The sequence below is a fragment of the Cynocephalus volans genome, chromosome 9 (assembly GCF_027409185.1).
Source record: "Cynocephalus volans isolate mCynVol1 chromosome 9, mCynVol1.pri, whole genome shotgun sequence".
NCBI lineage: Eukaryota > Metazoa > Chordata > Mammalia > Dermoptera > Cynocephalidae > Cynocephalus > Cynocephalus volans.
This window is the reverse complement of record NC_084468.1, coordinates 11719353-11791441: the sequence shown is the minus strand read 5'-3', so window position 1 is coordinate 11791441 and position 72089 is coordinate 11719353.

Below are 72089 nucleotides of genomic sequence, written 5' to 3'. Positions count from 1 at the left end.
ACTTCTTTGATTTAAAACTGAGTTCTTACCAACCTTGGTGCAACTATTAGTATTCTGCATGTACTGCTTCATTTAGTTTTCAGTTTTACACGAATGATTCTAACACACTCTTAAAATTGTAGTTATGTAGATACATTTCCAATTATTTGGAAGCAACTGCATTTTCCCTAAGTAAATTATTGTGTAGGTTTAAGATAACCCCATTCAACTCCATCCATTCTTGAGTGCACCAGAGTGGGTGATGAGTGTAAGTACCTAAACAGTGTGCACCAACTTAAACCAGAACTGGGTTGTGTGGACAGGGACCAGTGTGCTTTTAGCGAGCATGCCAGATACAAACCCATTTTTATTTTTCCTCCTTGGAGGTTTTATTGCTTGAAATGGAATAGATGAACATGTAGGCTTTTTAAACTTTCATTCAAAGTCACTTTATACCTGGGAAAGACCAGAAGGAAATACATTGAAGTGATAATTGATGGTTCATTGGATTATGAACATTTTTTTCCGTCTCTCTGATTTTGTTTTTTAAATGTGTAATAAACATGTTACTCATGTAATAAAAATTTAAATAAGAATATTTTATTAAGTTAAATAGAATTCTTATCACTCAAAAAAAAAAATGAAAAAGAAAAGTCCCACATTCTTCTTGCTTCTGGGTATATGGATGTTATGAAACCTCAACCTCATTAACTGGCTCCTGTGATAAGCTCTTCCTTATCTTTGACTTTATTTTCTGTGCCTGGGTCCCTGGATACCCCTTGCAGAATACCTTTCTTTGCTCTTATATCTCCTCCTCAAGGCTGCAGTCCTGCATTAGCATCCTGAGAGATAAAGCTGACAGTCTCAAATACCTACTCCCACGAATCACCAACAGTGACCTCCTCTGTGTTTGTATTCCTGCCAAGCCGTTCACAAATTTCTCCTATACCCTAGTACTGCAGATCTGTTTAGAATGATGCAGACATCCATGCAGTTCAATGCAATGTATAACAACACTCGAAATATAAAAGAAGAACTTGAAAGTTGTTTTTCTTTTTATATATCTCTCTAGGTAAAACCTCTGAGGTTCTTTTTACTCTCCATTCTCCTTCATATTCATATCGCATTTTCTATGTAATTTAGCAGATATATCTGCAGTCCCGGATCCAGTAAGTTTCCTCATATTCCTTTTCATGTCCTACCAATTCATTTTTTTAACCTCATATTACGTGAGGTTGAGTCTGCCACACTCCTCGGTTTATCACTGATCCCTGAAAAGTGACTCTCTGGCTGTATTTATTTATTTAATTTTATCCTTATTCCCCATCCTGATTGCCCTCCTTTTCCAAAAAAATAAAATTAAATAAATAAATAAATAAATAAATAAATAAAACATCCTAGTGTTTTTTACTTCTGTCCTTTTACTTGTATGTGTTCTTATAGAATGTCAATTTTTCTATTGCGTATATTTAACTTACATTACATTATATCATGCTATGGACTTTATTTTGCTTCTTTTTTTTTTTTTTCCACTCAGCAAAATTTTGAAGGAATAGTCACATTGCTGTGGACATATCTGGCATGCAGCTTCTAACTACTACACAGAATTCCATGGTGCAAAGAACTCCACTGTGAGCCCTAAAACCCCTTCAATGCCCAAATACATACCTTGAGGCCAGAGGACATTAGCTGTAGAATGGTTGAGACCATTAATCAAAATGTAAGCTGTTGACTTTCTCAGCTCTCTGCCTTCTGTCAGCTTTCCCATTGCTGGAAGCAAATAACTGACTCAAAAGAAATTGTCATCTCCAAGTTTCAAAGAAAAGAAGTGTCTCAGGAGTTATGCACATTCTGAAATTAAAATAATAATAATATTGATAAAAGGAACAACAGCAAAATAAAACAGCTGAAACTTATCAGAACTACTCTACAAAACAGCACAGAATCAGACACCAAAATCATCTGAAACACAGTTTCTCTGAGAAAAAGAAAACCTCAAAGAATAAATCTTAGAGATCAAAGGAGAAAGAAACTGACAGTGTAATAAAAGGAGGTTAAAATGTGAGTGAGAATAGATCAGAAAAAGAAAAATAATGGACGAGGAAAATAAAACCACTGCAGAGATGACTGCCACACTTAAAACAACAACAGCGACACTAAAAAAAAAAAAAAAAAAAATTAAATAACATGACTAAAAACATGGCCAGGGACAGGAAGGTAAGCCTGAAGAAATTACACACAGAATATAGAAAAAACAATGTAAAGCAATTTGCTAATAAATAACAATAGAATATAAAATAAATTTAGGAGCATGTTTCACATTGACAATTTCTTTTAATTAAAGATCAATTCAGAGTGATGTACTAAGTTTTGCTATGCTGGCACTGTTGGGGCCAAAGAACAGGGCCCATGAGGAATGAATGGGTTTTTCCTAAAGGAAGTAGATACTCATCCTCTCCATCCTCCTGGGATGTTGTATATCCTGAATCAAAAAATCAGAACGAAAGACGACCTTAGAATAGGATGAGAAAGTCTTGCTTCCTTTCTTCTCTGCGACTTCATGGACTGATGCTAGAATGAACCTAATCGAGATGAAACGTGAGATGACAGTGGGTGTCAAGTATACTAAAAGTTAGACTTGAAGGATCTTCTCGAGGTGGCCTGGGAATGCTGAGCCCAGTCTCATGGAGCAGTAGTTTTAAGTCATTTTCTATATTCCCTTTCTTTATCTCTCTCTTATTTTTAATCTCAATTATCTCTGAAGTTTTATTGTAAAGGTATCTTTAGAGTTTCACAGTAGGAAGTTCAGGGCAAAGTCATGTATCATAACTGTTATGGACTTAGTTGTGTACCCCCAAAATTCATATGTTGAAACCCTAACTTAACTTTCAGTACTTCAGAATGTGACTGTATTTGGAGAAGGGTCTTTAAGGAAGTAATTACATTAAAATGAGGTCATCGGGGTAGGACCCAATCCAGTATGACTGGTGTCCTTGTAAGGAGAGAAAATTAGGACACAGACACAGTGAAGACCCTGTGAAGACACAGGGAGGAGGTGGCCGTACACAAGCAGAGAAGCCTGAGAAGAAACCAACGCTGACAACTTCTTGATCTGGGACTGCCCAGCCTCCAGAACTGTGAGACAATATGAGGAGTACTTCAAAAAGTTCATGGAAAGATTTGTATTACCTTTTAATTCTATTTTTCTATGAACTTTCTGAAGTACCCTCATAGATGTCTGTTGTCTAAACCACCCAGTCTGCGGTGCTTTGTTATGTCAGCTCCAGCAAGCTAATACAATAACCAAAATGGTTGTGTAGTGGCCATAGCAGCAGTCCTAGCAGAAACATTTACAGAGTATTTACTACATTCTGCACGTGTCCTAAGCACTTACATGTATTGATTCACTTAATCTTTACCACAACTCTAAGAGAAAGATTAAATGAGTTAAGACTTGCAAAATGCTTGGAAAGTTGCCTGCTCAGAATAAGTGTCTGGCAAATGTTACATATTGGTATTTTCTATATTTTAGGGTGAAGGAGGCAAAGGCCCAGGACGGTTAAGTTACATCCGTACATTTTCACAAGTGGACGTGTTAGAATTCTCACCCACTCCCCAAGGGCCAGATAGGAATACAGCAGTGACCATAGATAGAAGAGCTGCACTCAGCAGGACAGAGGTCCCATGATGTATGCCTCAGGGTGGTAACATAATGCTTGGCCCAGTACAGAGCACTGTGAGGGGTCATTCCTAGATGCATGTTAGGGATTGACTGGGGAAGGCATTGAAGGTACGCACATTAAACCATCCACACATATACATCATTTCTCAGTTGAGCCCAAAGTTTGAGTCTCTCACTTATCATTACTTCTTTCCATAGTTAACTCTGCAGCAGAATTATCGCAGCATCCATGGCCTGCTAATGCTCTTTAGAGGTTATCCCTCACACTTTACGATGCTGGCCTTCCAGAGACAGGAGGAGAGAAGGATTATGACATTTTTAAAAGATATCAATCAAAAGCATAGCCACCTGCTAAAGTTCAGGGTGTCCCAGGCTTGCCTGCAGTACGTGGAAGGAACTGCTACTTGGTATTCTGGATAGTAGGTTCCCAGCCTATTAGATTAGGAACTATCATATCATTGGATATTTCATTTACTATCTCAGAAATAAGTGTTGCACAGACTCATCTCTCATACTGGGATATTGATAATACAGGAAAATATAGGGACAGAGAAAAACTGAATTAATAGAGGACATGCGTGACTAGCATGTTAAGGCCAACACTGCATGAAGCCCATTCCTTTTTGGATTATGTGCAACATTTTAATCTCACACTCTGAAGAGAAGACAGGAAATACAATTGTGTTTCAGGGGCAGGGAGTTACCTAATTTCACGAGCATCTTCATGACCACTGTGAGCCACCACCTGTTCCTAGCAGATGCTGCCTTCACTAATCCATCAACACTTGCCAATTTATTCTCTGTACCCTCAGCACTTCTAGCAGGAAACAATATGGTTTCCCCTGTGACTACTTTCTCGCATCTGATGCAACCGCTGTTTTGAATTTTTCCTCTAACCACTGTCTTGTCTTCCTGCCCTCACTGCCGGGACAGTGACTTATCTATACCTCAGCAGCAGGGCAAGCCTCCTGAACAGGGGAGCACTGTGGGGTGGGACAGGGTGGACATTAGTGCAAGGGTCTAAACTGCTCCTTCAGGCCATGGGTTATCTATTTTATGTTCAGGAATAAGTGTGTGTGTGTGTGCGTGTGTGTGTGTGTGTGTGCGTGTGCGTGTGCGTGTGTCTGTGTGTGTGTGTGTGTGTGTGTGAAGGAAAAATAGCCTGTAGAAAGACACAGAAACAGTGTCTGTTCTCTCATAAATAAAAGGCATGCAGAAAGAATCTGAAGGGACTATTTAGACTTCATGAAGCTCAGAGACAAGCTGTGTCACCCCAGAGCCCAGCTAACAAAGGGTGATACAAAACATCAAGGAAGGGCCTTCTTTACATCACAGAGGTCACCAGGGAATGCAATGCTATTTGGTTCCTCAATATCTTTGAAACTTTGTAGCCAAGTATCTTAGAAAGTCACCAGTTTCAAAGGATACAAAAAAGAGTGACCAGGAAAGAAGCTGGCACGGAAGATGGAGAGGAGGAATGTGGGCATTTTTGCTCTGGAGAACTCATGAATTACCCTGGGCTACCCAGGAATTACCAGGTTGAGTTTGTGGTGCAGAGGGCTGTGCTAGGGAGAAAGGCCAACTTCCTGCAGTCAGCCTGTAATGTCCAGGCATTAGTGGTGACGCAGTCTCGCTGATACCCCACAGACTGTGAGGCCCTGAAAATTCAGGCTGAAATATGATGATTCGTGCTGTCTTTTTTTGGTTGATGGTGGGTTTTTGTTTGTATATGTATTTTATTTGGGGCATGTATAAGTGTGTATGTGTGTGCACAGGATATAGCCATTATGTTTGCGTGTTCAGCCTTAAACCTCATGGTACTTTACGTGTCTAATCCACCACAACTTCCTCAGAAGACTGAGTCGAACTATTTCATAGGTTTCTATTGTATGTTTTGAAAGTATCTGTTGAGCACATAACACAAGTACCGTTGGATTAGAAGCGTTTCCGAAAGAATAGTTCCTGTATTTATTTGTCTCCTAGTTAGAGGAAGGAGGAGTGGGATTTTTTTTTTTTTTAACAGTGAGCGTTTTGAAATGTTTATAGGTGCCTGACACTTAAAAAAATACTTAACAGGTAGCGACTCATTTGAAACTCACCATGACCCTGTGAGAAGAGGGCTGGTATTGTAATTCCCATTTTTCACATGAGGAAACTGGAGGATGGAGAATCTCTATAGCTAGTGGAGCTCAAATCTGAACCACGACTGTCCTGCTCTGAGTCTGTGCTCTCAATAACTAAGTTAGTGCTTCCCTTCCTTTTTCTTGTCATGCACATAAAACATGATGGACATTTGTAAGGCAAACCGGGGAAATGGAGGAGTTTGCTCATAGTTGGAGGTAATTATCCTGGGACTTCAGTTGCCCCAGACTCTGTCTAGTGGCCTTGGTGGTTGGTGGGTTCAATGTCACAGGTTACCTCTAATCCATTTGTGGTACATCAACAGGAAAACTGCACAAACCTTACTGCTTCTGGAAAAAGAAAAGCACATACTACTTTCCCTGAGTCCATATCTAGCTCCATGGTCATCCATTCACTGTCCTTTCTGGTACTCTTGCATGCAAAGATTCTTAGCAGCGTGCTGTGACAAGAGTTTAAATAACCAAGCACAGCATCTCAAACACGTTTATCTGCAGACTATGAACATGATGACTGCAAAGCCCACGGATACCACGGTGGACCACACAAGAGTCATTCCTCTCTCCCCACTGTGTAGCCACAATATACAGTTTTGAGAAATGACTCTAGACCTGGAGGAGGAGGAGTGATTCTAATTATCCCAGGTCTTCTCTGTTAATCACATCATTCTTGTTGATGAACAGGCATGTGACCAGATTCTGGCTTATAACTCTCTGGGAGAAGTTGCTGAAGGCTTTAACATTTTCTGTCACTTTGAAGGGAGAGCAGCAGAAAAGGGGCTTCTCTGTCTCATACTACAGGTAAACAAAGACAAAGCAAGTAGCCCAGTTGCTCCTACAGCCACATCATGGCCATGAAGGAACCATCCTGTCACCAAGATGACACTGTGGATGGCAGAGTGGAGTGGCTGGTAGAAGTTGGGTCACTCTGGTCATTGGTGTTTTACTGAACTAACCTGCCCTGAAGCCAGCCTTACCTCTGGATTTGAGGTTATTTGAGACACTATTTAGGAAACTCTTGTTGCCAAATTAGTTAGAGTCTGGATTTCGGTTTCTTACAGCTGATTCAGCAGCTGAATTCTTTCACCTGTGCCCACAGCATAAAGGAAGACATTGGCTGGCACATCTGTACTACACTTGTTTGCATTTGCTGTTGTATGAGCTGCAGTGTTGCTGCTTTTAATCAGGCATTTGTTATCCAGTAAACCCAGGTCCAAAGCACCCAGGGCAGCATTTGCAGAGGTTGGCAGTGTGGGAAGGGAAGTCTGGCAATGTCCTGATATATGGGACCTACCTATAATGATTTCCACTCTCACCTTTCTCCCACCACTGCTAGCCCTGGGAGGGGTGCAGGAACTGAAGCCTGCCTTAGTGAAACCAGAAAGGTTAAAATCTGTGTTTCAGCAATGGGCTTTGTGCAAAGTGGCTGCTAGTCTGCAGATTATGTTGTTCCCTGACCTTTCTAGGATGGAGTATTCTTCACAGCTGTCATTACGTCAGTGCATGAGCCCAGAAATATCATTAGTGGAGATTCTTGGCTGGAGTCCCTGCCAAGCATGGGGGAGGAGGACTGTGCTGAGGAAACATGACTAGCAATTCAATAAGTGGAGCTGCAGCCAAACATGGATGCTGCTGCAGAGACCGAGGGGTGAGGCCAGGGTGCAAGGGCGTTTACCTCCCCATGGCCCTCACTGTATTGCATTGTAAACACCTGTTTCCTTGTCCATCTCCCTCACTGGACTGCAAAGGCCTCAAGGTCAGGAGTCTGTTTTATTCCACTAGTCTCCACTGCTGTCCCTGGCACATGGTAGACAGTCTCTAAACTTTTGCTGAAGTGAAAGGAATCAAAGATGATCAGATGGAACTGGCTTAAAAATCAATTCATATGTCTTTGTTAATGGCTTGGTTTAAGGGATAGTAGAGGCAAAGGAGTCTGAGATCTGCAGCCAGAAAGATAGAGACTCAGGAGAGCAGAACTGGAACCCAAGTCTCAGTCCAAGTCTCAAGGCCTGAGAACCAGGAGAGCTAAAAGTGAAGTTTTAGTATGAATTAGAATCCGAAGGCAGGAGAAACCAGATGTTCCAGCTCAAGGACAGTCAGGCAGAGAGATAGAGTTCTTCCTTCCTCAGCCTTGTATTATATTTAGGCCTTCAGCAGACTGGATGGACCTCCCCCAGATGGGGAAGGCCATCTGCTTTACTCAATCCTCCAACACAAATGTTAATCTCACCCAGAAACAGCCTCACAGACACAACCAGAAATAATGTTTTACCAAATATCTGGAAACCCCATGGCCCAGTCAAGTTGACACATAAAATTAATCTCCACAGGAGGGGACCCCATGAAGCACAGGCAGGGAGAGAAAAAGTGAGATAGTAGAGAAAGAGCACTCAGTAAAGGCTGGGTGTTGAGCTGGACACTGGGGTGGGTGCTGAGGCCAACCCCACACTAACCCTCTGAGGAATCTTGTAGAATGTGCCTCACAACTGTCCCTCTAGGGCATTTATTCTTCTACTTCTGTCTATTATAGGAGGGGGCAATGACCACCCCCTGCACCTGCTCCTGGGCAGACTTTAGAGGGTTCCCTGTGGCAAAGAAAAACAAAAAAGCAGAGGCTGGTGCAGCAGGCACACTTAAGGTGCTCACTAGAGCTTTACTGAAATCACATGGGCCAAGAGAATGGGTTGGGGCATAGAATGTGTCCACTGCACCTCCCATCTCATTTTCACAGTGTCCTGAACTTGCAGAACATTACAGTCCAACAGTGCTTCTCAGCTGGCCAAGCACTTCCTCAATCATTACTTCGGTTGATCGCTCTGACAAGTAAGGATGGTGTCTCTTTGCACCTCCTACAGAGGATATGAACTGCAGGGAGCTGAGCGCCTGCACAGGGTTGCTCAGGTGGCTGAAGAGCTGCAGCCGGAACGCCGATCTCTGGGCTCTCCACCCCATTCTCCTGCTTCACCAGCATTGGGGTCTTTCTGTTTCCTCTCCTCAGCCCTAAGATTTTTAAAGTGATAAAAATAAACAACTTAAGGAAACATAGTATTAGAGTATTTTCATGTTAGACTTGTGGGAAATCAGCTAAGATTATATATATGTATATTATATATATATATATATATATATATATATATATATATATATCAGAAAAGAATCAGACAAAGAAGAGCTCAGCAAGACAGCTGGATTTTAATTTTAGCTCTATCACCAAACAGTCATGAAAACTTTTTCACCTTTCTCTGTCAAATGAGAAAGTCTCACTAGATACACAGCATCTTTTTATTTTTGTTTACGAAAGTTGTGTGCATGCGTGTGCTTGTGCGTATGTGTGCTTGTGATGGCATCAGCTGGACAGCAAACCCAACCATCAACTTTGACAGCAGCCCTCATCTGTCAAAATAATGCTGCCTTTAGAGTCAGAGAGACCTGGTGCCATCTTGGTTTTTCTAGTGTGAATTGGGAAGTGACCTGGCCTCTCTGAGATTTGATTTACTTACATCTTAAGTAAGTTTGATATTTATCTTGTAGCATGAGTGAAAGATTAGCAATAAAATATGTACAGTTAACTATGTCATTGCCTTACATATAGAAAACACAAATAGATTGCTGTTATTATGGTTGCTGTTGTTATTATTATTAGTAGTAGTATGTCCAATAAGCTACTTGTCTTACTTTACCTAACTCTTGACAAGTTTGCTCTCTCACCAATTAACCCACTTGACATCTCTTTATACTGTTGGGTAGAGTTTATTACTGTGTCACCTGTGTTATAAGCATTGAGAAGGTATAATATTCCTTTTCTTGTCTGCAGAGATATAAATCTGTCTATAGTTGGCATTCTATTCTATTTGGTTATTGATGGAGTTTGGATGTGTTGTCCCCTCCAAAACTCATGTGGAAATTTGATCTCCAATGTGGCAGTGTTGGAAACTGATTGAGTCCTGGGGGCAGATCCCTCATGAATGGATTAATGCTCTCTCTGGGGAAGGAGGGGTAGTGAGTGAGTTCTCACTCCATTAGTTCCCACCAGAGCTTGAGTTGTTTAAAAGACCCTGGCACCTCCCCTCTTCTCTCTCTCTTGCTTCTTCTTGCCATGTGATCTGCTTGTACCCACTGGCTGCCTGCCACTTTTCCGTCATGAATAGAAGCAGCCTGAGGCCCATGCCAGATGCAGCTGTCCCAGAATCATAAGCCAAATAAACCTCTCTTCTTTATAAATTACCCAGTTTCAGGTATTCTGTTACAGCAACACAAACAGACTAAAACAGTTATGAATACCAAAACCCTCCCTTTTGCACACACTAAAATAAAGAGAAAATATTAGACTAGATTATTGATAATAACCTTTTCATTCTGTTTTATTTAGTGTTAACATTCCTTCTAAATACATGGATATAAAAACATAACGAATAAGTCTTAGAATAGTCTTAATTATTTTAAAATATACTACCACCTTAAAATACCCAATAAAAGAAGCATGCCATTTTGACTTGAGGGCACTTAGGAATCACATCAAGCTCATAAGGTTACAGGAATGGTTGTTATCACCTGAAGCTCCATCTAACAATGAAAGAATTAGTGGTTGAGAACCAGAGCCATAAGTTAGAGGATGAAAGAATGCAGAATTAGAGAGTATGAGATATAATGTCCTTTTAGCTTATGATTTAGGATCATAATTCATCCTGCTATAAAATGGAGATAAATTCAAGTGGGGAAGGAACATGGCAAATTGTGCAAACGTGCTCTGAGTCCTTCAAAAGATCCTACCCTTTCCAAAAGATCATCGGGACACTTACAGAATTATCATCTCATTTTGGGTTCTTGTGCCAAGTAGATTCTTGTTTAGGCCTGTATCCTCTAGGAAACATCAGCAATTCCATTTTCCACCTTAGTTTATTTGGTTGGATGATTAAATTAATATATTTTCCATTCATTTTCAATTTATCTCCATAGAGGATGTTCTGGTGCTCAAATATAATAATGGGAATAATTTTCAAAGGCTTTGAGATCCTTCAATGTCCTGAAAACCTCGTGACCCATATCAACAAGAGTAGAGATTGCTGCAGAGAGCAAAGAGCCAGGAAGTGAGCAAATGGGAAAGAACAGAAAGGAGACTGCCTGTAATGCTAGCAAGACCCTGAGCTGCAGACCTCGCCAAGCTGCAGACCTCGCCTTATGTGTCTTTGTATTGTGGGACTGGCCCTGGGGGTTTTAAGAACTGGGAAGGCTCTGAAACACTTGAACTTTTCCATCTACAAATGAACAAAGTAGAAACAATACTGGCTTTTTGAGTGAACTTGAACATCACTTCTACCACAGACTAGTTGAACGATCTTGAGCCGGTCTAGTCAGCTCTCTAGGTCTCTGTTTCTTCCCCTGTGAACGGTGACTTATCAGAGGGAAAGAGAAGATCTACCCTGAATAGAATGTTACCGGCTGCTCAGTCATTGTTGGAGGAACTAGGGCATGTCCTCAAAGAGTCTCTTTAATTCCTTCCTCAGTCTGTGCTCTTTCTGGTCATTTTTTCTTCCTTGTTCTTCTTATGTCCCCGTGTTTTGTGATTCACAGCCTAAGAACAGATGTCAGTCATGTGCCAATTGCTAAGTAAAGGCCCTAGAGTCTAGAAGAACTGGTTGGCATCCAGTTGCATGTGAAACTAATCACATATATTTGAGTAGGTGCTGCAACCTCTCTAAGCCTCAGCCTGATCCCCCATAAAAAGGGCATAATGTGGATTAAATGAGAAACTGCATCTGAAGCACATAGAATAAGACCTTGTACATAGTAAGCACTCTATACATGTTGCATAATATTAACATGCATAATTTTAGGCTGGGTCAACTAAAAACTCTAGGAAAACACACATCTATGTTTATGCAAAAGAATAAATAGGTATAAAAATGAAATATCAATGATTTCAGTTAACCGATCAAATATACTTGATGAATGAAAATAGTGCTTAGCAAAACAAAAACCAATAAGCAACACAATTAAAAATTGTCATCTATCAGTTGTAGAACCTAAGTGAAGTTTGGTGGTGAGAGAAGGTAGATGAAGGCTGTGGTCACTATGGCTGCTGTTTGATGGTAGAGGAAGGAGGAGGAGCCAGCAAAAAGAATGACTAAAAAAGTAAATGTCTCAGGATTGCCAAATTTGAGGACGTGGGGGTCCTTCCTTCTTGGAGTTTGTAATTCAGGAAGTAGATGCCTGCAAATCAATATCTAAAGTCACACATCAAGCAATACAGACAATAAGGAAAACTACACATAAGCTTCTATTTTTGTGCCTTTTGTTTACAATTAATCAGCTAATGATAACACCATGATTGCATTTCTTAACAAGGTGCCTCTGTCTATAGTCATGATCTATAATTTCTTTTAAAGCACTGGCATTGTGTATTTTGCAGTGTTTTTTTCCTCTTCCAGCTTCTTCGAAGATATTTTCACTTAATAATATTAGGAAGACAGTAGCAATAACTTTACAGTATGTTTTAGAAACATGCACACTAAATGAGCTCCTTTAGAAAGATGCTAGTGCAGCACGATCGGCATTCTGTTGCCAGGATTTGCGTATAACCTGAATGTTTTCACTGGCACACACATACAGGTTTTACTTGTTCCATGTTCACGAAATTCACATAAAAATTCTGCAAACCTTTGGGTAATGACATTATGCAAATTTAGTTAGGGATAGCTCTATTTGTTTAATTGTTCAGTCTATTGGGTCCTAAGATGTTCTCCATGAAGTCAAAGACTTCATTTCTATTGTGGTGCCATTGTGATGTCATATTTTCTGCTAATAACTTAGGACCATTTGTGACCCTCTTTCTACACTCTCTCTTGCACTATCTTGTCTGGAAGACTGGAAATTACACATTCCAGGCTTTCTTGCCAGTGTGGTTCTGGTTTTTGGTACTGCTAATGAGAAGGCAAGGATGTGCTATTAGAAGGAAAGAGAGAGGCACAAGTTGTTCTCTTTGGGGAAGAGTAGCAGCGGTAGACTAGTGCAGTAGCGTACATGCAGGTCTCCGCAGCAACCATAGCAGAGCTGTGGCAGAAGCATCTGCAGCAGTGAAGCAGCTATGTGAGTTCTTGTAACAGTAGTACAAATTAGAGTCAGTAACCCATGGCAGAGGCTTCCCACATTTCTCGAGTTCTGGGTAACAATAAACTTTTCTTTCTTCCTTCCTTCCTTTCTTCCTTCCTTTCTTCCTTTCTTTCTTTCTTTCTTTCTTTCTTTCTTTCTTTCTTTCTTTCTTTCTTTCTTTCTTTCTTTCTTTCTTTCTTTCTTTCTTTCTTTCTTTCTTTCTTTCTTTCTTTCTCTCTCTCTCTCTCTCTCTCTCTCTCTCTTCTTTCTTTCTTTCTTTCTTATTTCATCTATCTATCTATCTATCTATCTATCTTCTGGTTCTTCCAACAAGTTTGTTGTCTAACTCTCTGTGTTAGATTTATCTTACATAAACTGTGTATTGTCATTTCCATTTTCCTGGCCAAACGACTCATACTGTCTCATTCAACACTGGGTCCCTGGGTTCATAGATATAGAATAGTGCTCAATATGTACCTTAAAAAAAAAAGACATATAGTAGTGGAAGATACATTCCAAGAACCCCAGTGGGCACCCGAAACCAAAATAGTACTGAACCCTATCAGAACATGTTTCTTTCCATTTCTGCCACCCCCAAATTTAATGCCTTTTCCATCTTAACTAAGCACTTATCATGCATTGTGATCATAACTTTTGTAGTTTGAGGATCAATAGCAAAATTACTATGAATTCCTTTTTCTTCACAATTTTGTGGCTAGACGATTCAATTTTACTTCAGCATACGATTTTTTTCTTTTCAGTCAAGAACTTTCAACTTTTCACATAAAAATATACTTTACAGCTTCTCTTTGGCATATCTGAATTGCTAGCATCACTACTTTTGTGTTTGGGGGCTGTTAAAATAAGGGTCACTTAAACACAAAATAAAATAAGAGTTACTTAAACACAAGCACTGTGATGCTGCAATGTTTGGTCTGATCACCAAGAATGCTACTAAGTGAGTAATGGGCAGGGAGAGACCACAGTGTGGCTTTGCTGGAAAAGGGATGCTTCATGTCCTGTGTGGGACGGAGAGACATAGTACAAGATTTCATCACAGTACTCAGAATAGTGTGCAATTTAAAACTTATGAATTGATTCCTGGAATTTTCTATTTAACATTTTTGGTCCATGGTTGACTTCAGGTAACTGAAAACTTAGAAAGCAAAATTGCAGATCCCGGTGGGGGGTGGGGGGACTACCGCATAGGGAAGAAATGTTCCACATCTAGTGAGTGTTCTAGCTAAGACTTGAACAAGGTCTTATAAAAATCCCATGCTCTTTCACATGTCCCACACCAATTTTCAAGTAAGATGCATCAATGAGACTTCCTGGCCTAATGATGAATCTATTTTGGGCATGAAAATGAATGAAAGAGTTTGGAGGAACCCTACAAAGGAAATGACAGCCTCAGAAATGGGGTTGACTATGCCAAGATTTGCATTTATGTATTGAGTTGAATTGCAGTCTTATCCATGAAAATATTGATCTATTTTATTGAAGTCATATATTTTCTTTAATTCTTCTAACCACCCAAATGTGGAAAATGGAGATATATAATATAAACATGTTTCACAGACCTCAAAAATAGTAATCCTCTTTTGGGTTGAGAAATAGATTTGGGGTGGTCAGCAATATAATTTTACCCCAAACAAGACAGGAAGTAAAAAGTAGAGTATAGGGATGAAATCTTGAAAAAGAAATGTATTTTTTTTTTTTAAAGAAAATGTAATTTTATTAATACTATTTTTTACATTCTAGGAAGTTGTTGCAGAGCAGTTGGGGGGGAGGGGGAGAGGAGAAAGGGAAAGGAAAGGGGATGGAAAATGGAAGAAGGAAGAAGGAGGAGGGGTGTGATTGAGGCCTGTGGAACCCTCTCATTCCTGTAGGAGAGACCAGGGGCTTCCAGCACTGGCTTGGTCATTGCCAGGCTGGGTGCAGATGTCAGGGTGGTGTGACTGAAGCCTTCAACCCCACCATCCCAGCTCGGGAACCCGAGGCCCTTCTTGCTGCAACTTAATGGTCATCACTGGACTGGTTGCACATGTCGGGGGGAGTGTGGCAGAGGCCTGAGGCCCCCCACCACCTCATCTCAAGAGAGCCCAGGGTGCTTCCTATGACAACTTGGTGGTTGCTGCTGGGCTGGCTGCAGGTGTTGGGGAGCCATAGCCATGGCCCTTGTCCTCCACTCTTGGGATTGGTTGTTGGTGTCAGGGGCATTGCTGAGGCCCCCAGCCCTTTCCCCTTTCTGGCTTGGTAGCCCAGGGGATTTCTAGTCCTTCTAAGTGTTACAGGTGTTCTTTGGTGAAATGAGACCTTTACTAGTTAATATCAAACTTTGTCTCTGTTTGCAGGTACTTTGTTTTTTCTTTCAGTTATGTGTTGGATTATTTGCTGTTCCCACCACTTAAACTCTGTGCTGGGAATAATTTGTTGTCCTTTGCTTACTTCTAAAATGGGGGAACTTCCTGTGGGGACCAGTGCTTGAGCTCTGTGGTTGAGCTAAATTGCTGCTTTGCTGCTGATTCCCTAGGGAAGGCTTTTTGTGCAGATCAAGTCTTAATGGTTGGCTTTCTAGGTACTTCTGGCTCTTGAGAGATCTGGTGCACCTGGATTGTATAGAAACTCTGGTCTGGGCCTGAGTCTTTTCATCAAACTGCACCCCATGCAATTCCATATTCCTGACCAGTCTCCTCTCAATAGTCCTACACTGGCGGTGCCCCAGTGTTCTCCTGGTGGGCTCATCTCCCCCATGCCTGTGCTGCAAACACTTCCCATGGGACAGAGGCCATGTGCTGGATCCTTGTGATGACTCACTGACCTCTGAGTAGCTCCATTTTTTCAGTTGTGGGTGGCCTCTCACTCCTATTGGGTCCACGGGAACCCTATTAGTGGTCTTGCTGGCCTGGGGGTCACCAAAGCCCCCTTCTCCCCTGCAGCCTCCAAGCAACTTCATCTGAAGGGCACAGCTGAGGCTTTTGCCAGCTCCTGCTCTGTGCACTCAGCAGCTCCAGGCTGGATGCAGCCAGGGCTCAAAATGGTCACAGTGTTTTTCTTTCTTTCTCTCATCGTGGCTTCTCCCACCTTCATGAGTTCCGTAAGTCTCTCCTCCTCTTCCACTGAGCCCTAGCAGCCCCAGCTTGGCTGTCATTGCTTTTTCATAGTTGTTAATTGGTGGATTTGTGGGAGAGAGTGACGCTGGTGACCTTCTATTCTGCCATCTTGACCAGAAGCCCCAAAAGATATTTAATTTAACTAATCCAAATCATTGTGTTATAAAGATGGGATATAAATACATGCATACATACATACATAAAAATTAAATATATTAAATTCTGTTTCATTTTATGCCTTTGAATTCAATACACATTTATTAGAAAATCTATATTGATGTTAATATACTGGGAATTGGCTGGTAGGAAGAATCCTGCCTATGCTTAGAAAATGATATTTTCAAATAGAAAGAGAGAGAGAGACAGACGGACAGGAGCAGTGGTGGTATAAAAGCACTGATAGTCATTTTAAGGAAATAGGAAGAGCCCTGTTAAGCTGGCATATCAGGTTTAAAAATAATTGTAGGGTTTCTGCCCTAAAAGTGCACCTTTAATTCAATTAAACCCAACCAATGCACATGCCATGAGCCCAGCGACTGACACAGGCAAGACCTGGATACCTCAGACATTCGAGGTAATCACAACAACTCACTGTTGACTGACTCGTCAGTCGTACTTAAATTCAAGTCATCCCAAGATTCTGTCTCTTGATTCTTTCTTACTTATATATTCTTCTTTTTAAGACTTTGGTCTTGGAATCTGCTTCTGGTCTCTTTAGCTACTTACTTTCAGCCCTCTCAGATTGGATTTGGTTTAAGCATCATTCTAGCTCCCACTGCCTTTCTTAATGGTGGCCCATTTCCATCTGGCTTGCCTCATTTCTAAATATTGAAGGAGGGGTGGAAGAGGGTTTTTAGACAGGTGGTGGGAAAGATAGGGTAAAAGTTATCAAAATTATGTAGAATCTTAGGAATAATAAAAGAACAGAATAGTACAAAATTTACAAAACTGTTTATTCTTTGGCTTTAACTCTAAATACTTACAAAAGACTTCATCAAGATTATGGGACTGCTACATCCTTTGTAGGGAAGTAACAATGGAGTCCTGCCTTCTACTTGCTGAACACCCTTCACCACCCTCCACCAACCCAACACTGAACTCTGGCTCTCATGGAAGATTAATAATGCCCCTCCTTGAGATTGAAGACTTCCAGCATGCACAATTATCCTCAATGGAAAGAAAAGGTCTGAAGGCTTGTGTCGAAAGGCTTAAATTCTTAGCTCTCCCATTTAAGTGGCCACTATTCTACTTTCCAGTTCTTTTGAGCAGAGATAATGTGAGAGACTACTCCACAAAATATTTCAAAGTTTAATTACTTTGACAAAAAGAACATTTCTCTTTTCAGTTCAGCTGCAGAATAATTTCAAAAATGCTAAGTCTTACTAAATCACCTCTTAAATCATAGCTAGCAATGCAGGCTCTTAACCCAAATTCAATAAAAATTGGTGCCTGAGGGAAAGGGATGGGGTTATATGAAAATTAGAGGAAAAGCCAGTGAGTGAAATAAAAATGTGTATATGCTCTTTATGTACCACAAACATTTATTAATGGGTAGGCCCATGCATGAGATAAGTGGTTTGCTCCAGACTAACTAGGAGAATAAAACCTGTTAGAGGGGATATGCATCTACGTAATCAATCAACAAACATGTATAACTTGCTTAATGCACAGCAGGGACTGTTAGTGATAGACTGTTACCCATACAGTACCAAAAGTGATCTTTTACAAAATATGTAAATAAGATCATGCTACCTCCTTCCCATGGACTTCAGTTGGAATAAAGTCTAGACCCTTTCCCTGGCCTTCAAAACCCTGTAGAATCCAACCTATCCATCCTTTCTTCTCCATCTCTTGCCTGCCCTCAATTGCTGTGCTCCTGCTAGGCTGGCTTTCTCTCTTGGTTCCCGTTCCTTAGAAAACAGAGTCAAAGGCAAAATCATATGTGTGAATGCTTTATTCAAGTGTGCCATTCCAAGGAAGCAAGAGTGAGAAAAACAGAGGACAGGAAGTGGGGAAGGAGGGAGAGCAATTTGTAATCAAGCTGGCCACAGCGCTACAACAAATGCCCCTTCCTGCTCAGGCTCCTGGACACCTCCTGTGGAAACCAAGGTCTGTCTCAGAGTTTGTCAGGGAAGGAAGGTGAACAAATTTATCTGCTGGCTCCCTCTTGTCCTCTGTCCCTAAAAGGTCAGAGTTGTCTCTGCTGGGTGTTCACTCCTGTTCCCTTGTGGACTAGGTCACCCAGACCCCTCGAACAGCCAGTGGAGAAACCCAAGCCTCTGCAGGCCTGACTGGTTTGGGTGCTATGGCTGCTACAGCTCTGCCTAGGAGACTGGAAGGAGATCTCCACCTGAGAGGCCCAACACCTGGTGCTGCTGTCACAGGTACACAACCACAGGGCTGAGGACCACAGAGCCATTGCAGAGGCTGGGATGCCAGGCAGATGGCTGAGGCCTGGGGACAAATGGGCTGAAGAGATCTGGCTAACATACAACCTGGGATCAGTACACCTTCTTTCTGTCCTTGGTACAGGACTAGCTTAAGACCTCCACACTGTGACCTACACTTGGGATACTGGTTGTGTCCTCTCTTGGAACACTTTTCCCCAGATCTTCTAAACTTGTGTCCGACCCTCTCTGACCACCCTGTCTACAGTAGGTCCCTCTCCCTGACCCCTTCCTATCTCTTTCCTCTGTTTTGGTTTTATTTTGTCTTTTCATAAAATTTATCAATACTTAAAATCATTTTATATTTTTTAAATGTTTTACATGATTAGTGTGTGCCTCCCTCCTCCAGGAATTAGAAGCTCCATGGGGCAGGGAATTTATCTGTCTAGTTCACTGTTATATTCTCAGCCTCTAAGATAAAATTGGGACCAAGTATGTGCTCAATATTTATTTACTCTATAGAGGATGAATAAAGGAAAAAGAGAATACAAGAGGCAGTCTCCACCAAGAAGGAATTCTAGATATAGTGGGGAAGACATATCAATATTCAATATCAGAATATTGTGACAAATGCCCTCTTTGAAATCAAGTCAGGATGACAATGATCACAGCAGAGGCACCATTTGAAACTGAGTGGTGGGGTCTCAGTCCCCACCACTGATGCTTGGCTGATGTTTGAACAAAGTCTCAGAGATACAGCAGAAATCAGCCCATCAGATATGGCTAAGAACACTGCATTCATTCATGCAATCACAAGGTAAAGATTAAGAACCTAAACTCTGCTTGAGTTCGAATCCTGCTCTACGATCATCATTTGTGTGACCTCAAATTAAACATACAAACGCTCTTTGCTTCAGTCTCTCCATCTATAAATAGACATAGTACTAGCAGCCTTCAAAGGCTTGGAATTAGGAATAAATGAGAAAATCCACTTACAGTGATCAGCTCAGGACATGGCTCGTTACAAGTGCTCAATACATATTCACCATATTATTAGAGTAATGGTTATTAATTTGTGATTTACCTAATAAGTGCCAGGCACTGAAACACCTTAGGCATATAGTTGTAAGCAAAACAGACCAAATCCCTTCCTCAGAGAGCTCTCATAAGCAGGTAATAAACAGGTAAACAGATTATCTGAACATCTTTTTAAAATGTGAGCTGCTATGAAAGTGAAGTGAAGAGTATACAGGGAAACAGTCAACTAAGACTCACCGAGGGGATGACATTTACACTGAGATCTGAAGAATGAGCAGGGGCCAGCCACACAAAGAGCCAGAGCAAAGCAACCCAGGAGCACAGAGCACTGAGCACAAAGGCTCTGAGTTTCCCAGGTAGAGAGCAAGAGTTGCTTCTGAGGCTCTGAAAGTATGGTCGATGTGTGGAGGGCAGAGATAAGGGTAGGGAGGTCTAAGATGAGTCTGGAGAGGTGAGCAGGGACAGATCATGCTGGGCCTTGAAGGCCAATATAAAGGACTTGGATTTACTTCAAAGCACAATGGAAGTTCACTGGATGGCTTTAAGCAAGTGAATAAGTTCTATTCACATTTTTTAAAGGCCACTCTGGCCTCTATGTGGATTCGAGATGACCAAAAGTGGGAACAAGGAGACCAGTTAGCGGGCAGTGAATAGCAGTTCCAAGAGCTGGAAGTTGCCACCACAAGACATTTCTCATTCAGATGGTGTCTTTGGAGCCATTGGAGCTTTGCATCTCCTTTCCAGTGGCTGCTTCCTGCAGGGCATGAGGAGCAGGTGATGGATGACTGGACTCCAGAACTCTTGGGCATATCACAGAGCTAAGAGAGTCTTCCTGGAACATTCACAGACACTGAGTTTTATAGCGCTCCTGACTTTTAATCATCAGTGGTCAGTGGCTTTGGTGGTCAAAGTGATTAATCTGTTTAATTATCAAATGACACTTGTTAAATTTTATTGCAACCCTCTGTGCCATCCCCTCCCATAAAATTTCACCTGGGTCCAATGACAGAGAGGACCTGGTTAAAAATCATAAGCTATTCATCAAATTGCAGTATTTCCTCAGAGAGAAGCTAATGGCTTAGAGTGTCAAGTCTGTCCAACATCAGTTGAAATACATTGAAAGCAGGTTATCATCTGTGATCCTATAAATTGTATATATTGCAAGTATACATATGTAAAATTCTTGCCAATTGCCAAAGTGTTTTAACTATTAAAATATCATTATCCAAAGATTAAGTTAAAATAAAACCATTATTATCACCATCATCATCATCACCACCATATAACAACAAAACAATAATTAACATACACTGAGCTTTTGTCACATGCCCTGGATTACACTAAGCACTGTGATAATTGATCTGATTTAATCCTCACAATAATGTTGTCAAGTAGACCCTGTTACACTCCATTTTATAAATAAGTAAGGATACTGAGACTCAGAGAGGTTATAAAGTTTCTGCAATGTTGCCCAGCTAGAACGTGAAGTTGGTATTCAGACTCAGGTAATTATGACTCCAAAGGCTATGCCTTAACCACTATGCAACTAACTTCACTGCACCCCATCCCAGGTGTAGAGGACAACATCATTATTTTGTGTGTTTCACAGGGAGAAGGCAGGAGGCCTCATCTTGTAAATGTCTCCAGACGAAATTACCCTTCCGATCCTCAGTTTCCTCCATCACGTAAAAAGGGAGTTGAATGAGAAGATCTCTAGTGACTTCTCTAGAAGATCCCCAATACTGTGTTGAGCTAAAATATTTCCTTTTTCTCCTCCCTAGCCCTGGAAGTTTCCATTATCCATAATACCTTAGCGGAATGTGCTTGGCACATCACTATTTTGAGTAGTTTATCAGAAGCCGGCACGGCAGCCTGAGTTCTTCCCTAACGAAAGACCAGAACTACAAGTGCCTGCTTCCTACAAGTCACGTATCTGGGAGTGCTGTGGGCCAAATGCTGGTCTCTGGACTGGTCCTCAGAGTGGCTCACCTGCAAACGTGGAAAACAAGGGAAATTGCTCACTGGATCTGGGTAACTCATGAGACTTTGAGCAGCATCAGGTTAATTCGTCACCATTCAATCTGAAGCAGAAGACTTCCAAAATCGGTCTTTTTGTTTGTTTTCTCAAAAGGAAAAGATTTTTTAGTTAATATGAGGGGTGATTGCTCTGCAACATCTCTGTTGTTGAGATGTGTGACAACATCTCTGCATCAGGGATTAACTTCTTCATTTGTCTCCTATCTCCTGGGGCTGAGAATTATCTGTGGTGACTTTTTCAGATCAATCTGTCATCGAGCCCTGTGTCTTCATCTTCTGACACTGTCCACTTTTCCAGTCGTTTTAAACTCTTTAATAATTCTTCTAATTCCTTGTGTCCTTCATTTGCCTCAACTTTCCTTTTCCCTGAATTTTCTCACCTTCAATTTCCAAGTATGCCTTCTTTTACACATGCCTCAAAACTCAGATTTCTCTCCTTAAAACTCTGTATTAAAGAGTCTTTGTTCTTCCAAATAGTGTCTCTACCTTTCCTCTGTCTATGCATTCAACAGACATCCATCAGGCTGGACTCTGTCCTAGGTGAAAGGGATTCAGAGAGACTATTATGTTGAGAAACATCAATATGTAGTGGTGTACTGGTGTTTAACAACTGGAACTAAAACAAAAAAATCCTAATTTAAGCAGAATTCAGCGGTGAAATATTCCCTCCATGACCAATTTCAACTACCAATTTGACTTCACCTAAGTGCCAGTTGGGTAGAGAAGTGCACAATTGTCACCTGCTATTCTGAGCAAGCAGGCTATAGCTCTCTGCTGCTAAAATGCATGTTCCAACATTCCACTTAAAAATATATTTAAGCCAAATATTAATGATTTATAAGTAGGAAGATCATAGTTCCTTTAAACCCACATGTCTCAAATAATATACTGCACAATGACTGCAATAAGGAGACACTGGTAAACTTCCAACCCTTCCTCACCCAGGCATTGGGGACAGTATTCAGGGGATGTTAGTTAGGCATCTTGGGGAATAAGTATCTTCTCTGAAACCATCTCTTCTCTCCTCAGACAGTTCTAACTCACGCTGTAATCAGAATTCTTGGTCCCTGTCAGCTATTTCACAAATTCCTCTCCTGGAAGCACACGGAGTCTTAGTAACTCTATAGCACAAACGTAACTCAGTATATACTGTTCTATTTGTAGTCATCATTACAGTTACATAAACCTGTGCAAAACAGGAAGACTTGGGAGACAGAGATCTCCTAAGCTAAATCTCCTCTAAAAGTGTCCTATTTGGATGATGAGTGTGACACTAAAGCCCTTTCTTGTCATATGCAGACCAAAACAATTGTCCAGGCAGAATACTGCTGTTTAAATTCCTACTTTATTATTAAGGAGGTAAAATATCTGTCTCATGTTTTCCTAATAAAACACCTCTGTGGCCCTGTATCTGAAGTTAAAAAGTATTTGCCTGTTACCTTATGGGAATTTCCATGTCAAATATTGTTTCTATGATCCTTAAATAGCATGACCTCCACTTTTCTTGTAACATGAAACTATTGTGCATATTTAGTTGATACTAAGAAACTTTGTCTAAGAATGTTCCAGAACTCTCTTGGAGATAATTCTTCTCAAAACCCTGATGGGCTGCTTTTCATCTTCATAATAATAAATAGTTTGGGTCAGATTAAAGAAAAAGAAAATTCTTCACAGCCAGACTGAAAATCCAAGTTCACAATCCATCATTTCCTTTTCCCAATTATTGGCTTATCAAGTACACATGTGTAATTTTCATCCTTGCAGGTCATTATCGAGGAAGCCAACTACTTCAGTCGTAGGAACACTCCACACTTAGAGAGTTTCTCATACTTAAAACTGTATATTGTTTGTGCTTACCTACTTTATCTCATTTTGTCACCAGGTAAAGCAGGGTAATTATGTCTATTATATCCTTTTGTGTCCCCAAACTGGCCTCTTTTTTCTGCATCCACTGTCCATATTTGAGATAGGTCCCTGTGACAGTTACCTCAACTTGGTCTTTTCAATTCCAACAACATCCCCCCTTCAGTTCATGACCCTGTGAGCTGTCAAAACAATTTCGTAAAAGTCAAGTCTGATCAATTTCTTCCTCTAAGTTCCACTTATAGCCCCCCTTAACCCCAGGATAAAGCCATTCTACATAACTGCAGGTCTCCAAATGTCTGCCTTCAACCATTTATACCTGCAACACACAATAACCAACCATATCCCTCATTATTCACAGCAGGTCTCTGACATGAAAGCAAGGTCAGGTCAGAGGGAAGGAAACACAGAAAGAAGAAATGGAAAGAGAGGAGGAGAAATAAAGATAAAGGTGGAGGGAGGTTAGAAAAGAGACATAAAGAGAGATGTATAAATGTCCTTGTGTATTTGGCCAAGTAAAGAAAGGAGAGGGGTGGCAGGTAATAGAATGTTTGAGAATAAACGTGAATATATGTAAGAGTGTGCTCATACAAGAGCAAGATTGGCATGGGAGTGAGAGAGAGAGGATGTGTGTGCATGTGTATGCGTGTGTGTGTGCATGTTTGGTAAAAAACTGAAATCATTTCAGTTTAATTGCAGGAGAAAAGGGAAGGAGGATGTTCTTATGTAACTCTCTTTGGAAGAAGAAACCAGAAGGCTCAGTTACTCATATCGGCCTGTTAACCCAGGACAACTTGATGGCTGGGTTTGTTTGTTTGTTTGTTTGTTTGTTTGTTTGTTCATTCATTCATTCTCTTGGAGTGATTGTAGTGAGAGAACAGGGGCAGAGTTGAGACTGGAGCCCAAGTTTTGTGGCCAGGAGAGACAGCAGTGTGATACCTTCTATTATCTACAGAATGCATGTGCATACTCAGTTTCAAGATGAGTAGAAAAGGTAAATGTGATAGCATCCATTACTGCAGGCCTGTTTATAAAGACTTTAATATAACCCCATTTTGTGGATGTAAAACATGAGTCTTGGGGAGGCACGTCAATTAGCCGCAAGCAAAATGTTAGGGAGCCATGTGACAGGTGTTGCCGTCGTGAGATGCACAGGGGGTGAACCGCACAGGTGGGATGCCTGGCTCGGCTCATCTGATCAGGAGGGACAGAGAGGCCTCCGTGGCAACACAAAGAGAGAACTGAGTCTTGAGGGACATGAGGGACAAGCAGTTCTGTGAAAAAGGAAAGAAAACCTTCCAGAAAAGAGAAGAGGCAGGAGACCCTATCTGGGGGGAATAAAGATATCTGAGGTGTAGATGAAGGCCACATCACTTCTGGAGGACAGTTGAGCTGTTCTGCAAAGAAACTGAAGGGAAGTCAATTGTGTGGGTTCATTTTCTCCAGGAGAACTGAGGTGTGGTTCCTCTGCTCCTTCTCATCCCTTGGATCCTTGATCTCCTCTGCTCTTATCCTTATTTTTACTTCTCCTTCTTATTCTCCATCTTCTCCCCTCTCCTCTTTTTAATAACAGAGTAATATTTTAAAACACAATTGATGTGATTGTTAATAAGTCTCACTGTTCTTCAACCACCATCTATTGAAGCTGCTGCAGCTGTTGCTTCAGGGGAAGTGGAAAACAAAAATGGGAAAAAGGGAAAGGCACTCAGTATTTTACTTCTAAAAATAGGCTCTTGAAATGTCTTCAAGAACCAACACTTTGCAGGCAAAGGCTTTTGCTTGTAAGAATCAGACTCTTTTAACAACAGAGTTTCCTAAAACTCAAAAGGTTTTTTAAATGTCATGGACCACAGGTCGGCTAATTAAGATTAGAGAGTCTTACCATGAGCCACAGAATAGAAAGAATGGAAGATGTGCTCTAAGGAAAGTTTTTCTTACAGGGGGAAGAGAACGGCCACTCTGGGCTTGGATGAGAGTGTTTGGAGAGTCAGAGGACACACAACTGGAGTGAAGATGCTGCCTGACTCTTTGAGATGGACCCAGCAACACTAACTTCTGAGCCTTGTCCTGGGTTGGCAAGGCTTCGAGAAGCCTTCTTTTAGGTAAGAGTCTGACAGTAGAGAGGGATTCTGCCCCTTGCCCTTTTGCAAGGCTCAAGAGAACACTTTGCAGAATGCCCTGAGCCCACATAGAGTAACTCAGGAAATCTGAGTGAGAGACCACATATATCACCAGCAGAACCAGCAAGTACCCAAAAACAAGATTCAGATTAGAGATCTGCATTGGTAATATCATATGAGCATTCTAGATAACAGTCTGGAAGAAGAGAAAGGAGGAGGGAAATAGAAAAAGTCACAAATAGCTTAAATTAACTTGAAGATAGTCTGTGATTTAAATCGGAAGAGACAGATAACCTTAAAGTAACAAGATTAAAATTTTTTGCTGACATCAGTGGAACTGGAGGGAGGGCTTATTATACAGTTACTTGAGTTCTAAAAAATACAGAAAGTTACATGCATGCATATGGGAATAGCAGTATATAAATTTCAATGCTACCACATTTTCCTATTTTCATATCTTCCTTCTGCTATTTGATTTTTTTCTCCTTTATCTCTTCACCATGTTTTTCTCTTCTGCCTCTTCAAACTCCCTTGATTTTCTTCCTATTCTTTTGCCTTCTTCTCTTTCTTTTCCTTTTCTCACAATTAAATAATTTTCTTTCTCCTCCTTTCATTCTTTTCTTCTATTTTCTTGCCTCTAACCTGGTCACAAAAAGAGACAAGAGAGATGAGACCACGTCTTATTCATATTTTTGTTTCCATAATTTAACATGGGACCTGGAAGACAGCAGATGCTCAATAACTGTTTATTAACTAAGTGAATAAATAAATTAAATTCTCTGCCATGCAGTAAGGAAAGGATGCTGCAAAATGTCTAAGAGCACTGCTAGTGTCCTGAAAATACAGAGAAAAGCTAGCTTGCATTAAAAATAATGTTAATTATCATTCCCTTTAATGATCCCAGTTCCTCCATCTGTCAAGTGAATTATCACCTTTTAAACATGTCTGTTTGGAAAGTGCTTTAAATTATGACCAGAAGATGCAAAGGAGTCAGAGTAATTGGAATAAAATGTATACAGAAGAGTTTTCCTTTTTACTGTTGTTTAAATGGGCTCAAATAAATTGAAATAGCAAGAAACTTCCAAATGGATAAAGGCAACAAAATGTGATTGCCTCACCCAAAGCTCAAGGCTGGGGATGAACTGATCAGGAAAGAATTACTCTTGAAACAGCCAGCTGAGTGCTCTTAAATCGTGGGGTTATGCAGGTTTCTCCCTTTGAATATAACCTGCTCTGGAAATAGCACACCATTCCCTGAAGGGCAGTAATAGCTCCAAATTATAGGAATGTCCAAATTATGGGCTGAACACCTCCTGGTGATAGTGTTCCTGAAGATGTCATCTAGGAGAAAGGCATTTCTGATTTCATGAAGCATTTGCAAGAAAATCACCATCAAAATGAGGCCTTGGAAAGCAGCAAGATGTGACTAAAGAGAAAAAGGGACAGCTGAAATGTAGGGCCAGGAAACAGAAAGCAACAAGGAAAAACCTCGCCTTGCAGCTGAAAGTCAGTACTTGGTGCTATCTGGCCATAGGTGAACAGGTTGGAAACATCGAGAAGTCGGACAAGAGGCTGCAAGTGGATTTTGTTCACTTAATGGAGAGGACAGTATATTGATTAAAAATAAGATGCTAAGTTTTATTTAATCTTTTATACAACTTTTCAACTTCATAGCACTATGCTAATTTTTCAGAAAAGGTATTTAAAATTAATAAATTTTTGGTAACTTGTCCACATTTACACAAAGTAACAGTGAACATGGGATTTGAACTTGAATGTGTTTTCCTAAGTCTGTATGTTTAATCACTACGTCAAAGGCGAAAAAGCTGCTTTTCTTCTGTATGGCCATTTTTGGTTCATTTGTTTGATGTTACCTGTGTCTATACAGATTATATATTGACCTGTGTAGAACTTGACTGTGTCCACTGGAACTGTAAGTTAAAGCATAGATCACCCCAGCTACAAACCAGGGGTCAGAAAGCCAGGCCCAGAAAGCCAGTCATTGCCATAACTATGATTGCAGTTGCCTTCTTATATCCAGAAAACTGGGCACGGGGCATGGGATGGTGGAGTCTGCCCACTACCTCTTGTTGAAAATTCTTTGATAGCTCCAAAGCAAGATACTGAAAACAACAATGCTGCAATAGGGGCAAAAATTAGTCCAGAAAACGGCTAGAGCAGCAGGGCAATTGCCTCTAACTTACTTCTCCCTTCCAAAGGTCAGGTATGTGCATATAATTGGTAAACTCTAATATGCGTTTAGAATCCCAGCTGTGAGGGAGTCTTGAATACCCAGTTTTTACTTTTTTAGTCTACGAAATTAAAAAAAGACACAATAGAAGGAGGTAAATATAAATGCCAAGTGCCAGCTTTATATAGCCAGAACACCCAGAAAATAAAGAATCTGGTTTTCTAGCCTCTACTGTTGAGGAAGGCAAAAGATGGTAGGAGGGAAATGTGGGCTGATATGCCAAGTCAGGTGCCTTTCTTAGAGCATGATGTCTGTCATCCAAACAGAATTAGTTCCAGAATTAGTTCACAGGAGCGACCTGAGAAAAGTTTCACCATTTCCCACTGGGGTTCAACTTGGAAGCACATAGCCCTAAGTGCTTCTAGCAACCATTTTGCAGCCTCAAGAGTACAGCCTGTCAACGCAGAGGAAACAGAGCCAAGGAATGCAGAGGGGACAACAAATCCAGAATTATAGTATTTGACTTCTTTGATTCAGCCACATTTGAGGACATGTCTACTCTTGAACAATTTGACTACATGTGTTGATAAATTTTATTTAAAATATTAAACCTTGTCACCTGTGACCTTCAGCCAAGAAACTTAACTGGAATACCCTCTTATGATGTTAAAAGGGAAGGAGGCAGCAGGTCTTTAGATTGTCAATTATTATAATTATACAGAGGAAACATAGTGTTAGCCCGGAGATAGCATAATTATTCCAGTAATTTAATCTCAAAACAAGACATGGTAAACAGAAGCAGATATAATTTATAAGGAAGAGAATAGATAGCTAGATTGGTACACAGAGGAATGTTCTGTTTCTAGGGTTTTTGCTCTGGGAAGAAAGAAATTATGATTAGAAAGTAAGCCAGGAGGCAGCTTTATGTGCCGAAATAGAGCACTCGGTCCTGTTAGAGTCCTAGTCTCAAATAAACTAATGGACTAGAACCCTAACAAGACTGAGGAGTGAGAGAGGACTGAGAACACTATCCTAACCAAAGAACATATTTCTAGATTTATTTAAAAAATTAACAAGAGAGGGCCGACCCCGTGGCTCACTTGGGAGAGTGCGGCGCTGGGAGTGCAGCAGCGCTCCCGCCGCGGGTTCGGATCCTATATAGGACTGGCCGGTGCGCTCACTGGCTGAGTGCGGTGTGGGCGACACCACGCCAAGGATTGTGATCCCTTTACCGGTCACAAAAAAAAAAAAAAAAAATTAACAAGAGAATGATATTTTTTGATATGTTTTAGATTTGCTGGTGGGTGGGCATAACTTACATTAACCAGTATTTCTTTCTTTTTCCCTTCCAGACACACAGTAGATGGTACTTTTCAGCTACCCTGCACTTGGTTAGAGAATGAGTGTTAGTAAATAAAATATGATCACAAATGACTTGTGTCACTTTTGAGCAGACACCTGGCAAAGCACTTGCATAATCTCCTCTTCCTCTGACTGAAAGAACCACAGACCCTACATGGGGCTGTTAGAAGGTGATAGAGCTTTTGTAACTCTTTGAATGAGAAGCGGTCTCCAAACCATGTGGATCATGACATGTGAGCAGAAAAATCAACACTTGTGGTGTTAGGACACTGAAACTGTGGGGTGCACACTGATGTTACTGCAGCATTACCTAGCCTGTGATGGCTAGTATTGGGGTATTAATATGAAATGAGACATCTGTCATCTTATTACCAGTTATGCAGGAACCAATGATTTCCAAGGCAAAGCTAGATTAGGCACATCCACTAGTGCTAACCCTGGAACATGTTCCAGGTTTGACAAGACTAAATCAGACATAGAAAGCTCTGCAGTCATCAGGGAAGAGGTATGATGGTATAATGAACACTAGACAGGCACTGGAGCCAGGCCAAATCTGGTTTCAAATGCCAGCTCTGCTACTTATTGGCTGAGTGCAATTCTGTATCATTTTATTTATTTATTTATTTATTTATTTATTTTATTTATTGGGTTTTTTTGGCACTGTCTGATACAGGGACCTGAACCCTTGACCTTGTTGTTACCAGTGCCACACTCTAGTCAAGTGAGCTAACTGGCCAGCCCCTATTTTGTAGAATTTTAAATGTTTTTGAGCCTCAATTTATTTATTCATATGATAGAAATAAAACTGCCAATTCTTGTAAGAATATTGTGAAAATTTAATTAGAACATATGAAAAATGTGGTAGGCATGCAATAAATTCCCTTTTTTGAGTAAAGAAACCAGTGTTCTTAAGAAGTTAAACTAATTACTCAAGGTCAAAAAGAGATTTCCTTAAGAAACCAGTAATAGAAACCAGATTCCCAGTCTGTGGAGTGAAGAATGCTTCTTCCTGTAAGTGTAGATCCCGTACAACCGAGGATGTGGACCAATAATACATGTATCACCTGTGCCCAACTCAGTCAATCAGCATGTGTTGAGTGAATGACCAGATATAAATATTTGACAGTCGATGTCCTTACCTCTCGTAACTCTGCTCAAGGGCTCACTCTTCTTTTATTCAGCCCAGCTTTAGATTCTTTGGTATGCTGGGAAGAGGCAACACTTGTAGTCTTCATTTTGCTTCTACAAAAGAAGAAGCACTTGTATTTAATGTAGCTCATATGAAGCGACAAACACTCTGTCGACCTAATGTTTTCTTCCAGAGGAGAGAAATGTTCCCAGACTAATGGGATAGGAAACCCTTCACCCATAGGTCATTGGTTCAAATCCTCCCTGATGAGTTCAAATATGAGTCGTTACTATCTGATGTCTGTGCCGTGACCTATGTAAAATGAGTCAGAGGTCTTATTTTCCTGCATAGAGGACAATGTCCCACATTAAATGAAGAACACATTGACACAAGCATCACAACAAAGCTTGGTGTCATATGACAACCTGCAATATGAAGCTAAGTGTTGACAGTCTATTTGGAGGAGAAAAACAGATAGGCCAAATGTTGTTTTCTGTCCATCTCAGGAAGAGAAAAAGCTAACATTGAAGTTATATATCTTTTTAGCCTAGGGATAAATTCTGCTTCAAATTCCTTAAAAAGTATATTTATTGTACACACAGTGTTAAGTTTTCTTTTTTTAAAGATACCATTACCCACTACGTTGGATTGGTATATCAATCACCCCCAACATATCATATTTTCTGGCATTTACAACCTTGTGTAAAGTCATCCCACATTGACTCAGTGCTCTTGCTTTGGCACATGAAGAAAGCTGCAAATGTGACATAAATACAGTCAGGAGTAGCATAACGATATTTTGGTCAAAAACAGACCACATATCGAACGGTGGATCCATAAGATTATAATAGAGCTGAAAAATTCCTATCACCTAGTGACACTGTAGCTGTTGTAATATTGCAGCACAATGCATCACTCGTGTTTGGTGATGCTTGCTAGGAGCAGTGGACTATATCACATAGCCTAGGGGTGTAGTACGCATGCCAACTAGGTTTACGTAAATAGGTTCATGTGATGATGTTTGCCCAGTGATGAAATTGTCTAACAATACATTTCTTAAAAACTACCCCCTTGTTATGCCACAACACAACTGTAGAGGCTAGACAAGTGCTTCCATGTTGGGCCTTGCCTTTTTGTTTGTTTGTTTGTTTGTGGGTATTTTTGGCAGTTGGCTGGTGTGAGGATCAGAACCCATGACCTTAGTGTTATAAGGCTGTGCTCTAACCAACTGAGTCAACCAGCTGGTCCAGCCTTGCCTTTTTGAAACCCATTTGCCATGCAAAGAAGTCCTATGTAATGGAGAGGTCACATGGAAGCTCTTCATCTGATAGCCCCAACCATGTAAGTGAGGCATCCAGGAGCAGCCAGCTCTTGCTTAGGCAACCTCCGTCTGATGCTAAATTCATGAATAATCCATCAAATACCACATGGAACTGAAATGAAACATTCCAGCTGAGCCATGATGTCTCAGTTCATTCGTGTTGCTAAAACTAGATACCGGAGACTGGTAACTTATAAAAAATGGAAATTTATTTCCTTAAAGTTCTGGAGGGCTGGGAAGTCCAAGATAAAGGTGCCAGCAGATCCAGTGTCTGGTGAGGGTTCCAATTTCTTCTTCTAAGATGGGACCTTGAATGCTCTGTCCTCACATGGCAGAACAGCAAAAGAGAGCAAACCCACTCCCTCAAGCCTTTGTGTAAGACTCTAATCCCATCCCTGACAGCTTCACCCCATGACTTAATCACCTTCTAAAAGGCCCAAACTTTTCACACTATCACATTGACCGTTAAATTTCAATACATTTTGGAGGACACATTCAGACCATAGTGCCTACCTAATTTGCATTCCCAAAGAATCATGAACAAATAATTGGTAGTTGCTTTAAACCTCTGAATTTTGGTGTGGTTTTTTATGCAGCAAATGCTAGCTGATACAGAAATTATGCTCTAACTCCACTTAAGATTAAGCTGTATGCAGGTGTCCCCTCACAATTACAAGCCACCCAATTTTTTTTTCATTCCACAACTATTTACCAAGCATCTTCCATGATCTACTAAGTAGGATAACTGTAGCGATGCAATAGTGAATGAAATAGGTGAGACACTTTTCCAAAGGGAGCTTCCAACAGAGGTCACAAATTGATGGCCCATGGTGGAAATCTGGCCTATAAACATGCCATATTTGGCCCATGGGGTGCTTTTAGAATATTGATTCAAAAATTGGGAGTTTTACATAAAAATTGGGAGATACAGCTTCTCTTTCACACTGAGAAGAAATGGAATTTCTTGTCCACACCCTCATGATGAGCAATTAGCAGAGTTAAGTAGTGGCTACCCCTCCACTGCCCAGATTAGGCACAAGTTCTCCAGGGCCCCGATTCAAACCATTCCTTGTGTTCTCTGTGAATCAGAGGATGAGTGTCAATTATCTTTTTTTTTTTTTTCCTTTTTGCCTATATGTTATCTGCAGGCATCTAAGACTTTCTACATAACAAGATTCATACAAGATCTAGAGGAGTAAACAGATATGATCATCCAGAAAGACAAAAAAAAAAAAAAAAATACAGAATAGCACTAGCCATAGAGTGTAACAACAGCAAAACATGGAAATAGCTAATTCACCCTTTCCAAAGTTCAACAATCCATTCCTTTAACTCATCCTTTAACACATTGAAGAGGTTTATGATGTTCAATATATCATCCTAAGAATTAAGTATATCAGGTTATATATTCGTGTTTTAGGAAACGGTATCAATTTTTCTAAGTGCATCCATAGATAGGTCTTTATCACAAAATACTTGTGACTTTGCAAGTGTCCTCAGAAAATCACTGGCCTGCATTGGACATTGTGCAAACCTGAGCCTTCATGACCGAACCAGGCAACATAAAGGAATTGAAGAAATATCACAATCCTTCAGGTCATCAAGCTTTAGGAGGGAACTCAAACAGAAAATATTTCACAATGACCTTGTGTTGTTGGTATATCCCAGAATCTGAACCTATTTAAAGATTAGAACCTGAAGAAAACAAATGTATATTTCATTAAAATGGATTTATAGAGTGTAGAGATCCCATACTATAAAAAATAACCTTTGTGTACACCCTCAAAATCTAGGGCTCTAAGTTGCTCAGAAGGCATTATCAGCTTTCCATAGTGGCTGAAAACATTCCCACAATCATGTCACTTTCAGATAATACTTTGGTTCTATCTTCAAATCTTCAGGGAGATAAATTAGAAACAGAAGTACTGGAGGAATAGTGGCTGTGAAATAATGTCATCATTACTCTATTATTTATACTGCTGCTCAGCACAAAATGTTCATTATCAGCAGTGCCTCTGACTGTGTGCTTGTAACTGTTTATATTTTATTACAAAAGTCATAGTTTAAAACAGTGTTGACTTTAGTTGGCACTGGAAAAGGTGGTGGTAATGGCTGTTCTGTCCTCTCAGGGTTTTGTCATTGTTGTGGTTTTTGTTGTCGTTACAGATAGAAAAGAATATATCTTGGCATTTGAGTGAAAGCTCTTACATGCTAAATTATTTCAGGGGTTAGCAAACTATAGACTGTGGGTCAAATTCCGTCCACCCCCTGCTTTTGTATATACAGTTTTACTGGAATGCAGCCACTCCCGTTTCTCTACATATCATTGATAGCTGCTTTCATGCTACAAGCACAGAATTGAGAACCAAGACCCTATGGACCACAAAGCTTAATGTACTTGCTGTCTCTCTGGCCCTTTATAAAAATAAGTTTACTAACCCATGGACTAGATCTTTTCTTTGACTAAGATAGAGAATGGGCAGATCAGCTACACAAAATCAAGATATGAATAAAAATGAAAACTTCCATAATCTGAATGATTTAAATGTGACAATTTTTTAAGCAAGAAAAAATACTATTACATAATCTGGTATACTCCCCTCAAATACAGATGAGCAAACCATAGTAACTTGTCTCCAAAGAAGGGCCTCCAGTGATTCTTGCTACCCAGTAGTCATACTCTTCTGCAGTCCTCTCCCCTAGAGTCCGGCTGGCCCTGTGGCTAGGTTGTGAGTGATAGAATGCCTGCCACAGGTGAATGTGGCCATGTGTGACTTACAGGGCTAGGTCATAGGAAACCTTGCAGTTGTTACCAGTAACACTATCCCCCCAACCCCACCACACACATATACACACCCTCTTCTAAAAGTTTTTACCACTCTCTCTCTTTTTTTTTTTTTTTTGTTTTTTGTCTTTTTCTTGACCGGCACTCAGCCAGTGAGTGCACCGGCCATTCCTATATAGGATCCGAACCCGCGGCAGGAGCGTTGCTGCGCTCCCAGCGCCGCACTCTCCCGAGTGCGCCACGGGCTCGGTCCCACCACTATCTCTTTCAAGCTGCCATTCATTCAGTTATTCATTCAGACAATAGGTACATTATGGAGCACCATTTTTACCCAGCTCCTTGACAGGCTCAGGAATTGTGGCCACATCCCAGAAGCTCTGTCTGGTAAGGGAAATAGAATTGCAAACAATTATAACACAAGGTGGTATGTTTGGGAGGAAGAGTGTACAGTACAGGGGGACCTCAGCAGAAGTCTTCCTGGAAGATCAGGGAAGGCTTACCAGAAAAGGTGACCATTAAATTGAGTCTTGTACCATTTGCCAGACAGACTGATGAGAGGTGGTTAGTTTGAGGAAGCTTGGATGACCATAAAGAGACTTCTAGGCAAACACAAGAAAGTTGTGGGGAAATGGCGAAGTTTTTTTCTTTTCATGAAGTCAGCATTTCACTGTCTGTAGCTTCTACTCATTAATCTTGGATCCACTAGGAGAAATCAACTAGATAAAGTCCAATATACTCTTCACTACATTTGCAGGACAGATAACAAAGTGTTCTTTGTCTAGTATATATTAGTATATATGAACATTATATATGCTATATATTAATATATATTCATATTTATGGGTGTATGTGCATCTACGTCTTGTGTGTGTATACACACACACACACATATATATACACATGCATACATATATGTATTTCACCAGCTGCAAGGTTTGTCATATTAAAGGCCTTGTTACAATATTTCTTGAGTAAATTTTGACCCAAATAACCCCTTTTCCAGAAGATGGCACTTTGGACACTTGAAGGTCTTTGCCATTTTCCCTCTGAATTGTCCTCTTACCAATAATAGTTTTCTTAACACATTTGATTATTCCCACATAGAAATATTTTAAGCACCTTTCTTTCAATGACTTTTACCTATCTCGTATCCGCTGTGTGTTCAACAATATTCTAGACACTGAGGGCACAACATTAAACCATATAGAAAAACACTGCACTCAAATCTCCTTGACATCCCAGTTGATTTTCTCTGAGTAGGTTCTAGTTTTCCTATGTCCCACCTAAAATAAAGTTACACAACCTAAGGCTGGATCCCAGACCTGTCCTAAATTAATTTGCTTGATTAATTAGATACCATATGATTTGCAAGATAAATTATCATTCAGTTTGGGGATTTAGGGATTAATGTTGCCTCTTACCTCCATTTGTCCTATACTCATTCACCTTATGTCCAGGTCCATACAAACCCAGTATGAGAAATACTCTCATACTCTTAATGACATTAATGAGTGCATTTAATTTAATTACTACTCTTAATGAAGTAAATTGTCCAAAAGAGGTGTTTTTTAACCATTAATGAGACATCATTAGTAAGGAGTTGAATTGCGAACAGACAATAAGATGTAGCTTTCTATGAAAATTTAACCCCTTTCTCTGCGGTAGAGAGGATGTGGTTATTGTCTAATTGAAAAGCCCTTTATTATATTCTCCCTTCAAATTTATGGGCATCAAAAAATTGGGTGTTAATTGGTTGTTCTCATCAAGAATTACGTTGTAAAAACTAGAAGTATTTAGCCTATATCAGAGAAGATGGTGGAAGACATAAGATTTTTTCTTTTAATATGGTGGATTTTCATATGGAAAGCCACTTGTTCTATGGGGGTCAAAGAAGCAAATTAGGACCAATATGCTTAAATGAACAGGCTAAATGTTTTGATAGTTTTTAAGGGGGAATGAATGGTTAGAGCTACTTAGTGTTTATTGGAAGCGATGGAGTCCTACGCCTCCCAGTCTAGAGACATTTCAAGGACAATTCAAATATTGCTCGAAGAATATTGGGCTAGATGACTTGTAAGGCCTTCTGTATCTTAAAATACTAAGCTCATACTTATTCTACATCTATTGTATTTACATATGCACATATATACATGCATCTTATTGAGATGTGTTTATTGAAATTGTAAGAAATGTATGAAGTGCCACAAAACGAGCATAAACACACACACACACACACACACACAATTCTGAAAATTTGGAGCTTAAAATATTGCTTTATAAGAAATTTTTTTTTTACCTCTCCTTTCACTGTTCCCTTCATTCTCTGTGGGCCCAGGAGAGGAACTGACTCCAGTTTGTGCTCCTGAGTTGATGCTGGCAACTGTACCAGCTTTCAGCATCTACTGTGCCCACTCTCAGAGCCACCTCGTGGGCAGAGATAATTACCATAACCAGTGCGGAGAGACTTCAGCCTTTGGCAGTATTTAAGTGCTGGGCTGACTTAATCATTGCAATTTCAATTACAAGGAGTCCTGGAATTATCTCCTTATCCAAGCCTCCATCCCATTTTCCAGGTCTCCCACACTAGAGCTGGAAAGTGGAACCTGTAGACCAGCCCCAAACTCCTCCTAGAGCCAAGCTCCAAAATTATAGACTTTAAATGAATCTCCCCATGGCTCCAGGAGTTAATTTATAACTCGGTTACAGCTTGTGAGGCTGCATAATTCAGTTCACAACAGTGAATGTCAGGAGGGATCAATCATGACGTTCTGCTTTTACTGCACTTCTCCAGATGCAAGAAGAGCTGTGTTTTTGTTCTTCCTCTTTGATGGAGAATGGGCAGCCTGCTATCTGAGCTGTCTGAGAGCTCAAGAAAGGAAATGATCCATTGTCTTGGAAACTTATGTACAGTGTACCAAAATAACAGTGAAAGAGAGAGAGAGAGAGAGAGAGTTCTTTTTCTTTTCTTCTTTTTCCTCCTGCTGCATGACTTGATGACTGGAAAAGGGTTTTAATGAGACTTGATTAAACCCGACATGATTATTTAGATGCAAGAAGCTACGTATTGATGATAGAAAGAAGATTTAGTGGTAGAGCCAGGACTAGGCAGGAAAGTGAGGCACTACATTTAAAGGGAATGCCAAAAACATTAGGCATCAAGATAATGACTATTTCAATGCAACATTTGAAAAATTGAAATTAAGGTCAAGCATTCATGATAAACTAAATATCAACACTTTAAATTAAGGCAAGATTAATATTACAGATTTTTTTTTTCCTTTTACTTTGGTATGTCAAGCCTTTATTTAAATTTTTGATATTTTGTTCATAGTTGATTTTTTTGCATTACCTTCTACTTTAAAAATATTTCATATAATATTATTTATCTTCATTACTGAGTCTTTTTTGGCATTTTCTTAAATTCTGTGCCTGAGTTGAGTGACAGTCTAGTCTTAGTCTTAGTTTTGGCCCTGATTAGTAGAAAGAAAAATTAGAAGATAGAAATGCCCCCAGATGCACATGTGAGGCAAGGTACCTTAGCATCATCATAAAACCTCTGAGTTACTTTGACTTTCCTCTCAGTTGCATTCATAGACAGGTTTGTCACTTAGAGAGGAAACCCCAGCCAATGTCTAAGACAACTCTCACCAAACCTGGGGAGGCTTAGACCCACCAGCAGATAGAATCTAAAATAATATTAATAATAGCTGGTATCAGAAATAACACATTTTAATTACCTTGTTTTCTCCAGTCTTTATTTTCCTCAGATAAGAGATGGCCAAGACTTGACCTCCCTAACGTGACAATAAATTTCAAAGCTAGGTTTGAGAGACAAGATTATAGGTGTTCATACTGGGAATGTAAATACCAAGCACTATTCTAAGCACTTTGCATTTATAATCCATGTACTCCTTTAACAATCTTATAAAATAATCAAACATTTCCATATCAAATGGGGAAACTGAGGTACAGGAGAGGCTATTGACTTCACCAAGGTCACATGGTTGTTAAATGCTCTACCCATTCAATCCCTATATCATTGAGCTTCTGATACAGATAGAAATATTAAGAGGGAAGAAACAAGCCCATCTGGCTCTGTGTAAAGACAAAAAGGAAAGTAATATTCAGAATGTGTTATGATCTGCTGCAGTAACAAACAACCTCAAATATTTCCACTTAGTCTAGACCATGGAGAGTTTCCTAATGTCTGGTGGTTCTCCAAGGACCTGTCCTTTCTGCAGAAATTCAATGAAGCAGGATGCCTCTTTCACAGCTTCACCATTCCCATGAGTCCCCCACGACCAGAGAGATACATTGAAAAATCCTGCTACAGCCCAAAAGTGACTGAAGTCACTTATGACCCTGCTTCCTTGTCTAAAAATAGTAATATGGTCCTTACTTAATAAAAGAGGCTGGTAATAATAATGTTTCATACACCTTCATATACATAGAAAAGAGAATCAGACTAAATACAGGGGGGTGAGGGGGAAGTGGGAGATGCCAGCTTTGATTTCTTCACACCCAGGTTCCAAAGCCCTGAAAGGAGACTAGCTGCATTGTATTATTTTAGGTGAACACTTTGGGGGAAAAAAATAATGTTCTTTCTTTCTTGCCCCCTTGAGCTGAAAAGGCTGTCCCCTGTGCATTCATTCCTACCACTGGGCAGGAGTAGGAGTGGGGATTGGAGGGAGTCACACAGGGTCACAAGTGCTTGTGAGAGGTAGTTGAGTATAGGAGAAGGCCTGAGCTTAGCTCTCCAGAATCTCTGTGACTCTTATGTGATGTGGAAGGGTCTGGAAGTCCCTAAGGGCACAGAACAGAGAGGAAAATAGTGGATAGGTTCTGGCTGATGGACTTGTCATAGGGATCCCATAGCAGGAACAAAGTGGCTTCCAACAAAGTGGCCAGTGTCTAGGTGGGAGCCATTACAGTGAGCCATGTGTCCTAATTTGGTAGAAATCAAGGTGAGTACAAATCTGTCATAGGCATAAATTAAGTCTAACATAGGAAGAAAAGGAAAGAGAAAGAGAGAGAGAGAGTCAAACACTGGTTCAGCTGCATAGCTCAGCCCCTAACCCTCTATGCCCCCTCTATACACACTATGGTGCTTTTGCCAAGAGATAAGCAGAAAGTAGATTGGTTAAAAGACATTGAAGAATAATTATCTTTATCCAAATAAAACCAGGCATTACTTGGAGGAATTATGTGGTAGGCAGAATCGTGGTCCCCACAAATATGCCCGCAATCTAATCCCTGAAGCCCATAAACATACTTTCTTACATGGCAAGATAGACTTTCCAAATACGATTAAGGCTACAAGACCTTGAGATTGGGAGATTTCCTGGATTTATCTGGATGAGCCCAATGTAATAACCTGAGTCCTCAAAAGGAGAAAACCTTTCCAAGCTGTCTGTAGTCAGAGAAAGAGGCTCGACAATGGAAGAAGGATCAGAGAGGTGAGACATGATATGGATTGAATCACCATTGCTGGCTTTAGAAGTTGAGGAAAGAAGCCACGAGCCAAGGAATGGACCACAAGCAGTGGACTCTAGAAACTAGGAATGCCCCTCAGCTGACAGCCAACAAGACAATGGGGATGTCCGTCTGACAACAGCAAGAAACTGAATCTGCTAACAACCTGAGTGAGCAGGAAACATATTTTCCCCTAGAGCCTGCAGAAATGAACTCAGCCCTGCCAAATGCTTTACTTCAGTCCGGTGAGACCTGAACTGGAAGTCTGACTCCCAGATTGTCAGATAACAAATTTGTGTGGTTATAAGCTACTAAGTTTGTGGTAATTTGTTATGGAGCCATAGAAAACTAACATAAGCTTTTAAAGTCAGAATGGACTACAATAAAGTGTTTTGTTGTTCATTCTCCTACTAGTAGGATTCTGAAGGCTCGTGAGAAAGACCAGAGAAAATTTTTATAAAAATAGTGTTTTCTCTGCACATCTGAGCTGTAATAGGAAGAGTTTAGTGCACAATAACCCTGCAAGGTCTACATTATTATGTTTCTTATTTGCAGATGTGCAATTGATATTTAGTGAGGTTAGATAGGCCATGCAGGGTCACCCTATTAACACAAGGGTGAACTGTGGTTCCAGCTGAGTCCATGTGATGACAGAACCCTGGCTCTCAACAATGAGACCATGGTGTCTCAGCTTCTCTTGTATCTCTGCTTAGAAGCTTGTCTCCCTCACACACTTCCTCCCTAGTTACTATTTCTAAAATGCAAGTCTGATCATGTCCTTTGCTATGTGAAAATATAAGCTACTGATCTCAATCTCGTCTCTGCATATCTCTCCAGCCTCATCTCCCAGCCCCCTCTCTGTCAATTCAGCTGTACTGCCTACTTACGATGACCACACTTAATGAACTGATCTGGGACTCAGAGTTCGAATTCTAGCCGCCTCTTCAGAGCTAGTCTTACTTTTCCAACTACTTTTCCAAAGTGCGTTTGCTGATCACATGTGCCCATCAGTCCACAACCATTTTTCCATGAGACCCAGATCTCTGCCATCTTCTCCCAAGGTTTCTGCTTTGACTTCCCATCTGCACCCAAGTTTTCATACTAGGCTGAATTAGATCTTAGGCCCAGAACATTTTTGCCATTCCCCTAATCTGATGCCTAATTTTGGCCAAGAGTCTCTCAGTACCCTCAACGATGAACAAATGCTCTAGATTCTTTTTTATCTCAGCAGTTATGTCTCTCAAGCCTCGTTTATTCAAAGAAATTCTTGATGCCACATACCACCCACTACAACCTTTCCACTTTATGGGCCTGTGGTGCTAGATAACCAAGGGAACTCCATGAGAAAAGACAAGTATCAGTACAAATCAGCTTTGTTATCAATGTGAGGGTACTTCAAAAAGTTAGTGGAATAATAGAATGAAAAGATAATACAAGTTTTTCCATGAACTTTTAAAAATACCTTCATATAATTATCAATAAAAATCAACAGGTATTAATAAAACTCCCAATGTGCAAATCCAGTGGTTAGCAATCCACCTCTCAGAGTTTGAGAAAGAGCTGCACCACCCCCTTACTATGTCATAGATGTGAGTCAAAAAACACTGATATTCAAAGAAATTACCCCAGAACCCCCTTCCTTGAGCTCAGACTTCACTCCTTCCAATTCCATCCTCCTACTCAAAATTCCCTAGTTACAGTTTTTACACATTTTGTTCCTAACACTGTTTCCAAAGTGTGTTTCAAAGAATTTTTAATCCATGAATTATTCTGGGGTGGGGTGGTCAAATAATTACGGGCAATGCAATGCTGTTTATTTTGTCCCTCCTCAGACATTAAAAAAGTTGATTAGCATATTACAGTGTCTGAGAAGTACAGCTGTAGAGAAAGTGTTAAATGTTGGGCCCAGCAATTCCTAAACTTATTTGCTCACAGACTCTCCTTTTTTCATAAAGCCTGTTTGTATCAATCTATACTAACATTCCAGTCTTTGAAAGCCACTAGCTTGGTCAGTTCTGACCGTTCTTATACCTCTGTGTGCTCCCTTGGGAGGAAGCCCTACTCAGGCTTCCTGAGTGGAGCCCAGCAGTAGCTGGCCATGTGCGCTGCCTACCCCCCACCTCTCCCATTCCAATGTCATTCTCACACTAACTTTGAGAGGGACACTTCCCTATTACCTGCCATGATCAGCCATCTCTCTATGACAAGCTTCTAAATCCTTTGGTGGAAACATTCTGTCGTTCATTGGGAACATCCTGGAATCCCTTCTTTGGAGAGCTCCACAGCACTTCCTATATAGCACCAGTTTAAATTCTCCCATCTCTACACCCTCCATGTCCAACCATAGCTTCTTCTTAAGCATTTGAGGTTAAGAGTTAAGCACCACAGTAGGGATTCTCATACTAACAGCTGGCCTCAGAGTTTCCTGAAAGGCTTGCTAAACACGAATTTCTAGGGCCCATGCTACAGCTTCTGATTCACCAAGTTCAGGGTAGAGGTCAGTGATTTGTATTTCAAACAAATTTGCAGGTGATGCTAATTCTAGGGATCACATTTTGGTAACCACTGACATACAGAAAACAGTTGCTTGTACAAAATAGCCTTGTCTTCAAGAAGGTTGCAGTTGCTCTAGGTTGATAAGACAAGTAAATACAAGAAGAAAAAAAAATAGGGGTTGTTTCTTTGCCTCACACGGATTTGTCACCCCTCACCCCCGGGTGACGGAGATGCAAAGGATTATTCAAAACCCATTTCCTCTGAGCAGTGAGACACCCCCGAGGGGTTAACTTCCAAGAACCCTCAAGAGAGAGGCATTCCTCCTTTGGGAAATTAACACTGAACTGGGATTCTGTCTCAGTATTTATTCTCCAGGCCAGAAAGTTGCAGAAAAGGAACATAGGTGGGGTTATGGCTAAGTATAGTTTAACAGTGGGGGCTGGTAACATCAGTGAAATAACAAAGTGACATTCCATAATGCAATTTGCAAAAGGTTAAGTCGATCCACCAACAAAAACTTGTTCTTAGCAAATACTGTGTTTTCCTACAGCAGTTTCCTCAGTATTTTTACATAACAATAAAGCATCTTTCTTAACATAGTAATCAGTAGGTTAACCTGCTCTCGAGGACATCTGTCCTTGAGAGCCAGCAACTTTGCTCTGTTACAATTCTGTGTCCACAACAGAGACTTCAGCCTGGGGTAAGTTTCCTGTCTTTTGCTAGCTTAACATTTCTATATGTAATTTTAAGAAGTTGGGCTAAACCTGAAACTACAGGGCTGTGGAAACTAGGCCCTGTGAAATACATTTGCTTTATGAATGTTAGTGTACTGCACAAGGGGTAATCAAGATAAGTATTCAGGAGAGTACTGGGATGCCAGCACCCTAAAGAAGTGGTATGCAAGGGCAAAGAAAGAACAAAAAAAAAAAAAAAAAAAGGATTTTTGTCTTATTCTTAAAGAGTAAGAAAGAACTTAAGCTGTGTATGTATTATAGATGTGGTTAACGAGGTTTCTTGTGGGATGAGAAAGCACTGGGACTTAAAGAAGGCAGGGGGAGTGATGGGCACCCACACTAATGTATTAACTTTAGTATATTGCATTGGTTAGAACACTATTGCTATAACAAAGACAAAAGTATTGATGATAAAAAAAAAAAAGGTTTATTTCTTACTGCCCTAACAGCATGGACATGAACTGCCCAGTGTTGAAATAGTGGCTCTGTGGCGTGGAACACCCATAAACTTGCAGTAGTGCTGCACAGCCACTCTGAGCATGAGGCTTCCCTTTTGTGAATGAGGATAGCAGCTTCAGCTTTTGCAGTAAGTGAGATAAAAGAAACCAGGAGGGCATACTCCTCTTCTATTTAAGTTGCACCGCTCAATTTGTTTGCAACTCATTTCCAGAATCTAGTCAAATTATTAAATTATTTAATTAGTGCAAGGGAGACTAAGGTAGGTAACCCAGCTAAACTTCTATTTTTTATTAGAAGGCACAGATATTGAAGAGACAGCCAGAATCTCTGCCATGTGTATTGTAATGTGCTGCAGTTTATGTGTTCCTGGTTAATTATATTTAGGGGTTGTGTGATCTCATGTCAACTATGCTAATGCTCAGAGTAAAAAATTGTTTAGTGGCATTTCTAGGAAGAAATGGCTGATTGAAGGTAATGCCAATAACACAAGCACATGTGAACAACAACAACAAAAAAATGTCAGAACTGACAGTCTGCTCCAAGGTTTTTGCCAGCCACATTAATGAATAAAAATAATGCCAAACCAAACAGTTCTGACACACAAGAAGACAAAAACAAACAAACTGAAACCATGAAATTGTCTGAAAGAGAGTTTGAAATGTATATTTATATCTATTCTCATTAGCATCAGCTAATATATTGCAGTATAAGGCACATTTAAGATAAAATGCAAGACTCATAATAGTGAAGTGAACATAATATCATATATATCTATATGTTGTAGTATCATACCTATAGATTCTATATATTTATTGGCTATAGACATTCTATAAAATATATACATACCCCATAAAATGAATATATAATTACTACACATTTTAATCACACTTTCGTATTGAGAAACAGAAAAGTTACGTAAGGAGTCCAAGCTTTATATGGCTGTTATAATGCCATCACAATTAGCAAGACATTTCAATATATTGTTTATGTATCTTTATCTTTGTCCTTTTTTATAACACACAAATATACTAGTATTTTTGCACAAATGTGCATTTTTTTTAAAAAAGGAACGCATATATTTGGGATGTATGCTCAAAACATGTAACTACTTGGGATGTGCAATTCTCTAAATGCTAAAGGAATTGGCCAATGTAGTTAACATAACATACATTGGCCATGTAGTTTCCTTCCACTGTAAAAGGAAGGAAACCTCTATCAGGGAGAAGAGTGGATGTTTTTCTCTGACCAGCCAGGGAAGCCCTTCGACAGCCATGGCATCTGACACCTTCACTCCATGTCTCGGCCTCTTCCATTGCCCATCACAACACGATGAAAGATTACATTCTCTGACATTTGGGGTTTAATATTATAGATCTTCCAATGCTGCCTATGAAAGTAAAACTCCCTGAAGATTGACCATAAATACTGATAAATCTAGCCATAAGAAGATATTGAACAGGTTCTATGAAAATGGAGAGGCAGGTCAAGAGTTGGATCCAGTGAGAAGGGAGAGGGTTCTTGCAAAGAGCTGTAGAAAGAAAGCAGTGGACAACTGAGTCAGTCTAAATGTGCCCTTGCTCCAAGAAGCTAAGCCTGGAGAACTGAGGATTTTGATTCATAAACACTTGACTTTGTGTCTAGCCCTGAAGCTTAGGATTTTGTTACTCTGCAAAGTCTCTTATATTCTCTGTGCTCAACTTCTCCATGTTTCTCCTTTATGAGGAGGAGATAATGCTTCCTTCATCTGCCTTATAGTGTGGGTGTGGATCAAATGACATAATGCATACAAAAACTACTTTGCAAACTGCAAATACCTGTATGCACTGACTTTTATTAAAGGAGAGTAAGACTTGCATAGTAAGAGATTACAGGCAAAAGTATTTCATGTAGATTGAAGTACTAATATGTGAAAGCAGTTATGTTTTTAGGAAGACAACTAGCATGTATTTTATACCATTATCCATCAGACACTTTCTAAGTGGTATCTCATTTAATCCTCACTACAACTCTGCAGGTAGCATTGCCTATTCCTATTCTACAGATGAAGAAACCGAGGCTCACTGACAATTCCTAATATTGCCAAGGTCACATGCTTAGGACATGGCAGAGCATACAGTCAAATCAAGGTCTGTCTGACTTCCCAGATCTGGTAGATAGCACAGCCTCAGTGAAGCTACAAGCTTGTCTGGCTCAGTGCATCTATACCAGAAAATACATCTGAACCAGATAGAAAGGATGAGATAATAGGTCTCAAATGCTAGAATGAAGGACTTTTACCTGATGTTTGGGAAACCATTTTGTATAGAGTTCTTAGCAGGACACATCTGTCTTTGTCAGAAGGTATTTTTGACAGCCTGGAGGGGGAGGGATTCAGACAGGTAGAGAGAAGCTAGAAGTCATTGGCAAGTGACTAAGCAAGTTGGTAAGAACTTTGAATGTTGGCATCTGATTCAGCCAGAGTTAGATATTTGGCTCTGGACACAGGGAGGACAGGATTCAGCACATCCATCTAAAGTATCTGCAGGTAAGATTCCCAAGAACAGAAGGTGGTGTAAACAGAAACACACAGTCTTAATTGTCTTAAGTACTTAGGTCAATACTGTGTGTCATGGACTGAGGCTGGTATGTTTACAGAGAAGCATTTATATAGAAGGTGCTATTCTAAGTTCTGAGGATTAAAAAAAAAAAAAGGAATTGACATAGCTCTGGTCTTCAAATTGGTAGTGGAGTAACATAATGATTCAGTGAAAGCCCAGGACATTATTGGTACAAACCTGAGAGTATCTTCTCTTTCTCCAATATTAATATCCAAAAGGGGTTGGAATTATTGCCTGGACTATTTCAAACCCCAAGTCACCACTATTCCCACACATGTGTAAGAATGGGATGATTCCCACACAATAGCTATAGTGTGCACAGACTGACATGAACAGAGTAATTGTCCTTTATAATTGAAAACGTGGCCACTGACAGTTTTATGTCCCTGACAGTCAGCCAATGTCAATGGGATTTTATGGTGAATTTATGGTAGCAGGCTCTGGGTCCTGGGTTAATAGGCCTTCTGCCTCTGTAATAATAAGGGCCCATTAAAAAAAAAGAGGAGGGAGAACCTCCTAAGCACAGCCCGACTCTCAAGCTCAGCTGCTATGAGCTTTGGGGTATTAAATGGTTTCCTGGCTCAGGAGTCACATTACAGATGATTCTTCCTTGAAAAGCAGCCCTGATCTTACCTTTCTGAGTCATCCAGTCCAGGACCTGCAGCTATAAGTCATTATATTCAGAACAGGTCACTCCCTTATCATCACAAATTTTTGGAGAAGATTCTTCAGTGATGCTTGATATTTGACAAAATATTGGAAAATACACTAGTGGTGCTGAAACTCCAGTCTGAAAAGCTCAAAAATCAAGGCTGTCAAATTTCCAGCCATTTTGAATAACTTAAATGAGCAAGAGATGGAAATTGACTTCATGGGCAATGGTCACGATTGCCACAAAAAGCTTGCGGCAGCAAGACTTTACAGCAAACATAATATCAGCATTTCATTTAATCAGAGTGGTGTTTATTGCGGCAGGTAGTTAAATGTCAGACGCTACACTGAGACTCATTCTATTTAATCCTTGAGAGAGATATATTGCTATCCCCATTTAACAGCTAAAGAAACAAATTTAAAGACGTTGGATATTTTTACTCAAAGACATAGAGCAGAACAAGGTTTTGAACCCAAGTCTGTCTGGGCTCTTTGCATGCTGTTATATGTCCTTCTTTAACCCCTTGTTAAATGTTTAGTCCAAAACAGTTTTAGAAAACAAAGAGAAAAGCCTGACCACATGTGACCACATGTGCCCCCATGGCCAGGAAAAAGAAAGAAATGGTGTATCAATGAATGTAGTAGATGTCCACAATCCTTTATCTGAGACTCAAGGAGCCAAATGGCATTGACGTTTGTTTGCATTTTATGATACTCAACTTTATGCAGCTCTCCCAATGGGGTCTGGGGTAGCATCTCATGAACAAACACGTTAATATTTTTGCAGTGAAATCCATGAAAATTCACTATTCTCTTTAGGTTCAGGTCAAATTTTACTACTAAATAAGTATAATTCAGGTCAGAGGTCCTATTTAATGAGTAAAGAGATATACTAATTCGTTTTTTGAAGCTTTTATTCCCCTTGCCCTAAGACACTATACGGCTTAATTCTCAAAAACCTTCTCTGGGAGAGAAGATACCATTCTTTTTAGAGAATACCTGATGTCTATTTGGTATCGAAGGTAAAGTCCTTCACCTAATACTTCATGTCTCTAATTTGTGGTAGGATTAAGATTAGGGTTCAGATGCTGGAACTCCCATTCTGGAGAGCATTTGTGTGCAGCAATGGACAGAGCAAAAAGTTGGAATCAGATACAGGCTTGCCTTAGTCATCTCAGGTTGCTATAACCATAGACTGGTGGTTTAACAATAGATATTCACTTCTCACAGTTTTGGAGTCTAGGAAGTGAAAGATCATGGTACAGGTCAATTCTGTTTCTAGTGAGGGCTCTCTTCTTGGGTTGTCAATGGCTAGTTGTGTGCTCACAGGGAGAAAGAGAGAGAGACGGAGAGAGAGAGCAAGCTCTGGTATCTGTTCTTATAAGAATACTAATCCCATTATGAGGACACCACCCTCTTGCCCTCATTTAAACATAATTACCTCCCAAGGCACTACCTCCTGATACTGTCACATTGGGGATTACAGTTTCAACACATGAATTTTAAGAGGACATAAATTCAGTCCATGACAAGGCCCTTTCTCTTTCCTTCCTGTTCAACCTGGAATAACCAAGTCTAGTCTCCATTCCTAGCTCCTACATCTCAAACGGGGCATAGCCATCATGCCCACTCCACGCGGGGTGGGAGATGGTGATGTAGCATGATTCTGGAGGGGGCTTTTCTGAGTGTACTTGCTCCCACCTCAACTTTCTCTTAACACTGTCCTGCCTCTGCTGCCTGTGAATGCTCTGACTTAATAATGTTTGAGTGCCACATTCTCCCATGGAATCCAGATAAACACTTCAGTGTCTACACAATTCCCTCTTTTCTGTTTTCTCTTTTCCTGGCTCCTTGAAGTATAAAGAATCAGAGAAAAGCATTTACATAGTGACCCATCAGGAACCCAGGGTCTGTGTTTTGTTCCCATCCCTGTCTATACTGCAACCTTACCTGATCTTACCCCAAAGACTACTGGCTGCAGCAGCCATCTGGTTTACCAGATGTGGGTGATATGTGCCCTCCTTACCTTTCAAAGAGACAACGTGCATCAAAACGTGATCATGATTCCAGAGGAAGGGCTTGGGGGGCACAATAGTCAGCCTCAACCCACCCCATCCTCTGAACAGATTCTTAACTCTGCCATAAGAAAAAATTCATGAGCAGAGACACAGTAGAAAATGAGAACAGATTCAATACAATGAATAAGAGATGCAGATTTCTGAAAGTAAGTTTGATACAAAAAGAAAGAAATACACACTCCACAGGCACAGTGCAGGCTGGCTCTAGGAGAGTGAGCAACAGCCCCGCCTTCTGCCAGGATGTGGCTTTTATAGTTTCACTGTCTAATGAATATTCACTTACAGGGGTGGTTACCAGTTAGGTAACATTTTCTTGCACATGCTCAGCTGGTCTCTTCTTGGAGCATGTTCAGTGGTCAAATACCATCACATGCACCAGACATATTTAAGAACACTCTGTCCTCTTTAGCACACCTAGAAGAAGATCTTTCATCCACTGAGGTTGTGTAATTCTTCTGTACTGAGCATGCCCAGCTGCTGGATTTGTATAAGCCAGTCCCTTGTGGTCTCATCTTCCCCATGTTCATGCTGAAAATAGGTCTAACTAGCAGCTATAACTTTCCTCTAGGGGAGGGCCTAGAGGAGAGGTCTGAAACCTTGGGGAATGGCTTGTAATGCAGAAGAAGAATGTTCTATAACCCAAGCCCAGGGAAAATGAGCACCTCCTGTCTCAATCAAATCATAAAAGGTCCTTGGAAGTAGGTCATAGTCTTCATTTACTTACTCAATAAACTTTCATTGTCTTCTATATGAAATTCCCTGCATGAGGGACTATAAAATTATAATATTAAAATTTATATGTTAGAGGTAATATAACAACACTATAAAAAATCATAAATACAGACCAAAGGGGAAAAAAAAACAAAACTTAAATCTATGAATCTACTAATAATATCACTTCTTTTCTTTTTGATATTTCCTTTCCGCTTTTTTCTATGCATGATTTTAGCCAATTTTTCAGAGAGGGTATATGATTCTGTGATTTTTTTTTTTTACACTTCTTATAAAAGGATTTTCCATGTCTATTGTGCTATATTTTTAATGAATGAAACATAGTTGTTAAAAGTATGCATTCTGAAAGAAGATCATTATGTTTGTGTTCCCTAAAAATTCATATGTTGATTCCTTAGTCCCCAGGGGGATGGTATTTCAACTTAGGACTTTGGGACGTAATTAAGTTTAGATGAAGTCATAAGTGTGGGGCTACCAGGATGGTATTAGTGCCCTTACAAGAAGAGGAAGAGACTGAAACTCTCTTTCTTTCCACCCTATGAGGACACAGCAAGAAGGAAGCTATCTGCAAGCCAGGAAGAGGGCCCTTATCAAGAACCCAGCCATGCTAGCACCCTGATCTTGAACTCCCCAGCCTCCAGAACTATGAGAAATAAATATTTGTTGTTTAAGCCAATCAGTCTATAGAATTCTGTTATGGCAGCACATGCTGACCTAAATATAGGCTGCTGACCTATTAGCTGTGAACTTGGGCAAATTATTTAACTCCTCTGTGCTTTGGTTTCCTCAACTATAAAATGGAGATAATAATAGCAGCTACCTCATAGGATTGTTTTGAAGATAAAATGAGATATTACATATAAAATGTTTAGAAAGTGTTTGGCACATAGTAAGCCCTAAATAAATATTAACTATTGCATAGTGATTGTCCAGTTTTCCCCTTTGTTAATCAGAAAAATCACACCCATCTCACAGGCTTTTTGTAAGAACAGAGGCCATATGTTTCGGAGCTTAGTCCAGTGCCTGGTTATGAAATTATGAAAAACATATATCAACACCTTAAAAAAAAGACTATTGGAAAACTGTTAAGACTGAGACATATATTTGAAAATGCCTTTGAAATGCTAAAGTAACACACATATTTAGTGTTAGCTCTGGGAGTTCAAACCAATGATCTTGGCTTGTTTTGGCCCAGGGCATTTTTCCACTTCTCTACACCAGTTCTCCACAGAGATCTTTTAGACCATGTGATGACGGAGGTGTTTCAGTTACTTACTGCTGTCTAATAAAATACCCCCAAATTAGGCAACTTAAAACAGTCCTTTAATATGATTTCTGATTCCATGGGTCAGGTATATGAACAGGGAATAGCAGCCATGGTTGGTCTCTGCTCCATAATACCTCTGGCCTTGGCTGGGAAGACAGAGCTGCTGGGGATAACTCAGTGGCTGGGGTTGGAACCATGTGGAGGAGTTTCCACCCATGTGTCTCACATTGGCTGAGGCCGCAGTTGAGGCTGGAGACAGGAGTCCCTATGCTCAGCCTCCCATGTGACCTGAGCTTCCTCACTGCACAGCAGTTTCAGAATCATGAGACTCCTTCCATGGAGGCCGTGGGAGTGAACCCAATGGGAGCTGTGTCACTTTAATGACCAGCCCTGGGAATCACACGGTATTGCTTCTGTTGCATTTGTTGACTATAAGTTACCCACTAAAGTTGGCCCAGATAAAAGAACACATAGACTTTTGCCTCAATAGGAGGAGTACCAATGACATGTTTAAAACTGCCACAAGAGTGTTAGTCCTGATTATTGCAGGGAACTGTTTATTAAACCAATGAAATTACAGGTTTCCTCTTCTGCAAAGGTTCAGTTGATTTATAAAGGGTCCCTTGAGGTGAAGCACCAGATCTTAGTTACACCTGCCTTCCTTATTCTACCCAGGCCAGGGTTTTTGCAGGGCTGATGATAATTGAATGTTTTTATTCTACCCAGGCCAGGGTTTTTGCAGGGTTGATGATAATCGAGTGTTTTCTGATTTGTACTGAGCACAACCACTTTTATGTTTTTCTAATCAAAGTCCAGATTTTCATGACTGTAAACCAATTGCATCTGTCATATTAAACTGATCTATTTTTGCTGAATTTTACTCTTTTCTTTTGTTTTTGTCCCCTAAAAGTCATATAACTTCATTTTTATAACTTTTTAAATCTTTCTCACATAAAAACTCATTAACAACAATAATAACAATAGGAACAGCAATAAATCTTGTCACATGTCCTTATTTTGTTTTAGAAAAGCATGAACCCTGCCAGATTCACAAATAGTTTATCATAATTAATGAGTCCCTTTCTCAGAAGACATAGAAAGAAATCCTAGGCCACTAATTATAATGCCAATGTTAGTGACCATTTATTGAATACCTTCTGTGTGCTGGGATAAGTAAGCATTTTGCACACGTAGCTCGGACAGTGCAGTATAAAAGGATACATTCTCTGGAAGAAGATGGAACTGGTTTGACATTGAGCTCCATCCCTTATTAACTGTAAAATTGAGAGCAAGTGACTACCTCTTTAAGTGACAGTAATAAAATAGGAAATAGCTGTGAAGACTGCATTAATAAATATACATATGCACTTAGCCCAGTGCCAGGCATTCAGAAAGCATCCAGGAGATGGAAGAGTCTTTCTCTTTCACACAATGATCTTGCATACACCTTCCATTTACTGAGTTCTTACTAGGTTCCCGGCACTGTTGCAAAGGTGTTATATTTATTAACTCATTTCATCTTCATCACAACCTAGGTGGCAAGAACTGTTATCACTCCCATTTCACAAATGTGGAGACTGAGCCTCTGAGAGACTGGCTTGCTCAAGGACACAACTCATGGCAGAACCAAGTGACTAAGTGAAGGACTGAAGTTCCAACCCTGCCTCTCTGTTTCCAAAATGTGTTTCTTTGTGCTCAGTATTCTTTGGAGATTACAGAATGGTCCAGGTGCACTACTATTCCAGCATGCCAGTTTTATGAATCTGTATAACACTCTGTCTTTGACTGAACCATTCCACTGTAATAGTCAATATGCTCCAGAGAAAGAGAACAAGATGTGTGTCTATATATATATATAGAGAGAAAGATACTCATCTTAACAATTGGCTCACAGGATTATGGAGGCTGACAAGTCCAAAATCTTCAGAGTAGACAAGCAGGCTGGAGACTCAGGAAGAGCCGATGTTGTGGTTCAAGTCAAAAAGCGGTCATGTCTGCGCTTGGGGTAGGCCAGTATTTTCATTATTCAGGCCTTTAAATGATTGGCTAAGGCCTGCCCACATTACAGAGGGCAATCTGCTGCACAGTAGTCCTTCTTTATCCATGGTTTTGCTTTCTGCAATTTGTTAGCAATCAACAATGGTCCAAAAATGTTAAATGAAAAATTAGAGAAATAAACAATTCATAAGTTTTAAATCACATGCCCTTCTGAGTAGCATGATTAAATCTCATACCATCCCACACTGATCCACCCAGGATGTAAATTATCCTTTTGTCCAACATATCCACACTGAATATACTATCCATCCATTACTCACTTAGTAGCCAAGTTGGTCATCAGATCTCTTGTCACAGAATCTCAGGGCTTGTGCTCAAGTAGCCCTTATCTTACTTAATAATGACCTCAAACTTCAAGAGTAGTGGTGTTGGCAATTCAGATATGTCAAAGAGAAACTTGACTTAACAAGGAAAGAAAAAAGATGTATGCTGAAGTTGCTAATATCTACGGTAAGAACAAATCTTCTAACTGTGAAATTGGGAAGAAGGAAAAAGAAATTTGTGCTAGTTTGGTTGTCACATCTCAAACTGCAAAAGTTATGGCTAAAGTATGTGCTAAGTGCTTAAGGATGGAGAAGGTATTCAGTTTGTGGGTGAAAGACATGAACAGAAATGTGTTCTGATTGACAGCAACGTGTTGAGCCTCTACGAGGACTTTAGCAAAGGATCCCCTGAAATGAATGACATCAAGCCATTTATTACAAGTAAGGGTTGGTTACACAGATTCAAAAATAGGTTTGGACTCAAAAATACAAAAATTACTGGAGAGACTGCATCTGCCAATGAAGAAGCTGCTGCCACATTTCTGGCAGAGTTGAAAAAGTTGATTAAGGAGAAAAGGTACCATTCAAAGTAAGTCTTCAATTGCAGTGAAACTGGGCTGTTCTGGAAGAAGATGCCACATAGAACATACATTCATAAAAGTGCAAAGGAGGTACGAGGCATTAGACACGGAAGGATAGGTTAACTCTGGCACTTTGTGGCAATGCTGAAGGGCATATGATAAAGCCAGGCATTGTATGCAGAGCAAAGAACACACATGCTCTCAAAACAAAAACAAAAATTGTCTGTATAGAAAAAAGCATAGTATATGTAGGGTTCAGTACTATCCATGGTTTCAGGTATCCACTTGGGGGGGGGGGCGTGCTTGAAAAGTATCCCCCATGGATAAGGGGGGGAATACTGTATTCAAAGTCCACCAATTCAAATGTAATTCTCATCCACAAATATCCTCATAGAAACACCCAGAATAATTTCTGACTAAATATCTAGGTACTGGTGGTCCAGGGAAGCTGACACATAAAATTAACCATCACAACTACTATCAAGATTAAAGCTAACAACAGACATTTATTGCAAAATATAAATAGAGAAAAAATGATATTTTAGAGGAAAAAGCAGAAATAGTGAAATGGATGTTGAATCTACATTCTTTTTCTTTCACTGTGCTGAACACTGGAAAACATATAAAAAAGCAATCAACATAAAAATGACAACAAAAAAATAATTCTATGGTGCAAATAAAATAACATTTATAACCTTAACAGACACGGCTGCAAAGGGGTCTTTTCTGTCCTATTCTTATGGAGGCAGAAGGGCTGCAGAGACAATGGGCAGTGTCCAGGTCCAGCAGGCTCAGATCAGGCGGTGGGCAGGACCTCCATGCAACTGATTGCACAGGTAGATCCAGGCAAGCATAATGTAGTATCCAGGGTAGGCAGCTTGTCTGAGAATCACTGCATCATTGACAAGTTCAAGGCCCAGCAAAGCTATACTCACAACACTTTTCTAATGCTTTCTATGAAAAGTACTGACCCCAAGGCCGCCAAACTGTTGGGAAAATAAAATAGTTTGGTCAGGGACTTCGCCTCGGGTCCAGCTGGGTGTGGTTTTAGCACATCCATTGTAAGTAAATTGTGTGTGTGTATGTGGAGTTAGTGCACATACCTGCTGATATATCTTTTTTAGTTTTGTTGCTATTCTTGTGTTCTTCAGAGAGGGAGAGAGAGAGAGATGAGTTTTAGTGAAGCAGGTGGGCGGGCATCTGTCTCAGGCATCCACCCGGTGCAGCCATGCTTTCCAACCTATGGCTCCAAGGACCTTTTGGCTGGTTACCTAGCTCATAGACCTGCATGTAAGGGGTCTGGTGACCCAGCCTGGCATATGAAGGGTTTTTGACCCAGTCTGTGAATGGGCTTGAGGGGTCTTGGAGCTCCAGACCCAGCCCTAGTTCAGCAATCGGCCCAGTCGGTGCAGGATTACCAGCAGGTAAGAGAGCCCGACAACTGGCGTGGTCATGTAGCTAGACACAAATGGATCTTCCCAGGCTCAAATATCCATGAGTAGAGTTGGTATTCATTTACTTTGGCAGATTAATCACTCAATCATCAACAGGCTGAATAGCAGAACCCAGGTAGTGGGAATCGGGGATCACAGGTACTAAAACAGCTGGAGTGGTTCAGGTTCTTTTGGGTAACAGGTAACAGAACTTTCTCTTAAGGGCATTTATTTATTTATTTATTTATTTATTTATTTATTTATTTATTTATTTTTTTAATTTTATTTTGTCGATATACATTGTAGCTGATTATTGCTCCCCATCACCAAAACCTCCCTCCCTTCTCCCTCCCCCCATCCCCCCCAACAATGTCCTTTCTGTTTGCATGTTGTATCAACTTCAAATAATTGTGGTTGTTATATCTTCTTCCCCCCCCCCCCAGTTTGTGTGTGTGTGTGTGTATGTGTGTGTGTGAATTTATATATTAATTTTTAGCTCCCTCCAATAAGTGAGAACATGTGGTATTTCTCTTTCTGTGCCTGACTTGTTTCACTTAATATAATTCTCTCAAGGTCCATCCATGTTGTTGCAAATGGCAGTATTTCATTCGTTTTTATAGCTGAGTAGTATTCCATTGTGTAGATGTACCACATTTTCTGTATCCACTCATCTGATGATGGGCATTTGGGCTGGTTCCAACTCTTGGCTATTGTAAAGAGTGCTGCGATGAACATTGGGGAACAGGTATACCTTCGACTTGATGATTTCCATTCCTCTGGGTATATTCCCAACAGTGGGATGGCTGGGTCGTATGGTAGATCTATTTGCAATTGTTTAAGGAACCTCCATACCATTTTCCATAGAAGCTGCACCATTTTGCAGTCCCACCAACAATGTATGAGAGTTCCTTTTTCTCCGCAGCCTCGCCAGCATTTATCGTTCATAGTCTTTTGGATTTTAGCCATCCTAACTGGGGTTAGATGGTATCTCAATGTGGTTTTGATTTGCATTTCCCGGATGCTGAGTGATGTTGAGCATTTTTTCATATGTCTGTTGGCCATTTGGATATCTTCCTTAGAGAAATGCCTACTTAGCTCTTTTGCCCATTTTTTAATTGGGTTGCTTGTTTTCTTCTTGTAAAGTTGTTTGAGTTCCTTATATATTCTGGATATTAATCCTTTGTCAGATGTATATTTTGCAAATATTTTCTCCCACTCTGTTGGTTGTCTTTTAACTCTTTTAATTGTTTCTTTTGCTGTGCAGAAGCTTTTTAGTTTGATATAATCCCATTTGTTTATTTTTCCTTTGGTTGCCCGTGCTTTTGGGGTCGTATTCATGAAGTCTGTGCCCAGTCCTATTTCCTGAAGTGTTTCTCCTATGTTTTCTTTAAGAAGTTTTATTGTCTCAGGGTGTATATTTAAATCCTTAATCCATTTTGAGTTGATTTTAGTATACGGTGAGAGGTATGGATCTAGTTTCATTCTCCTGCATATCGATATCCAGTTATCCCAGCACCACTTGCTGAAGAGGCAGTCCCTTCCCCAGTGAATAGGCTTGGTGCCTTTGTCAAAGATCAGATGGCAGTAAGTGTGTGGGTTGATTTCTGGATTCTCTATTCTATTCCATTGGTCAGTGTGTCTGTTTTTATGCCAGTACCATACTGTTTTGGTTATTATAGCTTTGTAGTATAGCTCAAAGTCAGGTAGTGTTATGCCTCCAGCTTTATTTTTTTTGCTGAGCATTGCTTTGGCTATTCGTGGTCTTTTATTGTTCCATATAAATGTCTGAATAGTTTTTTCCATTTCTGAGAAAAATGTCTTTGGAATTTTGATGGGGATTGCATTGAATTTGTATATCACTTTGGGTAGTATGGACATTTTCACTATGTTGATTCTTCCAATCCAAGAGCATGGAATATCTTTCCATCTTCTTGTATCCTCTCTAATTTCTCTCAGCAGTGGTTTGTAGTTCTCATGATAGAGATTTTTCACCTCCTTGGTTAACTCAATTCCTAAGTATTTTATTTTTTTGGTGGCTATTGTAAATGGGCAGGCTTTCTTGATTTCTCCTTCTGCATGTTCACTATTGGAGAAAAGAAATGCTACTGATTTTTGTGTGTTGATTTTGTATCCTGCTACTGTGCTGAAATCATTTATCAATTCCAACAGTTTTTTTGTAGAGGTTTTAGGCTGTTCGATATATAGGATCATGTCCTCTGCAAACAGGGACAGTTTGACTTCATCTTTTCCAATCTGGATGCCCTTTATTTCCTTCTCTTCTCTGATCGCTCTGGCTAGTACTTCCAACACTATGTTGAATAGGAGTGGTGAGAGTGGGCATCCTTGTCTAGTGCCTGTTCTTAAAGGAAAAGCTTTCAGCTTTTCCCCATTCAGGATGATATTGGCAGTGGGTTTGGCATATATGGCTTTAATTATGTTGAGATACTTTCCCTCTATACCTAACTTATAGAGGGTCTTTGTCATGAATGAGTGCTGAACTTTATCAAATGCTTTCTCAGCATCTATAGAGATGATCATATGGTCCTTGTGTTTGAGTTTATTAATATGGTGTATCACATTTATTGATTTGCGTATGTTGAACCAACCTTGCATCCCTGGGATGAATCCCACTTGATCGTGATGAATAATTTTTCGTATGTGTTGCTGTATTCTGTTTGCTAGTATTTTAGTGAGGATTTTTGCATCTATATTCATCAAGGATATCGGCCTGTAGTTTTCTTTTTTGCTTATATCTTTACCTGGTTTTGGTATCAGGATGATGTTTGCTTCATAGAATGAGTTTGGGAGATTTGCATCCGTTTCAATCTTTTGGAATAGTTTGTAAAGAATCGGTGTCAATTCCTCTTTGAATGTTTGGTAAAATTCTGCTGTGAATCCATCTGGTCCTGGGCTTTTCTTTGTTGGGAGCCTTCTGATAACAGCTTCAATCTCTTTTATTGTTATTGGTCTGTTCAAATTTTCTACGTCTTCACGGTTCAGTTTTGGGAGCTTGTGTGTGTCCAGAAATTTATCCATTTCCTCCAGATTTTCAAATTTGTTGGCGTATAGTTGTTTATAGTAGTCTCAAATGATTCCTTGTATTTCAGATGAATCAGTTGTAATATCGCCTTTTTCATTTCTAATTTTTGTTATTTGAGTCTTCTCTCTTCTTTTTTTTGTTAGCCATGCTAATGGTTTGTCAATTTTATTTATCTTTTCAAAAAACCAACTTTTTGATTCGTTGATCTTTTGAATTGTTTTTTGGTTTTCAATTTCATTCAGTTCTGCTCTGATCTTAATGATTTCTTTCCGTCTGCTAACTTTAGGATTGGATTGTTCTTGTTTTTCTAGTTCTTTAAGGTGAAGTGTTAGGTTGTTCACTTGCCATCTTTCCATTCTTCTGAAGTGAGCATTTAATGCAATAAATTTTCCCCTCAATACTGCTTTTGCAGTATCCCACAGGTTTTGGTATGATGTATCATTGTTTTCATTAGTTTCAATAAACTTTTTGATTTCCTGCTTGATTTCTTCTTGGACCCATATGTCATTAAGTAGAATGCTGTTTAATTTCCATGTGTTTGTATAGTTTCCAGAGTTTTGTTTGTTATTAATTTCTAGTTTTAATCCATTGTGGTCTGAGAAGATACACGGGATAATTCCAATTTTTTTGAATTTATTGAGACTTGATTTGTGACCTAATATGTGATCTATCCTGGAGAATGATCCATGTGCTGATGAGAAGAATGAATGTTCTGAGGTTGTTGGGTGGAATGTTCTGTAGATATCTGCCAATTCCAATTGGTCTAGAGTCTTGTTTAGATCTTGTGTTTCTCTACTGATTCTTTGCCTAGATGATCTGTCTAATATTGACAGTGGAGTGTTCAGGTCCCCTGCTATTATGGTATTAGTGTCTATTTCCTTCTTTAGGTCTAATAGAGTTTGTTTTGTAAATCTGGCTGCTCCAACATTGGGTGCATACATATTTATGATTGTTATGTCTTCTTGATGGATCAGTCCTTTTATCATTAAGTAGTGTCCCTCATTGTCTCTTTTTATGGTTTTTAGTTTAAAGTCTATTTTGTCAGATATAAGAATAGCCACTCCAGCTCGTTTTTCTTTTCTGTTTGCATGGTAAATCTTTTTCCATCCTTTCACTCTTAGTCTGTGTGAGTCTTTATGGGTGAGGTGGGTCTCTTGTAGGCAGCATATAGTTGGGTCCTGCTTTTTGATCCAGTCAGCCAGTCTGTGTCTTTTAATTGGGGAATTTAAGCCTTTAACATTAAGAGTTGTTATTGAAAGGTGTTGATTTATTCCTAGCATTTTATTGGTTGTTTGGTTGTCTTAGGTGTCTTTTGTTCCTTGCTTTCTGATTTACTGTTTGTTTTCTTTGTTTGTTGGTTCCTTAGGTTGTAGATAGTGTTTTTGTTAGCTTGTTTTCTCTTCATGAATGCCATTTTTATTGTACTAGCGGGTTTAGATTTTTCTTAGGTTTTTATGGCAGAGGTAGTTATTTTTCAGGAACCAAACCCAGTACTCCCTTGAGGATTTCTTGTAAGGGTGGTCTTGTGGTAGTGAACTCCCGCAGTTTTTGTTTGTCTGAGAAATATACTATTTGCCCCTCATTTCGGAAGGATAGCCTTGCAGGGTAGAGTATTCTTGGCTGGCAATCTTTGTCTTTTAGTATTTTGAAAATATCATCCCATTCCTTTCTAGCTTTTAGGGTTTGTGATGAAAAGTCTGATGTTAACCTGATTGGGGCTCCCTTATAGGTGATTTGACGCTTCTCTCTTGCAGCTTTTAAGATTCTCTCTTTGTCTCTGAGTTTTGCCAATTTGACTATGACATGTCTTGGAGAAGGCCTTTTTGGGTTGAATACGTTTGGAGATCGTTGAGCTTCCTGGATCTGAAGATCTGTGATTTTTCCTATACCTGGGAAGTTTTCGGCCACTATTTTATTGAATATGTTTTCAATGGAATCTCCATTTTCCTCCCCTTCTGGAATACCCATGACTCGGATATTTGAACGCTTGAGGTTGTCTGATATCTCTCTCAGATTTTCTTCCATGTCCTTGATTCTTTTTTCTTTCTTTTTGTCTGCTTGTGTTATTTCAAACAGCCCATCTTCAAGTTCAGAGGTTCTCTCTTCAACTTCGACAAGCCTGCTGGTTAAACTCTCCGTTGTGTTTTTTATTTCGCTGAATAACTTCTTCAGTTCAGCAAGTTCTGCTACATTTTTTTTCAGGACATTGATTTCCTTGTATATTTCCTCTTTCAGATCCTGTATACTTTTCCTCATTTCATCATGATGTCTAGCTGAGTTTTCTTGTATCTCATTCAGTTTCCTTAGAATTATCACTCGAAATTCCTTGTCAGTTATTTCAAGGGCTTCTTGTTCTATAGGATCTAGAGTATGAGATTTATTAACTCTTGGTGGTGTACTTTCTTGATTTTTTGTATTTCTGGTGTCTTTTTTTTGGTGTTTATTCATTGTGGCAGGGGGTTTCACAGTCCACCGGTTTGAGACTAATGACTAACTAGGATGTTGCTGTGGTTGCCAATTTCGTATGGCTCCCGCTGTGACTGCTCAGTTGGCCTCTAGTGTCTTGTGTGTGTGGTTGCCTCGGGTCTTGGGCTTCTCCGGGGATCCACCTTTCTGGTCAGCTTGTACTCTGCTGGGCTGGTGGATCACGTACCACAGGGTGTGTGATCTCTGTTGAGCTTTCACTTCCTGTACAGGACTTCTCCCCGTTCCGTGTGCTCTGGCCCAGGCTGTTAGATCGTGCAGTGGCGACCCCACCGGGTGTGTGGTTTCTGTCGAGTCTCCGCCTCCCTGGCCGCACGTCTCCCCCCTCTGTGCACACTGTGCTGGGCTGGGGTGTGTCTTCTGCACCCCTCGTCTATCAGCTGGGCCTTCAAGACCCTGCTCAGCACCGCCTCGCCCACGAAGTCTACCAGGTTTCTGCTAGGCACAGACGACCGGTCTCTCTGGGTGCCTTTGTAGCACTGTGTAGATCTTTCTCGGGTCTTGTTCACCTTTGTATCCCCCCGGTATAAACCGAGTCTAGTGCCCGCCTGCAGCCTGCTCTCCGGCAGGTTCAAGCGGACCTGGGAACTCTCCTACCACACTATTCCCAACCAGAAATTCGTTAGGCTTTTTTCCAAACTGGTGGTCGCAGAGATGGTATCTGCCTCCCAGTAACAGGAAGTTTACCGGGGCCGGAGTCCAGGGTGTGGTGGAGTGACAGTCAGCCCGCCCGTACTTCCTAGCCCTCCCAACACTGGTCGGGAAGCCCCACACCCCCAGCCCCGCCAGAGAACCGCGGAGGGAGTGGGAGAGGAGGCCGGCCCGCAGGGTCCGGAAAGCCCTGCGCCAGGCCAAGCAAATGGGCTCAGTGATGGCCGAGCAGGGCGGAGCTGCCCTCACCTGGGAAAATGGAGGCAGCACCAGGGCAGTGAGTGGCCTGGTGGTGCAGGCGGGAGCCGCGTGGGCATCCACCCCCCGAACAGAGCTGTGCCAGGGATCACTCACAGTGCTGTGCCAGGTCGGGCGCTCGCTCTGTCTCTGGTTTGTTGCCTTCCGTGTTCTCGGCGCTGCCGCCTCGGGCTGTTCAGTCGCGGCGCCGCTCGGGCACTCCCAGGAATCTTCTTTAATGCCGGCCTGAAACCTCGAATCCTGAATAGGGCAGCTGGCCGCCTTCAGTGCGGCCCCAGCCTCCGGGATCCTGGCTGCATCCACAGCAGCCCTGGCGCCGTGTTCCCTGTTTCAAGACTCGCTTTTGCAGCTAAGAATCAGTTCTTTTCCTGCTCCACACTTCAAAGCTGTTGCCTGTAAATGAGGCAGCCTCTCCTGCCGGGGGCAAAGTGGCGTTGAGCCCCCACGACCGGCCAGCAGCAGCAGTCCTCCCTTAAGAGATGGCCAGAGGAAGGTCCACAAGCTTCCCGGCTGCCTGAGGCCCAGTGGCCACCTTTTCCACCTCAGCTACTCCGCGCCAGCCGCCGCAGCCGCCGCCATCTTGAAACTCTGATCTCTTAAGGGCATTTAAAAGATAGAAGCACTTTTTAAAAAATCTCCTATAGTCTAATAAATATTGGGATGTGTGTAGTATGAAGAAATCCCAGGTGTAACTATATTTTTTAGGGCTGCTACAACGTAATCAAAAATACCCAGTTGAAGTTGAATCGAGTACTAGATCTGTCAGTCATTGAGGAGAAAACACATATCTCCGTGGAATGGGAAAGACTGCAGATAGTTGAAATGATTTATTATAACTTCTGAAACGCAGAACAGCTCATATGAAGACAGTATTCCCAATACAACAGAATGAACTACAGGGACATTATACTGCAGACTTTCATGAAACTTTGGAATGTTTCACTCTGGACTTGCCTGACAATCACAATTCCCTACAGGTGTTCTATACATGACTGAAACATTTAATGAAAACACTCTAGAACTTTCAATATTTTGGCATTCAAGCTATAGCTTTTATACCCTCTCCCCCAACTGTATAGGATAAAAGGAATTATCAGAAGCACTTGGTATGTATGACTTTGTTTAATCTGTCCAACATTCTGTGATATATGAATTGTCATCCCATTTTATATAAATATATAATATATTGATATATATGATATATTATGTAATATATATTTATATTTATAATATATATGAAATATATATATTTATAGTATTTATAAATATATATATATTTATAGTATTTATAAATATATATATATTTATATTTGCAATATATACATATATAATATATGAAATAAATATATATAAACTATATAATATATATATATTTATATATAAAAAATACATAGTTTTTTATACATAAAACTGTGGCTAAGTCACAGTTTTAGATGGTCTATTTAAAGTGCCTTAGGTCTTATTACAAGTAAATGGAAGAGGTGGTATTCATATTCAGAAGAATTCCTCAATGGATGGATGGATGGATAGATGGACAGGTGGGTTGATGAGTTCTTAATTATTTATGTTCATTTTGGTCCCATTTCCTGCAGTGTTATTGACACTTTCTTTGATTCTACCTAAAGAGGAAAAAGAAAACAAACAAACAAACAAAAATGGAAACGCTAAATTTGTGTTCAAAACAAATCTTGGAAATCCATATAATCTTTTAGAAATGTATTGACTGTCAAATTTACAGCTAAACTGTCTGTCTATATGACGGAGAGAGTATGGCAATATAGGCACTGAAATGAACCTATTTATTTCTGTGAGTTGCAGTTACCATATAACTCACAAGTATTACTGAAGCCTGTCAGTTCCAAAGGATCCATGCTGTATTGCATCGTGGGGAATGACTCATAATTCATCTACTGGTCTTCCTTTGGTGTGCCCAAGGTGAATATTTCAGCATAAAAAGCCCTTTCTCTTTGCAGAAATAGAAATGCAACTGTGATTTTTCTGGCAGCAGATTTATTTGTCTTGGATTTATTTGTTTTAAGAAGTGTTGGATACATGGCTGTGTTTGACAAATGCCAACGGTGACAGGCAGACAGCAGGGACACCTAAAACTCAACCACCCCTACCATGTCTCCAGTTTTCCCCAGAGTCCAAGATCTCCCAGTAATATATCAGACCCCCAAAACTACACTCAGAATAACACATGTTTACACATTTTAAAATTCAGAAGTAAATACTTATTATAGAGAGACTAAATCATATAGAGCAACCAACAAAAAAATAATATAAAACTCTATCCAAACTCTCTACCTAAAGTAATTATTTTTAAGAAGTTGATAAATAGACTCATATCTATGCATTAGGGGCTCTGTAAACTGTTCTAACTCAGCATCCACATGTTTACTTAGTTCAGGACCTCTCCCTCCTAGACCAAGTGCTCAAGGATGACCGTGGGAGCTTGCTCTTGCTGAGTTTATAGATGTTCCGGTGCAGTGAGGCAAGGAGCCTACATAGGATTGTCTGACCAGGCCCGAGCATGAGACACCGACATGACTGGTCATCACTCCTGTTCAGCTGCAAGCTAAGGCAATGCTATGGACTGAATGTTTGTGTCCACCCAAAATTCATATTGTGAAACCCTAATCTCCAAGGTAAAGACCTTTGGAGAAGGGGCTTCTGAGGTAATTAAGGTTAGATGAGGTCATGAGGATGGGACCCTGATGATGGGATTAGTGCTTTTATAAAAAGAATGGACAAGATATCTTCTCTCTGCGTGCACGAAAGCTAAAGAAAAGCTACTATATGTATTAATCTGTTTCTGTTGCTTACAACTTAAATACATGAAATTGTGTAATTTGTAGAGAAACAATGTTCACTGCTGACAATTCAGAGGCTGGGAAGTTCAAAGTCCAGGGAACATTTATGTTGAAGGCCTTCTTTGGTGGTGACTTCTATAATGCAGGGTATCACATTGCAAGAAAGGCAGAAGCAATAGAGAGAGCTTCTCATGTGCTCTGTTTTTAAAGCCAACAGAACTGTTAAAGGGAATTCCAGGTTCCACTGGCTAAATCCGGGTTCTTGGTGTCTTGAACAAAGAGTGGGATGAGACATGCCAGAGGCAAAAGGCAAAAGGGCAGTTTTATCTAACAAATTGAGAGTACACTCCAGAAAGGATGGAACAGGCTTGAGCAGGAAAGTGACTCAAGAGCACCTATGGTTACATTCCTGGGGGGTTAAGTCCTCTTAGCTGAATTCGTGTCATTTGGTCATTGGTTGAGCCTTGAGTGTAGTCTCTGTCCTAGTGGTTAAAGTGATTGTCACCCTAGCTGGTGGGAGCTCATTGGTGCAACAGAATGGCACCCAAGATTGGGGAAGGGCTCCCTGTCTGCAACTGTCTTTGTCTCCTGTGGCTGCTTTTGTGCATGTGCATGCTTACATCCTCGGGAAACCAGTTGTCCCTGTTGTCCCACTTGCCAATAACCAGATTTCCTCCTGCTCTCGTTTCTGTCTAGCTTCCTGCCTCATTTTCCCCCTGAGAGACATGATCCCCATAAATCTTTATGGGTTGTAGAGGGGCAATGGTCCTGCCTATTGGGGATCATGAAACTCTTGCCCTACCTGATCTAAGTGGGAGAACAGGATTAGGGGCAAATTGTTGTTGTCAGTCCAAGACGTGTTGGTTGGTGAGCTGTTCAGGGTCTTTTTTAGGGAAAGGAGTTAAGGAGTACAGGCCAGAATCACTGGAGGTTGTCCATTCTGTTCTTCCTGTTGCATCATGTGTGTGTGCTCACTTAAGGCTTTGGTACTTGTGCCTGCTCAGTAGGTCCAAGACGGTGGTGGTGATCCTTACCGTCACCCCAGGAGGGTCATTGTAGCAGTCACCTTGAAGCTTTGTGTGTATGCAAGAATTCCTAAAGGGGTCTTAAGGTTAATCTGTAACTTTTCACAATTATTGTAAACAAGCCCTGGGGAGGCGTTTTGCAACTCAGTGAATGTCTGTTCCCCTCTTACCTTAGTTTACTTTATCAGGGCAGGCCATGGGGTAATGTTGTGCCCTGGAGTATATCATGACTGAGGAGTGGGAAAGTAACAACGGTGTCCTCTGCAGGGAAAATGGAGTCAGTTTAGTTCACAGGCCTAGCCTTACTCAGTCTCAGAATCAGGCCCATGATCATCATTGAACCTTCAAGTGGATTAATCATTCACAAGGGCATGGTCCTCACAATCTAAACACCTCTTCAAGTCCCCACCTTCCAATTATCATAATAGGATTTCCCACTCTCAACAGTTACAGTAGGGATCAAGCTCCCATGAGTTCAGGGAGACATCCAATCCACAGCACTGTATAAGAACATAATCAGGAAAAGGACCCTCACCAAGATCCCAGCCATGCTACACTCTGATCTTGGACATCCAGCTTCCAGAAGTGTGAGAAATAAATGTTTGTCATCTAAGCCACCTAGTCCATGATATACTGTTATAACAGCCTAAACTAAGATGAGCAACTTGGAGAAGACCCAGATAGTGCCCCTCTTGTGTTTTCAATGTCACTCCATCCTATAAATATGCTATAACTTATTTTGATAATATCCTTTTCGTTCATTCAACATAGGATTTTCGGTTTTATTTCCACTTGGCGTATTTCAAATATTTATAATCTTAGTATCAGCCAGAGTGGCCCAGCTTCTTAGGATCTAAAAAATAAATGGTTTCAAACACTTCATTTCATGACATGTGGAAAATCCAATGTTCCTCTCCACCAACAAGATGCCTGTGAATTCTTAGGGTGCTTAATTTCTCAAGCTTTCTGAATGCACCTCTCAACTTTTACTCTCCCTGAAGGCTTTCACTTGTGTGTTTTCTCACTGTCTTGCATGAGCTTTTCATGATCCCTATTGAATTTTCAAGGTAGGAAATGCAGATCTGCTTCTGGATTTTAGTAGCAACAGACACAACTAAAGTGGTTCTCAAGATCTTTGTGTGTGTAGCCAGCTCTACTGAAAATTTGTCCCAAGAGAGGAATTCCCAAGCCATCATCAGAGTGACAGTAACTGTTAGGGCTACCTCTTCCTCGACATTCTCTCTGGATCCCCACAACCAGTAGATTGCTGTAGTTGAGCTGTGCCTCCCAAGTCGGCATCTCAGTCCCTCATAGCCTTCCTGGTTCCTTCTGCACTTCTGTTTCTGGGAATCCAGCAATATTTCAAATCCCTTCCATTTTCTTATGCATAACATAAGAATGTTGGCTCTCCTTTATTCTGAAATCACCTTTCAGATTGTACACTGAGTTTGTATATGCACATCTAAATAACTGAATGATTGGTCATCATCTCATTTTGTAAATAAAGATATTTTCTTTCAAGAGGAACTCCCTTGCGCAGTGTTGGTTGGTAAAGTGGTGCGCATAGATGCTTTACAAGAGAGACTCCAATGTCACTCCAATGCCACCATCTCATGCCCATATCACCTCTCTTCTGTAATGTAATTCCCAAGCTTACCTTGTTCTTCCTTGCTCTCTGAAGTTGCCACCGCCCATTTTATCTGTGTAAGTCCCCCTGCCCCCCCCAGCCTTGGTGGATAAAGGAATGAGGTCATAAAGACACCAACATTTTAAACAAGAACATTGACCATTTTCATTTTCTTACGAATACTCCTAATTATGCAAATAAGCATATACTCTTTATAGTCTAGGAGGGTGATGAAAGCACAGAAAAATACAAAGTTCTCTCTGTCATTCATTTCTCTCTGATGCTCCTCACTTGTTCAGGAGATGATCAGTGACACTGGCTTGGACTCCTGTTTTCCTTTTCTGTCTTTGAGTAGAGTCCATTTCACCTGTCCTCATTTTTAAAAACAAAGCAAAACAAAAAAACACACACCTTATAACCTCCCTTAAAAGGCTCCTTATTCTAGAACATGAACCCCAGATAACCAAAATAGAACAAAAGATTTTTCTTATTTCAAACCAGTATGTAGAGTTTGGCAATAAGACGGAAATGGATTAAAATACCAGCAAAAAATACAGCATGTAGCAAAATTCTTACCCACGCTTAATCCATCTTTTTTCTCATGGGTAAAATGAAGCTAGTCCTATGGTATACTAAGGATCATATAAAGAACCTACAAATTTTTCGATATTCAGATATTCTTAACAAATCTTGGCAAGGTAAAAAAAGAAAAACCTGGTTTTCTTTGACCTTGAACAAATAACAGGGCTTCTCTTAAGTCTCAGCTTCCTCGCCTGTGAAATGGAGATGTAAGCACGTGCTGTGCAGGTTCATGAATATGTATCTCTGTGGGCTACAGAGTCCAATCCTTAAATATTCAAATGAAATCTACTTGTGCTCTATGTCATGCAGGATGACACATCATCTATTCTGGGACCTTGGTGAGATGCACTGAAGATGGGGATGCAATTGCTTTCCTAGTCACCTTTGCTCCTGTGCCCCCATTGAATGAGTCCTGTCTACCCATGATCTTATTGTCCCTTGATGTTGACACATTCCACACTGTTTAACCTCAAATACCTTTTCTTTAACCTCCTTCCCCCACCACTAAATTATTACTTGACAGGTTTTGTGGGTATGCAGCTGATCTTATTTAATTTTTATAACAGCGTCAGAGTGATTATGCAGAATCTTGGATCATTGTCTACTGTCTGCTGAAAGTAAGCAGCCTCCCACTTGGGGGCCCTGTCCCCTCTAACACCCCATGCTTCCTCAAAGTTTCACTCCTCTTAGTTTTGTTGGGGGGGGTGTCTTTTTCTTCTTCTTTTTTTTTTTTTCTTTTTGTTTGGGGGGTTTGTTTTGTTCGCTTTTTGGGGGGCTGTTTTTATTTTGTTTGTTTTGTGTTGTGAATTTTTTTGTTTGTTTTTGGTATAAACCAAGTCAGCTCTTTGCTTCATTTTTTCTTACACAAAGACTCTTCAATGTGCTCCAGTATGTGATGGGTCATCTTGCCCCATGCTTTCCCTTCCGAAACACAGTAGATCCCTCAGAGATTCTGCATTTCTTTCCGTTCTCTCTACCTCTCTGTGTCTGCCAATGAGGGAAAATTAAGATTTGTGTTCCTACTGCGATATCACCTTCCTGCAGGGCAGAAGTATCTACTGCCCATTTGGATTTAAAATATCCCCTCCCTTCTAGCCCTCTTTTCCACATGTAAAGCACTCAGTGCACTTCCACTTAGCAGGTTCTCACTGAGTATCTGAGTGGAGGGGTGGGGGAATACGGTGATCTGAATGGCAAGTATGGTCAGGTCAGAAGGAAAATGAATAACATCAGAGAAAAATACAGAGCTGATGTGACAAAGGTAGGTTGCCAGGCCAAGGAATCAAATTTCTGTGCACTCCTATTATCCCATATGTAATGACTCTTAATACAGTGAGTGTGACAGCATAAAACCTCTGCACTCTAAACCCAGGTAACTGCCCTTCTGCCCTTCACTACTGATGCACAGTCCTTCCTCAGTCTACTACTACATATCTCAGCACCTGTGAGTTAGGAGAACATCTCTCTGTCCTAGGCAGAAGCACAGATGTAGGAAGCCAATGATTTCAGAAGGTTTATTTTAGAAACAGAAAACGGTTTCCTAATGACAGACTGGTTGCAGGGGAGGTGCATCTCATTGGTTATGCTGGCAGATCACCCTCTGCTGATCTGTTTTGGCATTTTGTTGTCTGTTGAGGAGACAACAAAATGTTGGTGAGCAGCTGGTGGCAGAATTATGTTTTATGTACAAAATTTGGGAGAAAATTCTGGCCCAGTGCTATAATTGCCTGATGTGATGGGGTAAGAGAATGAGCCATGCTTTTATCTGAATTAAATGTGCTTTCTCTACTCCGGGTTCAGTATCCCCAGCTATGATTGGAGTCATTGTGTGACACCCTTTGTCTTTTTTGGATGGGATTTTGAAAAAAGCAAAACAAAATTGCTGTGAGCTTTCCGGAAAGTCAGAGTCTAGTGAGACTGTGGGAATGTGATATCTTGGTTTATTGGCAAGAAGTTAGAGCTCCCCACAGAAGTGGGTCCTGACAGTAGACATATTAACAGAGGGCAGACACATGGGAGAGTGGGGAGATGCCCATCAACAGGGCTTAGGAGGAGATAAAGGCAGGCAGGCAAAACCCAGTATGGTAGAAACTTTTAAACCCAGGTTCTGATTCCTGTTCTAAAACATAATATGTAACACCCACGGGACACGAATTGCCCAGAGCAGGTAGAAAATTGTCTGGTGAACTATATTCTTTTGCTTCAACCACTTGAATTGTAGGCTTCTTAAGAGTTATACGTATCTGTTCCCTAAACTTTTATAATAGTACTTCTTGTGTCCATTGAACAATTTTATAAAATATTATCTCAACCAGTGGTATATGAATGTAAAAAGAAAGTTGTTATTTCTTTGAAAATACAGTTGAATAACTTGTTAAAGATGGCTAAATATATCCCTATTGAATGTGGCCTAACTTAACTTAAAGGTTGAAAGTAAATCATGAAAATTAAGATGATCTACTCTCAGACTGATTTGCAATTATGTACAAGATATCACTCCACTTGAAAGGAATGGGAATTAGAAATTGAAAATGATTAATCGTGAGTGCATTGTTTTTTTCAGGATAGAATGAACAGAACATCAATCACAATACTCATGTTCAAAGAAAAGGCCTTATCCTTAAACCAAAAGAATGGCAAGCAAATGTTTATTAAAATGCTAACTGCAGGCATGCATGTATGGATCATTTTTTATGACTTCGCTGCTTAGCCATTGTTTCAGATAGCTCATCAGTATCAGGTCTAGATTGGATGGGACCTGATGTCTTTAACTTTTCTTGGAGTGTAAGAAATCATTAGGGATGGATAAGTGGTGCTCTAGATTGAATGTGTTCCCTAAAGTTCCATGCATTAAAAACTTAACCCCCACTGTGACAGTGTTAAGAGGGTGGGAAATCTTATTATGGTAATAATCAGAAAGGTGGGGCCTTAAAGAGGTGATTAGGTTGTCAGGACTGCGTCCTCATGAATGGATTGAACCACTCATGGATTAATGGGAATGGTTCTGATGGCTCTAAAAAGAGAGCAAGTGAAGAGCTTACCTTGCTCTGGCTTCCACCATTCTCACCGTATGACACCCTGCATCACTGTAGAACACCACCGAAGAAGGTCCTCACCAGATGTGTTCCCTGACTTTGGACTTCCCAACATCCAAAACTGTAAGAAATAAATTTCTTTTTCTTACAAATTACCCAATTTCAGATATACTGTTATAAGCAATGGAAACAGACTTAATCCAAGTGGATAATGGCAGGGGAAATCAAAAAGAGATGACATGGAATAGGAGGGTGGCAGGAGGTGAGAGCCATGTGTACAGACTGTGACAAAGAGAGCTGTCACCAGGTAGCAGGGTCAAAGTCTCCCTAGTAGGTTTGGGTCTAGGACTCTAGCCCATGTAGAAAGGAGACCGATAAGTCTCAAGGCATAGTCCGAAGGGTCTGGGGAGATGGATGGTTAATAATAGCAAAGTTTAGGGACAGAGAACAACACAATTGTGAATAATCATATTTTTCCCTTAGGGTGATTGGGAGGACTAAATTTTTAATACATTCAGACAAACTCCCATACATATAATAGTTGTACAATAGTTTTTCTTTTTTTTTCTCTTTCCTCCATTCATTTATTCAAAACTATTCACTGAGCACCTATTCCATACCATAAATTGCAGAGAATACCATAACTAATAAAAGAGGCAGACTCCTACCTTCATAAAGCTTACTTTCCTGTGGGGAGACAGACACTAAATAACTTAGGTTATAATTTAATGGTAATGATACGTGCTGTATAAAGCAGGGCAAGGGAATGGTAAATCTTCAAGATCTGCTGAGAGGTGGTAGTGAGATGGGGTACTAATCTACCCCACTTTATTTTTATTATAATTGGAAAGAAAATGATAATGTGGCAGCATAGCTTTTGCTGTAATTAGTGACAATTCCTCAGCTGTTTGCAGCACAAAACTGAAATGACTCATGGTCAGTAAGCTTGAGAGAGCTCTTAATTTTTAATTTTTAATAAAATAGCTTTATGGTTTTTGTTCTCATTCTAAGTGTTATATATGCTTATTATAGAAAACTCAAAACAATCCAGTAAATTATGCATAAGTGGAAAATAAAAATCACTCCAAATCCCAGCATCCAATCATAGCAAATGTTAACATCCTTTAGTTTTGTTTTTCTTGCTTGGTGAACTTTCTTTAAGATATTTCTCAATGCATATAATTCCCTTGTTAATAGCACATATTTAGGCACTCACAAGAACTCAAATATATATATATACACACACACGTAAATATATGCATATACATACATACACACATATATATGCACACATACATATATGTATGTACATAGATATAGCCACACACGCATATCTTTATATTTGTGTATGTATATATGTGTACATATATGGAAAGAGAGAGAGAGAGAGAATGAGAGAGAGAAGTTTGTGGCTTATGACCTTGAACAAGGCATTTGACCTCTAGGGTCTCTCACTGACTTGTTTTGAAAGTGGATGTACAGGGCAGATATGGTGATGTGGTTGGAATGTATGTGTCCC